This window comes from Malania oleifera, chromosome 7 (genome assembly GCF_029873635.1).
Source record: "Malania oleifera isolate guangnan ecotype guangnan chromosome 7, ASM2987363v1, whole genome shotgun sequence".
Lineage (NCBI taxonomy): Eukaryota > Viridiplantae > Streptophyta > Magnoliopsida > Santalales > Ximeniaceae > Malania > Malania oleifera.
This window is the reverse complement of record NC_080423.1, coordinates 105,726,592-105,798,680: the sequence shown is the minus strand read 5'-3', so window position 1 is coordinate 105,798,680 and position 72,089 is coordinate 105,726,592. Positions and strand designations below refer to the sequence as shown.

Here is a 72,089-nt window from a genome sequence, read left to right as displayed (position 1 = left end):
GGAGAAGTTTTGTCGACGAACATCATCTCCTCGTCGATGAAATTTAGAACTTGAAATAACCTCTCGATATCTTCTCGTCGACGAAACTTATCTTCGTCGACGAGGCCCTCTTGTACCCTCGTCGACGAACCCCCTGTGTTCATCGATGAGGACCTAATAAATTTCCTTGGGTCATTACATCCTAAAGTGCAACGTCATCGATTGCCTCCTTCTGTTAATGCGCATTTGTCGACAACGTCTACTGCCTCCTTCTGTTACTGTTTCCATTTCCCTCCCTCTTTATTATTTAAATACCATTATTCTTCGGGTTGTTACATGTGGATACTTGACTCAGCATGTTTTTACCATATGACTTTAAACAAGGTGTCACGCCCCGAACCCGAAAATGGGACACGGGGGTGAAATTAGTAACCTAACATGTCTCTGTATCAATTTAAACAAACATGATACAATACAAATAAGAGGGTCCGACCCCGTGGGGTACACGGTTGCCCTATATACATACACATACCAATCCATACTCATCAGATACACAGCGGAATACGGTCTTTTATACATAAACAAGACCATACTAGAGTCTATACAAACTAGGACATACATTCCCATAATTACAACACATACCCCAGGTGTCTACAAAACTATCCTGACAACCTGGATACCAAAACTCGTACCTAAAAGGTACTAGCAGTAGCTACTACACCCCTTGCTTCTGGACGCTAGGATGCTACTTACCGCTACCTGAAGGACCTGAAAAACATTGTACATACATTCAGGTTGAGACACCTCTCAGTAAGGAAGAAAACAATTTATATCAGTGTGTGGCATACCAGTGTCATTTTGCATACTTCATAACACTATACATACGATACAGTTTGAAACAATTAGTGCAGTTTCATACAATTCCATACAGTTCCAGTATTTTCAGAAAACCATTCCAATTCATATGATACCAAAACATACATACATACATACGGTCAGTGTCGTCACACTAGTTCGCAACTACACAAGGTCACCTCGTCTCACAGCGATTACATTGCTACATATGCAACTACGCTACGACGATCAAGGCCCAATAGTAATTACATTGCTCCATACGCAACTACACAATGTCACCTAGTCTCACATCGATTACATTGCTACATACACAACTACAATGCGACGACTCGGGCCCAATAGTGATTGCATTGCCACATACACAACTACACAAGGTCACCTAGTCTCACACCGATTACATTGCTACACATACAACTACGAAGCAACGACTCAGGCTCACATTGATTACATTGCCACATACACAACTACACAAGGTCACCTAGTCTCACAATGATTACATTGCCACATGCACAACTACGCTACGACGACCTAGGCCCACAGTGATTACATCGCTACATACGGTGTAGAACACACCCTTCGGTGATCAGCCAAAACATACTGGTGATATTTCACACCCCGGATATAAAGTCGACCACTCTCGCCCACGGTAGTTAACCGATACATGGCTGTTTTACAAAACCTTGGAATCATTTTAGAACTCACGTTCCTATACATTGTAGCACACGGTAATTAGCTGTCACATAGCTGTTTTACAAATACCTAGAACAAATACATACATCCATACATACCACACTTATTTAGTTTACAGCAAATCATATCATTTACAATTCCCAATATACAGTTTATGCAAATATGGATTACGGTCACTTCAATAATATAGTTTCAACGTAACAAACAATTTTCCAATCAAAGTAGAGATGATACCCGAAATCCCCAATTTTCCCGAAAACTGTAACCCAAAAATCCCGCATTTTTACCCGATAGATTTCCCCAAATAAGTAGTCAAAACATACATACGATCGTTGCCTACAAGTTTAACGATCCTAATTCGAAAATGGACTGATATAAACAGAATCCTCTTACCTTAACCCGAATTCCAACTACGAACTCTACGGTCCTCAAAACTACCAACTGAGACTCCGAAACCTACAAACCACAGTACAATACAGGCTTACAATCCGTACTTGTAACGTCCCTCAATTTCTTAACATAAAATGTCACATAATAGATCAAATGGTCAACCCGAACCCGTGGGTAGCAAGGACATCTGTCAAATACAACGAAATTTTACGCAGCAGTAAACATAAAATCCAAACATCCATCCATAAAGCATAATACCAGAGCTTTCTATAATATTATAAAATTGTACTTTTATACATCCTCATAGACATCAAAATATCTCTAAGGTCGAACACAAAATAACTCTGACCCTATTACAAAATCTTACCCTTCTCACAGAGTAATCTCACTAGCTCAACGGCGGCCTTGACCCGCCGGTCTCTCAGGGGCTCCTAAAAAATTAATTAAGTTTGGGGGTGAGACACTTCTCAGTAAGGGAAAATAAACTAAATACAGCTGTGTGGCAACATGAATATTTAATGCAATTATACGCATACAGTACATTTCATATTTCATAAACGTTCATCATACCATACTGAAAAATCACATGCTTTCGTATTTTCTAGTAAGTCATATCATACATAAAACATCTGTTATACTGATAATACTGAAAACATACACCTAGGATGAATAGCTAGCTGGTGTCATATATTACCCCCCATTACGGGTTATGCAGTCCGAAGGTGGGACTCGACAATGGCTGGCCAACCACTACCGAGTCAAATATGTCTGTAAGTACGACGAGCCCACCACACCCTGGTCCGGACTGCCAGGTGGACGTCCACACTCTACTGAAAACCACATCGACTATCCATCTCCCATCCCCTCGTGGGATGGTTAGCACTAATCTAACGTAGATATTTGATCTACAATATAGCTACGGTACCGAGCCCCTTAACTGAACTAAACTAACATCCTGGTTGTGATAACATATAATACATGATCATATATATAACATAATTACGGCCTCATGCCGAAAATATAGTAATTACGGCCTCGTGTCGAAATCATGCATAAATACTACCTCGCGCCGATATCATAAATACGGCCTCGTGCCGATAACATAAATACGGTCTCGTGCCGATAACATAAATACATGGCCTCGAGCCAAAATCGTTTCAGGTATATATGTATATATTCTGAAAATAAATCATTTATCATATATTCGTCAAATTCATCACAACATAACTCATCTTTTCATAATACCTGAAATCATGCTTTGTTCGTAAAATCCTTCATATAATAATACATTTCACGTAAAATAATATTCATGCCACACATATGCTGTTAAAAGTCATACTTCATATTCTAAAATCATGATTTTCCGGCACTTCATACATACATATATATTTTAATCATCATAACAGTATTTTCCCAATCGGACATTTCATTCATAATAAACAATATAGCATATGCTTTTTCTGAAAATAAATTTACTTATAATTAATCTATTTCTCCAAAATAATTCTCATCTAGCCTTCCCTAGGCTCCATATACCTCAAATTAATATTTAAACTATTATTTAACATCCCCACTTAATTTTCTAAATTTTGCCTGTGGGTCCCAAAATTACACCCGCGGTGCTCACTCGGGCCCTAAATTCCAGAAATCCTACTTCAGTCTCAGATGCATAATATTTTAGCATTTCTAAATTAATACTAATTAATTAAAAATAAGCCCCTTAATAACCTCCGTACCCCAAATTTGGGGTTTTGGCCCGACACCCCCACGAGAATTCCGTCCAGCTAGACTTGTAGAGAATCATTCCTAGATTCTCGTGGTGGTGTACGTTCGTCAATTGAGCTTATATTTTGCAAGAAATGAAAGAAAAAAGGGAAAAATGGCTTACCCCAGGGAATATGCTTACACCGCTCCTACCACCGATCTGTTCCGGTAGAAATGACGGTAGCGGCGAATAAAGTCCAGTAGTATCTTCAGATTTTCAATCGGGTGAAAATCCGTCATAAAATCGAGGAGGGATGGGGAGAAAATGAGAGGAGAGAGAGAGATTACAGAGGCTGCGCAGAAGAGAAAAGAAAAGAAAAGAAAAGAAAGAAAAAGAAAAAGAAGAAGAAGAAGATGATGTAACGTCCCTCAATTTCTTAACATAAAATATCACATAATAGATCAAATGGTTAACTTGAACCCGTGAGTAGCGGGGACACTTGTCAAGCACAGCGGAAAACCTAGCAGCAGTAAACATAAAATCTCAAACATTCAATCATAAAACATAATACCAGAGCTTTGTATAACATCAAAATATTGTTACTATATACAACCTCCAAAAGTCAAAATAACACTAGGATCAAATAACAAAAACTCCCGATCCTAGTTCAATGCTTACCCTTCCAATAGGGAAGCTCTAATCACTCAATGGTGGCTCTGGCCCACCGGTCTCACTGGATTTCCTGAAAATCATTTAATGTTTGGGGGTGAGACACTTCTCAGTAAGGGAAAATAAACTAAATACAGCTGTGTGGCAACATGATAATTTAATGCGATTATACATATACAGTACGTTTCGTAAATCGGGAAAACATTCATCATATCATACTAAATAATCATACATTTCCATATTTGCTAATAACTCATAACGTACATAGAACATCTGTTATAACTGTAATACTGAAAATATACTCAAGATGAATAGCTAGTTGGTGTCATGTATTACCCCCCACGACGGGTTGTGCAGCCCGAAGGCGGTCTGGCTGATCGACCACTGCCGACTCAAATATGTATGTAAGTACGATGAGCCAGCCACACCTTGGTCCGGACTACCAGGTGGACGTTCACACTCTACTAAAAGCCACATCGACTATCCATCTCCCATCCCCTTGTGGGATGGTTAGCACTAATCTAATGTAGATATCTGATCTACAATATAACTACAGTATCGAGCTCCTGAACTGAACTAAACTAACATCCTGGTTGTGATAACATATAATACATGATCATATATATAACATCATTACGGCCTCGTGCCGAAAATATAGTAATTATGGCCTCGTGCCGAAATCATACATAAATACGGCCTCGCGCATATCAAAAATACGGCCTCGTGCCGATAACATAAATACATGGCGTCGCGCCAAAATCGTTTTGGGTATATATATTCTGAAAATAAATCATTTATCATATATTCGTCAAAATCATCACAACATAACTCATTTTTTCATAATACCTGAATACATGTTTTGCTCTTAAAGTCTTTCATATCATAATACAATTCTCGTAAAATAATATTCATGCCACACATATGCTGTTAAAAGTAATACTTCATATTATAAAATCATGATTTTCTGACATCTCATACATACATATGCATTTTAATCATCATAGCAGTATGTTCCCAATCGTACATTTCATTCGTAATAAACAAATATAACATATGCTTTTCTGAAAATAGATTTACTCACAATCATTAATAATTTGCATGGAAAATAACTATTTTAATTTATTCCCTTACCTGACTACTGAGAAATTCGTTAGGACCCAAATCCTACGCCCTTGGCGCCCGAAATTCAACTCCTAAAATTTACATTTTCCCCAGATTAATTAATCTATTTCTCCAAAATAATACTCATCTAGCCTTCCTAGGCTTCATATACCTCAAATTAATATTTAAACTATTATTTAACATCCCCACTTAATTTTTCAAATTTTGCCTACGAGTTCCAAAATTACACCCACGGCACTCACCCGAACCCTAAATTCTAGAAATCCTACTTCAGTCCCAGATGCTTAATATTTTAGCATTTCTAAATTAATGCTAATTAATTAAAAATAAGCCCCTTAATAACCTCTGTACCCCAAGTTTGGGGTTTTGGTCCGACACCCCCACGAGAATTCCGTCCAGCTAGACTTGTTGAGAATCATCCTTAGATTCTCGTGGTTGTGTTCGTTCGTCAATTGGACTTATATTTTGCAAGAAATGAAAGAAAAAGAAAAAAATGGCTTACCCCAGGGAATATGCTTACGCCGCTCCTACCACCGATCCGTTACTGTAGAAATGACGGCAGCGGCGAATGGAGTCCAGTGGTATTTTCGAATTTTCGATCGGGCGAAAATCAATCACGAAATCGAGGAGAGAGGGAGAGAAAATGAGAGGAGAGAGAGAGATTACAGAGGCTGCATAGAAGAGAAAAGAAAAGAAAAGAAAAGAAAAGAAAGAAAGAAAAAGAAGAAGAAGAAGAAGATGATGTGGGGGGGAGGGGCTATGCCAATTTCCAAGAAGTTACGTGAAGCTTTAGGTAATTTAATAATAATAATAATAATAATAATAATAATAATAATAATAATAATAATAACAATATATTTAATTAATATTAAAAATAATATATTTTATTAATAAAAATAAAAAAATTTAATTAAAATTTTTGATTAATTAATTAATTAATTAATTAATTAAATTTTTTTTTTTTGGAATCACTCTACTAATCTTCTATAACCCTTTTTGGGGTTTTTACAGCACTACTACACATATACTGAATCAGAAACAAAAATTGAGCCTTACCTCGATTTTAGCCCGAAACTCGAAATCGCTCGAAACGGGATTCCGATCCGCTAGAAATGTAGAGAATCCTTCACTGATCCTCGCAGTAACTTTGGATTTTCGATTCAGGCGATAAACGGTGAAGCGATCGAGGAGAGAGAGAGAGCGCTTCAAATCCTAGAGAGAGAGAGAGAGAGAGGAAATCCATAACTTAGCCAAGAAGAAACTACAAATATCCTAATAAAGACCTTTGACCTGGGGGATTTCATCAATGAGATGGCATCCTCATCAACGACATCTTCAAAAATTTCATCAACGAGACAGCAATTTCGTCGAAGAATCCTAATATTTCCAACTTTCCAAACCTCTCGGCTTTTTCTCGTCGACGAACCTCTGAATTTTGTTGACGAGAAGTCTTCTACCTTCGTCGATGAATTATGGCCTTGTCGACGAAGCCTGCAGAATTCCATTTTTACTCCTTTTTTACATAATAAACCCACATCTCATGGTTCGAGTTCTTATACAAGGAGTGGTTCAGCACCTACAAGTTGGTAAATTCAAGTTAAGTTCTTATGGCTAATGATGTTTCTTGTAAGATCATTGGCATTGGAAATGTCAAAATAAAAATATTTGATGGTGTTGTGAGAACCTTGAGTAATGTAAGACACATATCAGAGTTACGAAAAGAGTCTGATTTCACTTGGCACCTTGGATTGTAATGGTTTCAATTACAAGTCCGAAGGTGAGGTTATGAAAGTATGGAAAGATAATCCAATGGCGATGAAAGGTCAAAAGCTAGATGGGAATATTTACACACTACAGGGAACTACTGTAGTAGGTGGAGCTACAGTCATAGATACTGAATATGATGAAACTATCTTGTGGCATATGCGTCTTAGGCATATGAGGGAACATGGTATGAAAGAACTACACAATAGAAAACTCTTGAAAGATATGAAAACATGTAAGCTAAATTTTTGCAGGATTTGTATTATTGGAAAACAAAACAGGACAATTCAAATCAGTTGTTCACAAAACAGAAGGTATTCTTGATTATGTACATTCCGATGTTTGGGGCCCGGTTAGAGTAGCATCAAGAGGTGGACTTGTGTAGCATATGAGTTTTGTTGATGATTACTCATCGAAATTCTGGGTATACTTCATGCAACACAAGTCTGATACGTTTGTCAGGTTCAAGTCATGGAAAGCTGAAGTGGAAAACCAAATGGGGAGGAGAATCAAATGTCTAAGGTCAAGCAATGGAACCGAATACGCTGATTCTAGGTTCATGGAGTTTTGTGAGTAGCAAAGTATTAAAAGACACTTTACAATTCGCCAGACATCTCAGCAAAATGGTGTGGCTGAAATGATGAACCGAGCTCTAACTGAAAGAGCTTGGTGTCTCAGACTTAATGCAGTGCTACAAAAGAACTTCTGGGCCAAGGTAGTGAGTATGACTTGTTTCTTGATAAACCGATCACCAAGGGCATCACTAGAGGGAAAAGTGGCAAAAGAGGTAAGGATAGGAAATGCAGTAGACTATTATAGATTGAAGGTATTCGGTTGTCCAACCTATATTCATGTGTTTAGTGAGAAAAGATTGAAGCTTAATTCAAAGTCTAGACGTTGCATCTTTTTGGGATATCAAAAGGGTGTGAAGGGGTTCAAATGGTGGGATCTAGTGGCAAATAACGTAGTGATCAGTAGAGATGTAGTCTTTGATGAGAAGGTTATGGTAAAGTGTACTTAAGATTGTGATGAACATAAAAAAGAGCCTGAAAACTGGGGCAGAAATGAACATGTTATGCAAGTGGAGTTAGAAGCTCAAGGCAACAACAATGATCATGGTCCTCTGGTTGCAGAGAGTTCTAGTTCATGAAACCAATAAGTCAACAATCTTCCTATACGGAGATTCAGACACACTGTTAGACTACCACCAAGGTATGGATTTGAAGAGTTAGTATCTTATGCTTTCCTTATCAATTGCAACGATCCAACTATATCAAAAGGCAGTGCACGGCTAGGAGAAAAGTAGGTGGATGGGTGCAATGATTGAGGAAATGGAATCACTACATAAGAATCAAACTTGAGAGTTTGTGGAGCTTCAAGATGAGAAGAGGGCTATAGGCTGCAAATGAGTATATAGGAAGAAGGAAGCAATTTCAGAAAAGGAAGGAGAAAAATTCAAGGCACGGTTGGTGGCAAAAGGGTACTCACGAAAAAAGAGAATAGAATATGATAAAATCTTTTCACTTGTGGTCCAACACACTTTTATCAGGATAGTGTTGGGGTTGGTAGCTCATTATGAACTGCATTTGAAACAAATGGATGTGAAGACAACGTTTCTTCATAATGACTTTGAGGAACATATTTATATGGTACAACCAAAAGAATTCAGTGAACTAGGGAAAGAAAACTTAGTTTGCAAGTTGAAGAAATCTCTTTATGAGTTGAAACAGTCTCCAAGATAATGGTACAAAAGATTTAATTCTTATATGATTAAGATTAGCTACAAAATATGTGAGTCTGACTGCTGCGTGTATGTAAACAAACTTGATGATGATTCTCTTATTTTCTTATTGTTGTATGTTTATGACATGTTAATGTTGCTAAAGATTTAACTAAGGTGAATCAGTTAAAAAAACTGTTGTATAAAGAGTTTGACATGATAGATCTTTGTTCAACCAAGAAAATACTTGGGATGGAGATTTGTCGAGATAGAACTGCAGGGAGGTTATAATTATCTCAAGGCGGTTATGTGAAGAAGGTATTGGACTGGTGTAATAACTCGAAAAAAAATTAATTAAAAATAATAATTAATTAAAATTATTAATCAATTAATTAGTTAAACATTATTAAATTAATGTATTAAATAAACAAATAAAAAAATAGTATGAAAAAAAATTAAGAGTAATTATTAATTAATTAATTAGTTAATTAAATATTATTAAATTAAATTAATTAAGTTAAATATACATGAATATATAAGGATAAAATATTATATATATATATATATATAAGTATATAATATAATATGATATTTTTATAATATATAATAAAGTAAAAAAAAAAAAGGAAAAAGAATAAAGAAGCTGAGAAGCTTCCTATGCAGAGAGCCCCCTGAATTCGTCTCTGTAACTCCTTGTCTCTCGGTCACTCCTCCGTCTCCGTTTCTCTCTCTTCTCAATTTCTCGGCGGATGTTCGACCGATCGGGAAACGAAAAGTGTCGTTGGGTTCCTAACTCCACCACTGACATTTCTACTGGAGCAGATTTGTCGTGGGAGTGGCATAGGCACCATTCTAAGGGAAAGGTATATTTCTTCTAAATCCTCAATTTATCTTTAGGACTTCAGTCAAATCAATGATCAGATACCACCACGTGGTCCTAGTAGCGATCGCCATCATTTTGGTCGGAATAAATTTTTAATTGGGGTTTTCTAGGCCCCACTCCAAAGCGAGAGTGAGATTTGGAAAATTTGGAGAATTTACCATATTTAATGGTATAATTATTTATTTAAAATTTATGGACCTAGAAAATATTAAAATAATATTTTATTTATGATTAATTTAATGGAGTTAGGATTTTTGATTCAAGGCTCGGGTGAGCGCCGCATGTATTTTTCAAGGTCCCTATTGGCGTAGTTCAAGAAATCAGGTAAGGGGAAAAATATATATTAAACCATAATTTTTATGAATTAATGAAAAATGAATTGTGTTATATATAAGTGTGTATGCTTCAGTATGAGTTTAAAATATTAACCATTTAAATTATATTTTTCTGAGTTTAGGGCTGTTTATTAGATACGTATATGCGAAAATGAACTAATGAAAGTGGAAAATATTTTCAGGACAATTATGTAAGAAATGAAAGGTATTTTCAGTATATAAACATTAAATGTTGGTTGACTTATTTTACAGGCAGTGTATGAATTTTATTGCTAAATTGTGTGGCATGAGTAAATGTAAGTTCTGTGCAAATATATGTTAAATGTATGAGATGCATGTTAAGTAAGTAATGCATTGAAAATGAAATATGATATGAACTATGCTGGTTGTGTGTGTTAATGCAACCATGTAAACAGTTGAAAGATGTTGGGTAAATGTGTAACAGCTGAAAAATATTGGGTAAAATAGCTAAAAGTTGCTGGGTAAAACAGCTGAAAGATGCTGGGTAAATGTGTAACAGCTGAAAAATGTTGGGTAAAATAGTTGAAAGATGTTGGGTAAAACAGCTGAAAGATGCTGGGTAAAATAACTGAAATATGTTAGGTACGAAATGAAATGAAATGAAATGAAAATGGAAATCAATGAAATGGAAATGAAATGTGAAATGTGAACAATGTAAAATGGGAAAGAGTCACGTAAAGTGAAATGAAATAAAAAGTAAAAGATGAAAACATGAACATATGAGAGATGCAAAATAATGGCAAACAAAATAATGTATTATGGTATTAGTAGTATTTACGCTAGTAGAACATGTTACGTTTAGGCGAGACAAACTCTTCACCTGAGGGCTTGCTAAGAAAGGCAAATGCCCATGCCTTAGTTGTATCAGGTGTAGCAGTAGGCTGCATAACGTGCTAAGGTAAAGGGAAACTACTTGTATGGGCGGGTATATTTCCCTATTCTTGGGAGCCTTCACCAGTAAAATTTTGTATGAACTATGTGAGTACGAGATTAATTTATTACTTGAGAACTTACTGAGTAAGGTGAGTGCCCTATTATGCTTCAGTTGTGACCTTTGGGTTACCTAATGTATCAGAACAGAGGGGTGCTACTTGTATGGGCGGGTAATCTCCCCTCTCATTGGGTAATCTCGTGGGTTAAATCTTTTGCATGTGTTTGGTTAGGATCAGAGAATGATTTCAAAAATTATGTTAACGATTTTCAAATGTCAAATAATAGTTAATAACCTCATGTTAGCCACACGCTATTTTAATATATTATTTTTTCCCTTACTGAGATATGTCTCACCCGAATATGAATTCATCTTTTTCAGTACCTCTTTGAAATTGAGCTTAGAGAGCTCGAGGTTTTGTAGCATTTTTGGGAAATAGAAAGAAAAAAAGGTATATTTTTATGTTAATTTTGAGATGTATATTTTATATTTTATGTTTTATGTATTGAAGTATTCAAATAGATGAATAGTTGTGAATACTGGTGTTTGTAAATACTGAATATTTTTGGAGATATGTGTACATATGAGATTACAGGTGGTGATTAGTTAATTTGGATTATGGGTAAGAATAGTAAACTCTGGTATTATATTTTTGGAGATTATATTTATATTTTCTACTGCATACATGATATTAGTATGTGGATTATCAGGTAAATGAATGGATTAATAGCACTTCGGGCCCACGTAGAGGGTCGAGGCGTTACAAGTGGTTTAGCATAATTGATGCAAAATCGGTATGTACACTTCTAGAGAGTCATTTTAGATTGTCTACTGCAGATTGCCGAAGTACGGATGATGACATCTGGGACATGTTAAAAGTCCCCTATGTTAGTGTCGTGGGGAGTTTAATGTCTACCATGGTGTGTACAAAGCCAGACTTAACACATGTTAGGAGTGTGGTAAGTAAGTTTCTTTCTAATCCAGGTAGACAACATTGGGAAGCTATCAAATGGATTTTCATATACTTACGGGGTACATCGGGTTATGACATCATGTTCGGCAAGCAACAGGTTAGTCCATCAATTGTGGGGTTTGTTGATGCTAATTATGCAGGGGATATGGATGACAAAAGGTCTACCATGAGTTATCTCTTTACCATTGTAGGAGGACCTATATGTTGGAGGTCCATGATACAATCCCTAGTGGCATTGTCCACAACTGAAGCTGAATATATGACAGTTGTTGAAGCTACAAAAGAAGTCTTGTGGATTATCAGTTTGGTTAAAGAGTTGGGTCAACAACAAGATGGGGTTGTGCTGCATTGTGACAATCAGAGTGCTATTTACTTAGCAAAGAATCAAGTGTACCATACTATAACCAAACATATTGATATGAGGTTCCATAGGATTCGAGAGTTGATTACTTCAGGTGAACTTGTATTGGAGAAGGTTCACACATTTGAAAACGCAGCAGACATTTTGACAAAGTCGGTCACCATTGAAAAGTTCAAGCATTACTTGAACTTACTCCATGTCTCCAAGTGCTGGAAAGGAGACAAACCCAACTGAACGTTCTAAGGTCAAGTTTGAGCAATCATATATGTTTTTAGGTTCTCTTAAGGGGCGTATAATTGCCAATGAAGATTGTTATGTTTGTGCGGCTCTTATACTTGGTGGAGTTCATAAACAAAGGAAGAAAAACATATGGATGAAGTCTTTGTGTTGTGCAGCAAGGCATTCATCCTCGAGTGGGCCTCATTGTAAAGATCCGAAAAATTAAAATGATTAAAAATAATAATAATAATAAATAAATAAAAGGAATGACGTGGGAAAAAGGAAAAAAAATTAAATTAAAAAAAATTAAAGAAATTAAATTAAATTAAGATAAATTAAATAATTAAATAACTAGTTGTTAAATTAAATATTATTGTATTGGATTTAAAAATAATAATAATTAAAATAAGATATATATATGTAAAGTTAAGATTACTGACAGAAGAGGATAAGAAGAAAGGAAGAAGAAGAAGAAAGAAGAAGACGCCCCCTCTGCAAAAGTCCTGCGCCAGCCGCAGGCTCTCCTCCGTCTCTCTCCTCTCTTCCTTCAATTTTTTGGTGAGTTTGCGACGGATTGGGAAACAGAAGGTGCCGTTGGATTCCTGGTTCCGCTACCGACATTTCTACTGGAGCAGATTTTTCATGGGAATGGCTTAGGCACTGCTCTTGGGGAAAGGTAATTTTTCTCTATTTTCTCAATTTTGCCTTTAATATGTGGTTAAATCGACCAACGGACACCACCACGGGGTCCTAGTCGTCATTATCGTCATTTTGACGTAGGTAATTTTTCAATTGGAGTTTTCTAGACCCTACTCCAAAGCGAGAGTGGGATTTGAGAATTTGGCTAAATTAAGGAGATAATTATTTATTGGGTATTTAAAGGCTTAGGAAGTATTAAATTAATATTTTATTTAGGAATAATTTATTGGAATTAGGAATTTAATTTTAGGGTCCGGGTGAGCGCCGCAGGTATTTTTCAGAGTCCCTGTTGGCGTAGTTCAAGAAACCAGGTAAGGGAAAAAATATATATTAAATCAGAATTTTTATGAATTTAATGAAAAAATAAACTGTGTTATATGTACGTGTATATGTTTCAGTATGGGTAAAATGCCAACTGTTTAAATTATATTTTTTTTGAGTTTAGGGCTGTTTATTAGATATTTATGTGTGAAAATGAATTGATGAAAGTGGAAAAATATTTTCAGAATATTTATGTAAGACATGAAAGGTATTTTTAATATATAAACATTAAATATTGGTTGGCTTATTTTACAGGCAGTGTATGAATTTTACTGTTAAATTGTGTGGCATGAGAATCTGTGCAAATATATGTTAAATGTATGAGATGCAGACTAAGTAAGTAAAACCATGAAAATAAAATATGATATGGACAATATTGCCTGTGTGTGTTAATGCAATCATGTAAACAGTTGAAAAATGCTGGGTAAACAGTTAAAAGATGCTGGGTAAAATAACTAAAAGTGGTAAGATAAATGTGTCACAACTGAAAGTGGCTGGGTAAATGTGTCGCAGCTAAAAGTGGCTGGGTAAATGTGTCACAGCTGAAAGTGGTTGGGTAAATGTAAAACAGTTGAAAGATGTTGGGTAAAACAGCTAAAAGATGTTGGATAAAACAGCTGAAAGATGCTGGGTATGAAATGAAATGAAATGAAAAGGGAAATGAATGAAATGGAAATGAAATGTAAAATGTGAACAATGTAAAATGGGAAAGAGTCACTTAAAGTGAAATACAATGCAATGTTAAGCCATGAATATGAAGAGATGTGTATAATTAAATAATGATAGAAAGAATGATGTATTATGATATTAAAAGTATGTATGTACATAGAACATGTTACGATTGGGTAAGGCGTACCTTTCTCCTGAGGGCTTCCTGAGTAAGGCGAGTGCAAATATTTATGTTTTACGTTCTTATATTTTACATCTGTGGAGGAAAGAAAGTTGTGAACATACTGAAATGTTTTGGAGATATATGTAATTATGGAAATGTAGGGGTTGGATGATTTATTATAGATTATAGTTAGAATTAGTAAACTTTGGTATTATGTTATATGGAGGTTATGATCATGTTTTTCCATTGCGTATGTTTTGGAATATGATTTATGAGGATATGATCAAGTATAACGCACCGAACCCGGGTTTAAGGGTTCGGGGCGTTTCACTCATTCGTTGACGAATGGAGATACTGAGAGTAAGAAAAGTTCAGTCATTTGAGATACCGAGAGCAAATAATATTCAAAAGTTCAAAGTCGTTGACGAAAAGGCATCATTCGTCGACAACTTGACAGCAATCGTTGACAAATTGACCCTTTTCGTCAACGACTGCTCTCGGGGCTACGAGAAAGAATTCAAATTTTGAATGTGAACGTTGTGACGGTTGGGTATTTGGAAGGAAACCTCCGAGGGGTTGTTAAATATGTCTTTTTGGGCATATTATGATAGAGACGAGATCATTCTAATCATTGTATTGTGTACTTTGATTTTTCATAGTGAAACCTTTGTCGATTGCTCTCGTGGATGTAGGCTTTGCTGAGCCACGTATATTTGTGTGTTGATTTTTTGTTGTTTTTAGATACGCTAAGTATGTGAATTATACTTTGTTGCTTCATTATTTGTTGTATTTATTTATTCCACTGTGTAATCCCATACTTGTTTCCTCAACATTTTTGTTTTCAAAAGTTTATATATATTTTTTTCTATTTTATCTTTCTTGTTTAGTGACAATTTTATTTTCCTTCACCTCTATTGCATATACACATAATTAAGGGGGCACTATTTCAATTTCTTTGTCTAATTTTCAAAATGATTGGAGGATTTCCTTGATTGAGTTTTTAATTTTTATCTTGGAGCACTTACTTTTCTCAAACTCTTGTGATTGTTTTTTTTATCCTTCACTAATCATTGGTGAATTTATTTTCTTATAAAACAATCAAAAATGGTAATTTCAAAGTCATAATGTAGTGACCCGAAGAATAATAGTATTTTAACAATAATAAGAGGCAAATAGATACAGAAACAGAAGGAGGCCGTAGACTTCATCGACGACATTGCATTTTGGGGATAATTTTAATTTTAGGAAATTTCCAGGACTCATCGACGAATACAAGGGTTCATCGACGAGTGCAGAAGAAAATTCGTCGACGAATATAGGGATTCGTCGACGAGAAAATACCGAGAAACGGTTCGGACTGCTCTGAATTTCGTCAACGAATACAGGGCTTCGTTGATGAATTTACTGAAAGACTCGTCGAGGAGGTGATGTGTCTCGTCGACAAATCTAACCCTATAAGTAGGAAAAGCTTGGATTTTTATCATAATTTCTGGCTTCTCTCTCTTTCCTCTCTCTCCTTACGTCACTCTCTCCCTTCTCTTTTCATTTTCGGCTCCGCCAGTCGCCTAATTGACGATCCGAAGCCGCCAAGACGCTCCTGGAGAAGTTCTCTACAAGTCTGCCGGAGCGGATCGTTGGGGAAACGAAGTTTGATTTCATCCCAAATTCAGGGTAAGGCCTTTTAGCCCATTTTTGGCCTTATGGTAGTTATAAGAAATCATGTAGGTGATGAAATACTGATATTATGTTCTAGCAAATATTGTTTTCAAGGTGTTTTGTAGGAGGTCTTGCGGGTGTTAGACTATAATAACATAAGGGCTTTTCAGTAGTCAGGTAAGGGAAATATGTTATGTTAGGTATTTTTAAAATGTTATACAATTTATTTAATGATGAAAATTATGTATTACAGTATCATGTGGCTTTTGAATATGAATATAGTACGAATATAAGTTTTACGATATTTTAGTATCCTGATTTTACGATATTTTAGTACCATGATTTTATGGATTTCAGTACCATGATTACACGAATATCAGTATTATGATTATGCAGTTTCAGTGTTATGATGATACAATTCTCAGTATTATGACATATGAATTACAGTACAATGATGCAGCATTATGGTTATTTCAGTACTTCAGAATCATGGTAAATCAGATAGATATATATATATATATATATATATATAGAAATATATTATATGATATCAGACCTTGTTGGACTTGCAACTACAGAGTACGGTACTGTTGCTACAGATACTATGTTACTTATGAGTGCAACCACTTATTTAGATAATACGTGGTAAGGTCAATCACCTAGGTCCTTGAAGAGGTTAGGCTCCCCATCTAGATATTGGTTGAGGTGGGCAGATTGACCGATGGAGTATAATGATTTATTCCTGGTTGGCCAGTCAGGGTAAATCCCGCCTATGGGCCGCACAACCTTATCATGAGGGGGTAAGTCATGACACACAGATAACCACAGGGAACATTTTCAGTTATTATTACCCATGTACATATTTACAGAAACAGGGAATATACCTATGTATAATAGAAGTATTTTGATTAGTAACTTACGATACTGTTATGTTAAGCAACATGGAAATAGGGGTGTATTTTGTCACTTTTACTTTATTTATATACTCAGTTATACATGTTTATTTGTAAACAGATTTTCATGATATAGTAACTTATTTGCCACACACTAATAATAACATATTTGTTCTTACTGAGCGTTGGCTCATCTTAGTGTTGAATTATTTTTCAGGTGATCCAGGTAGGCGAGCAGATCAGGCTCGCAGGTAGAAGGGCTTCAGTGGTGCCCTGTTAGAGAGTGAGAACATTTTTTGGAATGATTTTGTATATCCTAATTAGTTAAGGGTGCTTTGGGAACAGAGATATGTGTATATTTTTGGGAAACATGTAGCGCTCTAGTGTTGTGTGGTATGGTGTTGTATATATTTACATATGGATATGTTTATTCAGTTTCTGCTTCTTGCTGCTTAGGTTAATAAGTGGGTTTACCCCCCACCCCCCAGTATGGTATCAAAGCATGTAGATTATAATAGTATATATATATATATATATATATATATATATATATATATATATATAAAATCAGTTTATTAAGCAGGTCGTTACATAGTTGATGTTGGAGAGGGATGTATTGTATAGTTGTGATATGGAAATATTGAATTCTGGTATTGTATATATGTGTATATATAGTTATGTGATTTATATTTTTCCGCTGCATAAGGGTGCCCATTACATACAGATATCGGAGTAATTTATAAAAAAAAAAAAAAGGGAGAATATTTGGGTCGTTACATAAACCATCGATGGTTTGCTGAAACCGTCGACAGTCTTGTTCGGCGTTGATTTCGAATTTTGAATTGGAAAGATAAGTAGGTTAGGGATTTTGGAGGATTTACCTCCAATAATTGCTACAAGGGTACTTAGGGAACTTTCTAAACCTTTTGTACGCATAGGGTTAGTATATAAACGTTATTGTAACCCCTGTTTGTTAATTGATAGTGAAATTCAATCACTTGCTCCCGTGGACATAGGCACATTGCCGAATCATGTAAATTCTTATGTCGTGTGTTTTATTGCTTTGATAATTACCTGTGTGTGATTGTGTTTCCATATATTGTTTATGTTAGTTGTTTTATTGCACGATCCAATCAATTTTTGTTTCCGTTGTGTATTAGTGATTTTTTGCACAACACAAAGTAAAAGCCTTTTTTACTATCTAAGCTCCTATTGGGTTGTGGAGAAGTATGGAGAATAAGAGGGGAAAAATTCACCACTTCTCTTATTTGGTTCACACAAGTTGAAAAAAAAAAACGAAGCGTAAAAAAAAAAAAGTAGACCTAAATATGCAATGTTTTTTTTTTCTTTTTTTTAGCGGCAATGTAACTTTAGGGTTTGATCTAAGTGATTGATTGTTGAATATACAATAGGATTGTTAAGTAATGATGACAGGAGCTAGGTAAGAGTACTATGTATGGGTTCTTTTGGGATAAGGTGAAATGGATGGAGGTTGCAATAATGTGTATTTTAGTATTGTTTTATATTTGGTTTACTACTTTATATGCATGAAAGGTTTAAGGAACTAGATAGTAATACTATGTACTAGATATTTTTTTTAGTTGTACTAAATGTGTTCTACATTTTTTAGGGATTTGAATTCTCAATGTACCTAACTTCAGCAAACATATGCATGACTGAAGGGTTTAGGAAAAAAATTATAGATTATGCAATATTCATAACTTTTAGTTTGAGATATTATGGATAAACTAAGCTAGTATCTATGATTGTTCAAGTTACATCGGGTCATTGCCTAATTCATATTTTTTATGCACTTAAAAAAAAAAAGTAGAAGGTGTACACCTTGAAAGCTTAAAAAGAATGTAAATAACATGAGAGTTCATGTTTTCTTGTCATCTATGTTGCTGACTTTTGTGTCTGATTTGGCCTTATAGAATTGATTGGAAAAAGAGTTTTCATATGCAACTAGGTGCCAATGTAACGCCCCAAAACTCGCCAAGTGGGGCTCGGGGTGTTATGTGACCATTCATCCATCTCTGATATGATAAATATCATCCAAGCAACGGAATATAATTAAACATCCTCAAATAAAATATTAGAGTACTAATTTATACAACCCAAAAAGATATATCCTTCTATCCATATTACATAACCATAAAATAAAATAATAAAATACATTTGAGTTTTACAACCACTCATTCGAAGCTATACTATCACCCCACTCTGGAGCTTGCTAGACTCAATCACAGGACGGTCCTGAAAAATAAGTTGTATGATGGGGTGAGACACTTCTCAGTAAGGATGGAATAAATTATTATTAGTGTGTGACAACATGAGTTTTAGTGTATACAAAATATAGTCGTTTGTTAATCAACATCAACTGAGAAAACGCATGCAAATTGTACTCACACACACATAAATATTTATAAGCGAGAGTTCCCGAGGATAGGGGAGATTACACTCTCATATATGTAATGCCCATTTGCTTTGATACCGTTTGTAATTTTGCCCTTTTTAGTTGAATGATGCTACAACTGATACTTATTAGGACACCCACCTTACTCAATAAGGCCTCCGACGGAGAGTTTTACTTCGTCATAAACATTTCTACGGAGAGTTTTACTTCGTCATAAACATTCATGCATTTTAATTCACATACATATACTCACTCACATTCATTATCAATCTTATCCCAAAGATCCACGTACACACGTATCTTACATCATATCAAAACACATCAATATTCACAACACATTCAATTCACATGCGAGTACTCACACCCACAATAAACAATACACAATTACTTCACTTCTACATTTCACTTTCGGTGGTTCTCAGGGCATCCCTCCCCATTGTTCCCTGCAAGTACTTCACTTCAGACACGGTATACTTTCACATTGACCTATTCGTGGTAAATCAGTAAAACGACCTCCTCATGTCACTACTAATGTTTTACCCCATTTATATAAATGACAATATAACGACCTCCTCAAATCCTACTAACATTATATTGCAATTTATATCAAGGACAGTATAATGAACTCCTCATGCCTGCCAACGCTATACTGTGAAATACACGAATGACCACACAGAGAAAATTTGTCACGTCCTACTATTTAAATGAGTTATTTATTTATTTATTTTTATTATTTTTTATACTATGACATTTAACATGCTCTGATACCATATTGGATTAAACCTAATCATCAACCTAAGCAGTAAGAAGCAGAAATCAAATAAACATAACCATACGTAATTATATACGATACCAGAGTGCTAAAGTGTTTCCCAAAATATACATATATGTCTGTTTTCCAGAATACCCCCAACTGGCTAGGGCTATACAAAAATACTCCCAAAAATACTCACATTACTGTCAGGGCAATACCGAGGTCCCTCTATCTGCGAGCTTGATCTGCTCGCCTACCTGGATCACCTAAAAAAAATATTAAAGTAATTGGGATGATCCAACGCTCAGTAAGACGAAATATGCTATTGCTAGTGTGTGGCAAATGAGTTACAATACTATGAAAATCTATTACTATATAGCCATGTATCATTGAATCTTTAAAGTACAATACCAGTAATATAATCTTTATCATTTACCTGTTGCTTAACATTTCTGTGCTTTAGGTTTCTACTCAAAATACTTCTAATAAATATATATATTTTCTGTTTCTGTAAATTTGTATAAACATAGTAATAACTGAAATCTTCCCTGTGGATAACTGTGTGTTATGATTTAACCTCTCGTGACAAGGTTGTGCGGCTCGTAGACGGGATCTACCTTGGCTGGCCAACCAGGAATAGATCACTATATTTCGTAGGTCTGATAAGCCCTCCTCTACCCATATTTGATGGGGAGCCTGTCCACTTGTGGGCTCTATACGATCGACCTTTATACCACGTATTATCTGAATAGGTGGTTGCACTCTATAAACTGTATGTAGCTACGGTACCATGCTCTGTAAACTGTATGGTCCAACAGATTCTGATACTATATAATACATCTCTATATATAACTATCTGTTTTACCATGATTCTATAATAACTGTATAAACCATGACGCTGTGGAAAATTGTATCTATATCAACTGTGTTTCTGTAATTAACTGTAAATCTGTATATCATGGTACTGTAAAACTATATAATCATGGTATTTCTGTAACTGTTGTAAAATATATTCACTGTCTGTATATTCTATAAAACATAACTCAGGAAAAACTGTAAAACATATTTCTGTACTATATCTATATTCTCAAGTCACAAAGTAATTCTAAAACATATTAATCATACTTGATAAACTGTATAAATCTCTACTATGAATAATACTCTAATAGAACATTTATAATTTTATACTGAAATCATTCGCAAATAACCTAGCATAACATATTTCCCTTACCTGATTTCTGCTAAAACCCTCCTATTGTAACAAGTCCTACACCCACAGGGTTCTTCACTCAACACCCTGAAAACCATTTTCGCCAGAACAAAATGTCACTATTTCTACGTCTACAACATTTTCTACAACTGCTAAAAAGTCAAATTCCGAATGAAAGACCTTACCCTGGACTTGGGATGAATTCCAACTTTACCCCACCGACAATTCGCTTTAGCAAATTTGAAGAGAACTCCGCCAGGAGCGTCGTGGTGGCCTTAGATTGTCGATCTGGCAATTGACGGGGACGAAATCGAAGAAAGATGGAGGAGAGGTCGTAGGGGAGAGAGAGAAGAGAGAGTGGCGCTAATTTTCTGTGATTAATCTGAAGTTTTGCACTATATATATTGCGGGATTCATCGACGAGCCACGTCACCTCGTTGATGAGTACTGTAGGGAATTCATCGACGAATCTGCACCCTCGTTGACGAATTTCGGACTTCCCAAAATTCCTCTCTCGGTATCTTCTTGTCGACGAGGTCCTGAAGAACTCTCGTTGACGAAACCCCTGTGTTCGTCGACGAGGTCTGGGAGAATTTCTTAGAATTATTACCTCCAAAATCGCATTCGTCGACGAAGTCGGCTGCCTCCTTCTATTACTGACTCTATTTCCCTCCCTCTTTATTATTTAAATACCATTATTACTCGGGTCGTTACAAAATCATCCAAACATATCAATTCATTTAGCACAGTAATCACAACCAGTTTATTGTGAAAAGTTAATCTCATGTCACATGATTTAAGCATTAAACCATAATTCAATAAACTACTGGAAAATTGGTTGTTTCATGCCCAATATCTGTTTTACCGAAAATACAAGTTTAATCAACTCCACAATTTATTTAACTCAAAATATGTATTTACAGGAAAAACATAGATAACCAACCCTACTCATTTTAATTCTTTTACAAAATATATATAATAAATAAAACAATAATTTTAAACAATCAAATTATTCAGAAAATCTACTACAATGATCCAAAAATCAAATAATTTAATTCAATCGGTTCAACTTTAAAATAACAATTATTATAAAATCACTAAGCTCACAAACGCCAATTTAATTAACTAATAATAATAATAATAATAATAATCTAAAATTCAATTTCCATATGCCAAAATATTCAGAAAAAAAATGTGTATATAATTCTTTTAATCTCATATTACAATTTAATGGTTAAATTATAAAAATTCCTGACATAATTTATTCCCTTTATCTTAACCTTAGAGTGGTGCCTAAGAAGTCAAAACCTAAAATTTGTTCCGATTAGCTTGTTAAGGATCAAAGTAAGGACCTTGTGGTGGTATTTTTTTTTTATTCGACTTACGAATGCAAAAAAAATAAAGAGAAAGTGTGGGAGAGCGTGAGGAGAGAGAGAGTGAGCATGAGAGAGCCTGAGAGAAAAAAGAAAAGGGGGCGTGAGAGACGTGAGAGGGGGTGAGTGGGGGTTGCTTCATTAGTAAGGGAGTAAAATACTTCCTTACTTTTACATATATAAATATATATATTAGCATTATTATATTATAAGATTATAATATTATTATATTATATTATTTAATTAATAATAATTATTAATTTAATTTAATAATAATTAATTAATAATAATTTTTTTTCGGATTACTACAGCCAACGAGTTGCAATGGCAAATTCATAACCCAAATGACATTTGAACGAATTATAAGTTTCACATAAAATGATAACTATAGAAAAAATTAGTTGTTGTGTCCTTGCACAGATAGAAAATCAGGTGATGTTAAGAAGAATTTAGGTTATAACACTTTACTTCTATTAAAGACAAATGTACCTTGTAAATTCAAATAGGTTAGGGCTTTGTATACATAGGCCAACAACTCCTCCCAACTCCTAGTCATCATAGATGGAATCTGTTGGCACATCCAATTGTTCAACTCAAACATTAATTAATAAATACAAAGTTTTATTAAATGATTTATAAAATTATGATACCTAACTTGAATGTTAAGTGTTTGAAAGGTTTTGATGGGTGGGAAAGACTTAATTTTGTAAGGTATATTGATAGAGAACATAGATTATGTTTCATATTCTAGGATTATCTTGATTAGTGGGTGAAGAAATAGAAAAAGGGGGGGAGGAGAGAGAGGCATAGGAGTGGAGTTGAAGGCTAGGCCTTTGTAGGATTTAAGGTAACACGTGGAGCAATTGAATAGAGAGCCAGTGAGACATGGGAATTGGGATTTTGTCATGCGATGGCGAAGGTATTGGAGGCAATTAGCTTTGGCCAATTTAAGTTGAGTAGTATATGCTTGAGTTTATAATTAGGTTAATGTTTTGACCATTTTGAGCATTATCTTGTTCATGTCTTAGCAGCTTCAAAATTAAGGTAATCTTGAAACTAAGCCCTTTAACCATATTGTTTATCTATGATGCTAATTATTTATTAGCCATTAGTTTTGCTATTGTTATTTCATGTATGCTAAAACATAATTTTCTCATAGTAATTAACTTATGAAGTGGCGACCTTAACTCAATTGTAAAAGTGTTATATGAAAACTTGAAAGTCATAGATTCAAATTATAGAAACAGTTTCTTTGAGTGATGGTTAGATTGTAAATATATGGCCCCTCCAAACCCCCAGTGGTCTGAGACTTTTTCTAAAATTAATTTGAAGTACTACCATCGAACTTAGCTTTAATTGCTCCAAGTCAATATTTGAGAAATTTGTTTTTCTTTGTAGCGACGACTAAAAGAATATTTGTGAGAAGGCTTGACTTTAGGATTGATGCGTTGAAGCATTATTTTTTTATTTTTTAGATTTTGTTTATGTCAATAGATGGACTAGTTTGTAGAGTGTGTTGTCATGGGAGAGAGCAAATTTTTTAATTTGATAGTTAAATCAACAAATATGACACAATATCACTCTGTTATCCTTTTCACAATAGAGGCCATAAGGTCATAAGTTGCTACTTTTTGTATTTGAATGAAAAATTGTAAGACAATCTCTAATTTTGACTATTTCTTAAAGTTTTTTTTTTTGACCTTAGAAGCTCTAAGTAGCTAGAGAACAATATTCCATGAATATGGATCATTCATAACACTTTCTTTTCATTACAACAACAATAAAATATGTCTTAAGTCTCACTAACTAGGATTGATAGCATGAATTCTTATCTATCAATTTGGACGATTTCGTCTACTAAATTTAGGGTTATTAAACATTTTCTCTCTACATTATTCTAACTTCTTTTAAGTTTACTCATATTTCTTTTACTATATCTCATTGTAACTGCTTTTTAGTATCACTGTTTGTCTTATGTTATAGATGATCAACCACTATTTGACTTATGTTATAGATGATCAAACTATCTCACCTATTTATCTCTATCTTTTACAAGAGTCACATATAATTTATCGCAAGAATGTTCATAGCTTAATTTTTTTTTTTACCATTCACCGTTCGTCAACTTTAATATTCTTATTTCAATAAAAATTCATAAAACTGAATCTACCTTATAAAACTTAAAACTTCTTATTATTGTTGTTAGTTAATTACATATCTATTAAAAAGAGTCATACATATTAAAATATAAAAAAAAAATTATCATAATAACCAAAATTATAAACTTTAATTTTTAAATTTTAGTTCGAAACTTTGAAAATTAATAACGAAAAATAAAAATTAATGACATAAACAAAAACAATGTCACCCCACAGGCATGCCGCGGTGGAAAAACATTGGCATGTATGAACGAAACATCATGTGTTCGAGTCTTGATAGACATACTCAGCGCAAATAAAGCCAACAGTTGACCAGGTTTGACAGAGTCCTATAATCTGTAACTTGATATGGTTCCTAGGCTCGGATTTAACGAATGTCCAACTGAAGTTCAAAAATCATAACCGCATTTAGATTAACATGGGAGGCGCATTAGGGGGGAAGGTTGCCGTCCAGTGGGTTTGGTGCCACACCAGAGGGATCCGAAGGACACATTGGTAGGAGTCCCCACGTGAACCCCCAAAAAAAGAAAAAATGTCACCCCATTTTTCCCGAAATGTATTAGAACAAAAAAGGGCCCCCGGGGGGGAGGGAGGCGTGCGGCTTTCTGAGACGGCACGCCAAATGCATTTGGTTCCAGCAGTTATAGAGAGAGAGAGATCAGAACTGAGGAGGAAGCAGTAGTACAGGAGAAAGATAATTCTCACTTTGAAGCTCGTTCGATTTGTTCAATCCTTCAGGTAAACCAGCTGCTCCGAAACCCTCATCCTCCCAAATGAAGCTAAATTTCTAATTTGAGACTAAATTCTTAACTTTCTTTCAATTTTCTGGAATAATTCATGTTAATTTATGGAAGTTTGAGAGCCCTAATTTTGAAGGTCATAGCAAGTACCCATTTCTATGATATTATCATAGTCTATCGTTATGAACAAATAGTTCTAAATATTTTATGCGTAAACAAAGAAAAACCTTAAGCTGCTTCATTCATAAGATAGGCACCACCGTAATTTAAGTGTTTGTCAGTGGTTTCGTGGATAGGCTTGTAAGTTGTATCTATGTGCTCATCCTTCACGTGTTATTTGCCACCTTCTATAAATTTATGCGGTTTTTACTAATGACTAAAAAGCACGTCTGAACATAATTTTTGGGCTCTCGTAATAACTTGTTAGATTTGCTTAAAAAAGTTAAAGAGTAACACAAAGTTTTCTAATATCCTTACCAATGCTAGCTTTTTCAACTTGATGTAATTTTTTTAACAAATTTTTTGTACGTGATAATTTTATTTACAAAAAGGTATTTATATATGTTTGTTTGATAATTTTATCAAATGAATTGAAGCTTGGTATTGAGTGAAGTTCCAATTAGCTCCCGAAGAACTTGGCTAAGACGCTCAGTTGCAGCCTTTCTCAATTGTCATAGTTAATAGACTGCAATCTGCAAAGTTGCAAACTGAAAAGATTTTAAGTTGCACTAATTTGATATGAGATTTTTTTTTCTATGCCAATTTAGTGAGCTTTATCTTTTTCACCTGTTTTCATTCATTACTATTGGATCATTTGTGAATCATGCTTGCTAAAACTTAATACAACACAACAAGAACAAAGCCAAGCCTTAACTCCCACTAGGTGGGGTCGGCTATATGAATCCTTTTTTGCCAATTTATGCGATCATGGACCATTTTTTTTAACAGATTTAGGGATATTAAATCCCTACTCACTATCTCCTTTTAAGTTATTTTAGGTCTACCTTTATCCTTTCTACTATCTCTCACAGTAACTAACTCACTCTTCCTCACCGGTGCACTATGCGGCCTACGTTGCAAGTGTCCATACCACCTGAGTCGTCCCTCCTTTATCTTATCTTTTATAGGAACTACACTTAACTTACAGTGAATATGTTCATTTCTTAGTTTATCTTTCAATATTATACCACTCATCCATCTAAGCATTCTCATTTCGACAACTTTTATTTTTTGGATATTCTGTTTCTTCGTTGCCCAACATTCTGATCCATATAGCATAGGTGGTCTTATAGCTGTCTTATAAAACTCCCCTTTTAATTTTAAGGGTATTCTATGATCACAGAACACACTTGAAGCACTTCTCTATTTTACCCAACCTACTTTAACTATATGCATTACATCATCTTCAATTTTTCCTTTAGCTTGCATAATAGAGTCAAGGTATCGAAATCTACAAGTGCTATTCATTTCTTCATCATCAAGTTTAACTTTGTCTCCAATATTCCTTCTATCATTACTAAAATTGCATTTCATATATTCTGTCTTAAATCTATTTATCCTAAAGCCCCTAGATTCCAAAGCTTAGCTCCATAATTCTAACTCAGCCTCTACTCCGTCCCTAGTATCATCAATTAATACAATATCATCTACAAACAACATACACCATGGAACCTCCTTTTGAATACTCTTAGTCAATTGGTCCATCACTAAAGCAAAAAGATAAGGACTCAAAGCAGATCCTTGATGTACACCTATGGTGATTGAAAATTCTCTAGTTTCTCCATCTATAGTCCTTACACTAGTCATTACTCCATCGTACATATCCTTAATGACATCAGTATACCTACTACATACACCCTTTTTTTCTAATACCCACCATAGAACTTCCATAGGTATCATATTATATGCAAGTCCCTTTTCTTTTCCATAAACTTTTCCATTAATCTTATTAAAAGATATATAACTTCTGTGGTAGATCTCCTAGGCATAAAAACCAAACTGATTTTCTGAAACCTTCGTTTCTAATCTTAATCTTTGTTCAATTACCCTTTCCCATAGTTTTATCGTATGACTCATAAGTTTAATTCCATAATAGTTATTACAATTTTGAATACCTCCTTTATTTTTGTATATAAGTATTAAAGTGTTTTTCCTCCATTCATCTGACATTTTCTTAGTTTTTATAATTGTATTAAATAAATTAGTTAACCATATAATTTCGTTATCACCTAAGCATTTCCAAACTTCAATTGGAATGTTATCTGGTCCCATAGCTTTTCCATTTTTCATCTCTTTTAGTGCAAACTTAACTTTGTTAACTCTAATTTTGCAAATAAATCTCATATTTTTAGTCTTTTCCTCATCTGGCAATTTTAAGTTTAAGTCTTCTATTTGGTTTTCATTAAACAACTTATAAAGTAATTTCGCCATCTTTCTTTAATGTCTTCGTCCTTAACTAAGATGTTGGAATTGGTGTGATATCAAGAGGGGGGGTGAATTGGGTTTTAAAATATTTTTCGCTAATTTAAACAATTACGCCGATTCACTACAGTTCATATCCCATTCAATATTGAAAACGTGTACGTACAACAATTAAGTTATCAGTGTGTGCATACATACACGTGTGTTGCATATTTCATTTAAATTAGTTCTGTGTGCATGTAATATGGTTATAACAAAACATGAACAAGCATGCCCATGCTAAAATTTAAGTGCAAGAATTTAAATAAGATGGAGAGAGAATGACACACAAATTTGTTAACGAGGTTTGGCCAATACTACCTACGTCCCCGCCTTAGATATACCCCCAAGGATTCCACTAAACCCGCTCACTTAACCGGGCGGAGTAGAAGCCGTTTACATCCTCTCCTTGTGGGGTGAGAAAAATCCCAGCTCAATTATTAGGTTGAGCCGAACTAGTCTCACTTAGGAGGCTGAGACTCCCTAGTTCAATTTCGGGCTAAATCGAATCGGTCTCACTTACGGGGCTGAGACTCCCCAGTTCAATTGCGGGCTGAACCCAACCGTTACAATAAAACATTTTTGTACATATAAAAAGCTTCTAAACACAAGCATGGATGTACACATTATGCTCATAAAAATGTATGCACTCTCTTATGATATGATTTGAATTCAGTAGAGTAAATGGTGTTTATCTAAATAATTAATGCACAAATAAAACATATGAACATATAAAATGATTATTATGTTCTCCAACAAAATATTTGCAAATAAAAGTATTTGGAGAATCTGGAGTTTAAGTTCAAAAGGATTTGTGTAATAAATAATTTCTCCCAAAAAAATGTTTATCAAGAAAAATAACCGGAAGAAATATTAAAGTTACTCTCAAAAAACGATTTGAATAAATGAAGTTGCAAATGAGAGTAAATGTAAATGAGTGTAAAATAAATACCCAAATTAAAATATTTTCTTCAAAATGATTTTCAAAATTATAATTTAAAAAAATTGGAGAGTATAAATTATAATTCAAAAAGATTTTACAATGAAAATATGAGTGGGGGAACTTTGATTAAGAAAATGATTTGAGAGGTTTTAAAGTTAATCAATGTTGCTAATTTGGAGTAATGAGGGGATATTTATAGAGTTTGTGAAAATTATGACCGTTGGGGACACGAAGGTCATTTTAGAAAAAGATTAATGATGTTTTTAATTAAAAATTATCTCGTTTTATCGTGGTAAAAAATTCACCAACCCGAGAGCACCGGTCGACTGAACTTAAGGTTCAGTTGACCAGGTGACAAAGTTCGGTCGATCGGGAGAAATTTGAATTGAGAGTTCGGTTGACCGAGCTTAGGATTCCAAGGCGATTTTTTCATTTTAGCGTGGTTCGGTCGACCAGAACACTTTGAACTATAAAGTTCGGTCGATCAGGCTGTTGGGGCATCTCCCGAGGACATTCGGTTGGCTAGGGCATTGAAGTACTTTCCTGGTCAGTCGACCGAAAGGTCAAATTGTTGACCAGGGGAAGTTCAGTCGATCGGCATAATTGAACTGATCTGGTTCGGTCGACTGAGCCATGGTCAAATTGTTGACCTGGTGACCGGTTTGGTCGACCGACAGATTTACACTGTGAAAATACGATCGACCGACAGATTTACACTGTGAAAATACGATCGACCGAACATGCATTTTTAATGCATTTCAGTTCTATTTCCTTTGTTTATTAACCCTACTCATATAATGTTTATTTTTAATGCAATAGGAAACTTTTTCATGTAAATTTGTAGGTCCTAAGGTCAGTCTAAGACATTTGAGAATTAACCCCAAAAATTTGGCGTTGGTTGACCGAAGGGTGATCCCTAAGGTTCTATGGCCTCCTATGGTTAGTCTATGGTCACTTGAGCATTTAAAACATATCATGCAGATGTTTGCATTATTACAGACCAAAGATAAAAATTAAATGCATATACAAATTAAAATGAACATCTTTATCGTTTACTCTTCAGTCTTCATGGAATACGTCGAAAAATATGATCTTTATGTTCCTCCAGGCTTCCATGCACTTTACCTCATGTGTGTGCTGAATCATGAACTTGTTCAAAAACACTAAATGCACACATGAGATGCTTGTGCTTTGTCAGCATCAAAACAAGGATCGGACTTAAAAAGTCAACACAAGACAATATCATCCTCACTTTTTATACATTTTACATTTCCTAAGTCTTTATTCTTCCTTTTTCTAGCTTTAGTAAGTTTAAATATATCTCTTTCCCGTTCTTTTGTATATAATCTATCATACAAACTATTAAATGATCTGTATTTAGTTTCAGTAACGGTCTTTTTTGCATCTTTTGTTGCCTCCTTATACTTTTCAAAGTTATCCCTGTTTATACATTTTTGCCACATTTTATACCAAATTCTTTTTGTCTTTATGGCTTTTTGTACATCTTTATCCCACCACCAACTTTTTTTGTTATTTGAGAATCTTCCCCTTGATTCACCTAAAATCTCTTTTGCTATCTTTTTAAGTTAACTAATTTACTCCAAAGAATATTTGTATCTATCCCATTTTCTATAGTCCAATCCCCATCTTTGATCGTTTTATCTTTAAATTTTATTATATTTTCTCCTTTTAGGTTCCACCACCTAGTTCTCTTATACTGATTTATTCTATCATTTTTCTTCCATTTTTTAATACATATATATCTAATACTAAGACTCTATGTTGTGTGGTTAGGCTTTCACTTGGAATAACTTTACAATCCTTGCATGATAAACGATCTACCCTCCTAGTTAAAAAAAAATCTATTTGACTTCTATTTTGTCTACTTTTAAAGGTTATTAAGTGTTCTTCTCTCTTCTTAAAGCAAGTATTCATTATACTAAAATCATATAACATAGCAAAGTCTAAGATCATCTCCCTAGACCCATTTTTGTCTCCATATCCATATCCTCTATGTATCCTCTCATAATTTTTATTATCTCTTCCAACGTGTCCATTCAGATCTCTTCCTATAAATATTTTCTCAGTCCCTGATATGCCTTGTATTATACTACCCATATCTTCCCAAAATTGTCTCTTAAGATTTTCTGCTAAGCTGACTTGAGGAGCATAAGCACTAATGATATTTTTTATCTCTTGTCCTAATACCATCTTGATTTTTATAATTCTATCCCCTACTCTATTTACATCAACAACACTATCTTTTAAGTTTTTGTTTATAATAATTCCTACTCCATTCTTATGCTTTTCTTTTCTAGTGTACCAAAGTTTAAATACTGATTTATCAATTTCTCTAACTTTCTCCTCCACCCACTTAGTTTCTTGAAGGCAAATTATATTAATTCTTCATCTGATTATTGTATTAACAATTTCCATGCTTTTACCCGTAAGTGTCCCTATATTCCAAGTGGCTAATTTAATCCTAGTTTCCTGAACTAACGTTTTTATCTGCTCACATCTAAAATGATGCAGGAACCCTCGCATATTTGATACCGTACCTGAGTGCCGACATGGCGTGTCATTTCGGGGCAACGACCTAACCCACCCTTCCCTACTTTTTGTTACACTCGGGTGTTACAAGTGTAACACGTTGCTTGTAGGGGACACCCCAGCAAATATTCGGTAAGGATTCATAGTGATCTGACAAATTTTACGTTGGCTGTCAGCTACCAAACGCAACTCTCCTCCTTTGCCCGGGCTTGGGACCGGTTGTGTGTGAAAAAATTAGGACATTAAGTGCATTACAAGCAAAGTTGCTCGCTAAAACTTAATGAGGACTGCAAATTGATCCTCTCTGATTGACCAAATTAGTTTAGTTTAAACAAGCTTTTGGTGTTTCAAATTTGTTATATTTGATACTTCTCTAGAAATACTTCCCCTCCTCCCCAAATTCAGAACTACTTATAAAAATAAGTACTTTATCACTTATTTGCACAAATACTTATAAAACTTATTATTTCTTTAAAAAAGTACTTATTTTTTAAGTGCTCCCAAATGGGGCCTTAGAGTCTCAGACTATTTAGGTCTAAAATTATAAATAAATAAAGCATTGAAGATTTGTTTTATTGACTCAATCAATGAACAGTGATCTTGGCTATCTATTCCCAAGCCACTCTTCAAAACATCTCATTTTTTCCATGATAGCGCTTCATGGGAAAGCGGAAGCTTCGCAATCAACAGCCGACATGCATTGATCTTGTTTCTCCGACTTCAGGTATGTCTTTTGTCATTATATGTATGCTGTTTTATTACTTCAGCATTGGCATACTCTCTGAAATTGACCATTTTTCTTACCCAGATAATTAAAAATCCACAAGGAATATCATTTTTTTATTTTCTTACAGCTTCTCATCAACCATCCAATTGGGTATTGTTATATTTTGTAATATCTGGAAACTCTGTGCCTTGTGATGTTTTTGTGGTTTGTTTTGTCATCGTGAGCTGAATTACTCAGGTATATAATTTTCTGTATTTTCTCACAGTTCCCAATGATCAACCAACTGGGTGTGCATAATTTTCTGCATTGCTTGTAAATTCTGAGCCTCTTGTTGTTTTTTGTGGTTTATTTGGTTTTGTGCACTGAATTAGGGTTGTTTCAGTTTAGTACTCAAGATTTTTTGTTAAAATAGGTTTATGATGATTTAGGCTTCTTTGTTTACACACACACTCATTTATAATTATTTTAAGCACTTTTTCCCCCTTCCTTTTCCCCCTTTCCACAAGTAGCGGGTCCTTGAATGGAATAAAAAAATTGGATAGGTTAGAGTAGTATGGAATAAAGAATTGAGTGAGGAACATACTGAAATAAAGTGACGAATACCATTATTTTTCATCCCTTCCCTATGTAGCAAACATGATGTCAGAGTGCATGAAATGTATCCTATCTACTTCTTTTGGAAAATCCCAGGATAAATGGCTTTGCTCCAAATGTTGCATTGGAAGCATATCAAACCCAGCACCTTATGCTTCCTGAGGAATAAGTGCAGAGCTGAACATTGCTTGGAGTTTACTTTTATTTTTGAAAATGGGCATTCTATATTTGGTGTATCTTGCATCCTTTTGTATCAATGCTGCACCCAGGGAGCATTTATTCCTTCAACTTTTGGAAAAATGACAATAAAAGTTCTCATGCCTAAGCAGTGTCAGGTGGCTAAGTAGCGTTGGGTCTTATCTGTTTTTAGTATTTGATGAGGCTTTGGTGCTATAATGCCATAATGGACTGTTGACGCTTCCTTGTGGCTGCGGTACAAAGGTTTTGGGAGGAGATTGATTGAAAGAAAGGTTTGGTTTCATGGCGATGCATATTCTTTGATCTTTTTTGGACTTTGTGGATTGAAAGGATTGCGAGGGTTTTTTAATGGAGGAACGGAATGAGATTTATTATGAGATGTTGTTTTCCTTACTTCTTTTTTGGGCTCACTCTTTGGGTTTATTTCAGGGAGTTTTGTTGTATGATCTTCAGTGGGTCTTGGGGTGGATATGTTATCTTCCAACCTTTGTAATTTTTTCTCCTTTCTGATAATGAAGCTCTTTTACTATCCAAGAAAAGGGTCTCGAGCATGATGTCTGATTCGAAGTGCTGGTTCATCGTTTAGTTGTCTCTTAGGTGAAAATGGACATGTTTTAATTTTTAAGAAAATGTTGAGCACAAATTGCGCGCTGTGCACACATACACTGCTTTTTATAATGTGTTCTGGTCTTCATCGATGCAACAACCCCATGCTCAGGGTGTGTTGCCAAAGGTTGGGAGGCAGGTGTGGGTTCATGCATGCTTTTGCATTTGTGCATGTGCCCGTGTACACTGCATTTATTTGCATTTTCTTCTGTTATATTTTTTCCAAATTTCAAAGTATTCCATGTTGGGAAAAAAGCATGTATTTCCTTCTTGAAGCTCTCTCTTGTGAAAAAAATACGCATTCTTTCTTTATATATATATATATATTCTTATAAGGTTGTACAACCCACTGCAACTTTGAAATCCTTATCATATGCCACACTTATCAGCTTGTTTGGTTTTTATATATAGTCCTTTTTACCTGGCAGAGTTTTGTGGAGATCAAATTTCAAAACATCGCTCATGTTGGTTACACATGGCTGCATACATGCATGCTCGTCAAAAGGGAGTAACTAAAGAAGAATCGGAAGAGATAAGGAGATTTGAACTAACATCCCCTTGTTTTTTACATACCTTCCCTCAACGTGAACGATCAAGGAGGAGGATTCACTGCAGGAATACGATATCTAAACAAAACAAGAAGCTTAATACGAATACTTTTGATGACTACTTAGAGTGAGCTATGCTTTATATCATCATATTATGAAGAAAGTATTTCCTACTTATTCTTTTTGTTAAAATGCTCATTTATGAAATGTGTAGGAAAATGTGGAGGAGCTTCTCTGAGGATAAGAGGACTTCCTTTACGTGCCTTGATAGCTTATGGTTTCACTTGTACCTGAAAAAAGCAGCTTCCAGACCAAAGGTGTTGTCATGGATTAAGAAGAAACAAATTTTCTCAAAGAAATATGTTTTTGTTCCCATCGTTTGCTGGTGAGTATCTTTGTTTCCTAGACATGAGAATATGATCTTTTTTTGGGTGGGTTGGTGCATGGGTTTTTATTGTTTGAAATGTTTTTTCTGTAGGAGTCACTGGAGTCTTCTGATCTTGTGCCACTTTGGTGAAAGTATGCTGTCAAAAACCAAAACACCATGCATGTTGTTGCTAGACTCACTTGAGATGGCAAATCCAAGGAGGCTTGAACCCATAATAAGAAAGTAATGTTTCTTATTTTCTAAAATTTGCCTTCTTATTCTATTAGAGTTGTCTGACTGTCTCTTTAAAAAATTCTCCAAATTTCTTTCTTTTTTTTTTTCTTTTCCAGATTTGTACTGGATGTATACAAAGCAGAGGGCAGACCAGAGAATAAAGGACAAATTTCTCAAATTCCTTTCTTGGTGCCTCAGGTGAATCTTAATCTTGATAGATGCCATGGCCCAGTCTTGTAGGTTTTCATTTATAATACAAAATAAATTTTCCAGGTGCCACAACAGAGAGATAACAAGGAGTGTGGGAGTTTCGTTCTTTACTACATATATCTGTTCGTGGAGGGAGCACCTGAAAAATTTAGCATTTCTAATGGTTACCCATATTTTGTAAGTTTCTTGCCCTGTGAAGCTTTTCAATCTCATGTTTCTCTAACAAATCAATTATTATATGTGATTGATGAATTGCTGCAGATGAAACAAAACTGGTTTAGCCTTGAAGGCTTAGAGCACTTCTGCAATGAACTCTCTTCCTCTGAAAAGTAGAGCTCACAGGTTTAAGTTCAAGACTATACATGCATAGATGCATTTTTTGTATAGCAAATTGTAGTCATTGAGGCGGATTTTATACCTTATGAAATTACGAAGATGAAGATGTTAGGATGTAGTAAACTTAAGCCATAATCACAAAAATATAGGGTTCAAGCTTCATTCTTTTGAGCAACGGGAGGTGTTTTGAGAGGTATAGGGTTAAAACATTTGTAATGTGGCTCCTCTGCGTATTTGTTTAAAGGGGAAAGTTTTTTGAGTTTTGTTGCTGTTGTCATCATTAGTCATTAGGTATTGTGATGAGAAAATTAGCATATTATGTTCTGCTCAATGGATGCATGAAATTGAGTTTTGAAATGAGAATTGGAAAGAAACTTAAACAAGAGGAAGTACATAGAGAAGTTGCATAGGCGTGCTTGTGGTTTAAAGTGTGAATTGTAAGCATCTTGAGATAAAAAGGCTTTCCTGTTCTGCTAGATGAAAACGGCGCAGGGGAGTGACTATTTTGCAAAAAAAAAGTTTATCTATGGCCAAAATATTTTATAGCGCTTCTGAGAACTGCAAATTGTAACCTAATGGTGTTGATATATAGGGGGACAATGCATTGTAAATTATGATTGTGCTTCAATCTGAAAGATTTAAGGTAGTATTTGGGAGCATGAGTAGATGGTAATGTTTTCATCTCTTGATTTAGTGCTGCTTAGGTGGGTTCGAAGGATTGACTCAAGTTAAGAGTTCACGGACGTTAAAAAATTAAAAAAGAAAAAAGAAAAAAAAAGAAACTAGAGGCAAGTTTCAATTTGCATTCTTCTCTAAGTAGTATTTTGGGAGTAAAAATGTTTTAGGTTGAAAATTCGTATTTATGTGAATTCAAGTGGGATTTGATATAATTTTGTACAATATTTTATTTAAATTCATACAGATTTAAATCGAAGATACGAAACTTGTGTTCCAAAATGTAATATAAATTATTTTTAGAAAGCCCTCATTCTTTTGGAGGCTTATAGTTAAAATAAGAATTTTAAAATAATGGATAAATTAATAAATTAACAAGTTTAAAGATAATTATGGGACTAATATCTATGTTCTTTCTTTTGCATTTATGTTCTTTCCCTCTAAATTCAGCCTGAAATTATATAAGAGCAAAAACCCATCATCAGCTGGCATAACACAATGCAGTTCAATTCGAATAATCCAAAGCACTCTTTTATTAGTTGGTTTACGACACTCGATAGGCTAAACACCTTGGAAAATGTTCACAATCGGGGTGAAGTTTAACTTGCTACTTGTTTGCTTTTGCAATATATTTATGACAAATAGAAATCACTTGTTTTTCAAATGTGAAATTTCAAAAAAACTTTATTTTATAGCTTCATCATCGATAAATTTTATAAAATATGCCTCAAATTGAAATGAAGAACGATCATCTATCTCCTTAATAAGTGCTACATAAAGTTTCTATGGAATACTATTATATATCACATATTGAAAGCCATACTATTATTAACAAACGTTTGCAAGATTGTAAATACTATTCTTATGGACATTCAGTATAAACTCAATAAAAATTGTATTTCATAGGGTTTAACTTCATCTCTTTGTGCTGTTGTTTTTCCTATATTGTTGTTTTACTCCTCGTGTTGCCACTCCTTGCATCCCTCATTTTGTGATAATATAGTGGTCACCATAAACATTCCAATTAATATTGAATACCTTTAATAGATATTTTCATTATGAGAGTGTCATGATTAGTAGTGAGTCTTAGCTTCAACCGTGCGTTTGATTTGTTGAAATAATCCAGAATGGATTGAAATTGCATGAAGTGAAATTGATTTTATCACTTCATTTTGTGTAATTTTATTTATATCTATATTTCATTCCACTTTCAATACCTCAATATTTGGTTCAAGCAACGAACATTAATGAAACTAAAAATTTAATGGTTACAATTTAGGAATACAAAAGCTTGCAAGAAAAATTGCCATATAAAAAAGATGAGAGTTACTTAAATATGAATAACTTTTTTATATATAAATTATCATTTTTTATATAACTTTATTATGTGAACCAAGTAATGTTTTTTTATTCATAAAGGATCCATTTAGATAAAAAATTTTATTAGTAAAAAAGGAAAGAAAAAAAAAAACTCATTTTTCATCATATTTTCTATTCATATCAAATACCATTATATGTAAATATATATTTTAATATAGTTAATAATTAAAAAATATCAAATGCTTATGATGTGTAAAATCAAAATTTTGTTCATAACTTAGTAAATTTTTCATTTTTCTTCTTACTTTGCTGGGCAATCAAACACAAAAAAAGTTGATTCGTTCATATTTTTTTTTTCCCCTTACCCTAATGTTTTTCAAATTCTAAATAGACTATGAAATAAGATGAAAATGGGTAGCTATTATGTAGGAATATACCATTACCTTACTAAAGAAATGGAATAAGCATTTGATAGGATATTAACAATTCACAAAGAAAAATATGGTGCATTCTAAGACAAATAATCATGCAAAATTGGTATTGTTCGAACCAAAATTAACATGAAATAGATAAAAGGATGACAATTCTCAAATCTCACCTTCAAAACTAACATACATCGAACAGAATACTGTCCATCATTGGATTTTTAAACAATAAGAGCCTAGACAATCATAACAACTGTACAGAAGGGCTCCACAGCTGCAGGAACCCTAGGTTTATTTGTACTCTACTCTTGAGTAAGGAATTTTTATAGTTCCCTTTGACAGATTGTTAGGCAGACCAACACCTTGTGCCTTCATCTCTGCTGCCGATTCCAGAGCCCGTGAAGCTTGGAGGGCCATCTCAGCATGAAGTTGGAGACATTTCATGGCCATCTGCAACTCCCAAAAGAGGTGCATAGCAGTCATGCCAGTGGAGAAATGGAAAATACAATCTTAAGGAGATCCAAATCAGTAACATGCAGGAAAAAAATGATTAAATAGCAAAATTTAAATTAATATGGCTAAAAGTTTACGATTAATTACCAAGAATTCAAAATGAAAAATGAGAAAGAGAAGTTAAACTGCTTGCATATAGCTTCACATAAACAACAAAAAACATTAAGCCGAGGCTAGGAAATCAAATGCCAAGAGCCCATTAGCTATGTTTGGTAAGTAAGAAAGGGATAAGATGGAATGGAACTGGTTGCTCCATTTTTTCGTATCTTTTATTCCATTCCATTTCCACTCATTTCATTCTCTGGAGCAAATGTAATGTAAGAGCACAATGATTCATGTCACATTGGAACAATGTTTCAAACAAAGATATTACACTCGAGTGAACATCTGGTTTCAGCCCTTGTTCAATCAGTACCTCTGGCCAATATAAACTTCCAAACTAATTCAAACAATATATGCTTAAGATGGCACGCATAATTCAGGGAATTCATTTTCCCCCTATAGCAACTAGAATTATTTTGTCCAAATGTAGGTTGTTTTAATGTAAAGGTTCAATGTGTTATCATAAAAGTATGCACTAGCCTGAAACACAAACTAGTCAGTTGACATTGCCCAGGTTGAATATGGAGCATAACTTTGATCAGAGTGTAAAGAAAAACAGAATGAGGGAAACCAGCATTTCCTAGTCATAAATCCATTCTGTCAAATTATCTACAAAGAGCTCAAAGATAAAATGGATGGATCCAAAGATCCAACAAAAAAATAAAATTTGGGGCCTGCAATGCATGGACACATGCATCCTCACCAAAGGGGGATCCAGCGAAGGCAATAATTAAAAGGACCAATCCATATTCTAGTTATGATCTATTACTGAACCAGCAAAATTGTACCCTCACTAAGATGACTTTGGAATGAACAGCTTGTTATGATTTGAGATGAATAGCAACTCCAAAGCCAAAATAAGATTAGATGAACATACACACATGGTGGAGAAAATCAGATGGTATACAAATCTTGCTTGCATAAATATCATTTTACCCTATGTGTGTTGGCAACAATTTCCATCAACCACCTTTCTTTTCTTTGCTGGGTGCTGGGTATTTTTGTCAACCACTTAAATTGCAATTCCATCAAAAAATGTGTTGTATGTTAGAATTAGTGAAGTGTTTATGTTTCATGAACTATCACTACATCTGCAAAGGAGTCTAACAGCTAATGGAACAATATCCACAGGTTCAACAAATAGAAACATACAACCCGACCTACAAGCAAGGTTTAAAATATCAATTTCTACCAAAAATTCAAGACTTCAAAAGTGTGGAATTTTCGAAGCCAAGGTCAATCTTAATTCCTACATTATTTTAAATTATGGAAATTAGAGGTAAATGTGGAGTTTTTTTTTATGAAACTTTAGCAACTATAAGAAAACATTATAATGACAGGATTTAAAACTGAGGTACCATAGATAAATATATAAATGTCTAATATGTAGTGCATAAGATACAACATAAGTAATATAATAATCATATCAACATATTCAACATAAGTTAAAACTTGATATACATTGTTGGCCCACAATCTAACAGCTTAAGCTTTTAGGTGGAGTTGTAATTTAATATGGCATCAGAGCTGGCTACCAAGAGGTCCTGAGTTCTAGACTTGTTGCCCGCAGTTTGTGTGTGGTGTTTAAAAAAATTATTGTATACCCAGTAGTGTGTGTTATTTATTGTGTACTTATCTCTCCATGTACTGTCATGCTGCACGACCAGTGGAGTGTTAAAGCTTGATATACATTGTTGGCCCCGACCTAACAGCTTAAGCTTTTAAAGTGGTAATCTAATAATAATAATCATATTAACATATTTAATTACTATGAATACAGATATTTTTTACATAAATGGTTGAATAAAATGTTGTAGCTAATATCGAAGTTCAAGTATGCATAAAATCTCAGAGGTCCGAAAGTTATAATTCATATCTGTCTTCTAATTGTCTTTGTTTTCAACACAATAGAAGATATATTAAGAGAGAAATTTCAATTTTGAATTTCAAATCTCAAATTTCAATTTCAAGGAAATTTTATTCCTTCGTCAAATTTCCAAAAGAAACTTTGAAATTTCAAGATTTTGATAAATTTCATATGATTCATGGAAATTTCAATGACTCTCATTTCAAAATTGATGCTGAAAATATAAATTTTGACAATTTCATGAAAATTCAAGACCATGCCAACAAACAGAGCAAGAATATGAACTGCCTCTGTTGAGCTTTACCGTATAACATTCTCTATCAGTGTCTGATTCAACAACATGCAGAGCCCATGTGCGAACCCATTCAAGCCCTCTAGAAATTTCAGGATTTCCTTCAATCAGTGCAGATGCTAAATAAGAGGGATGAAGTGCCACCAGTATGCATGAAGCAGCAAAAAGGACAGATCTTCTTACATATGCTTCCTTGTGTTGGCATATCTCACTGCAAGTAATTGCACTGTAAGGTTAGCTAACAGATTGAAACATAGCCAAGGCAAACTAGCACACACCAGATGTAAGTGTGAACCAGCCATCCAAGCAACAAATCTAACCCACCACGCAATGATCAAATAGACCATTATAGCCCTATTTTAAAGCAATTATTTACTCTTATTCAGTACCTGGAGCTTAACATATCCAGAAGAGGTGGAGCCAATGCAGATGCTTCGGGATGCATGGCTGCGCATTTCATACAAACACCCAGCATATGTACAAGTTTCCCAAGGACAATAAAATCCCTACCAAGCAGATCAACACCATGCCTTTTCTTATCAAAACCCTGCATGGCTGGAAGCATAAATGCTGCTGCATGTACAGGAAACTTATTCTGCAACCATTCTATCTGGCTTTCTGATAAATTTGTTGATCTAACGCTCCATCGGCGTGTCTTCCCTCTCTTGATCTGACCAGGTTTAGAGGGAAGTTCTCTTTCATAACAATACGAGTAGTTTAATCCAGTTCCTGTTTCTGAGATCTGTTTCCAGGAACCAGCTCCAGGAGGACCTATGCTACTGGGCAAGAACCAGGATGGAGTCTCTGAAGTGGTTGATATGAGCGGATTCTGTGGTTGCTTCAGCTGCATTGTTTTAGCAGCAGCAAGCTCCAGTGCTGCATCTGTCATGACATCAAGTATAAGGATTCTTTGGCTGGTATCTACAGTGGGTGAATATAATAGTTTGTTGAGAGTGTTAAGAGATTCAAGAGGACATGTAACAAGCAATGCAACCAGTGCTTTTTGTCTCTTCTCTTCAGCTGATTCTTCCTCTCCTTCTATAGTTGAATCAGAACAGCGAACCTGTACAAGTGTTCTAGCTAGATCTGCACTAACATGAAAAAGTTCATCAGGTGATGCACGCACAAGCTTTTCAGCGACATCAAGAGCCCTTTCCACCTGTAAAAAGAGAAACAATAGACAAAAACTAATTATCTGGAAGGAATATTTCACCAAATGCTCAAATTCTGTCCTTAAAATATATTTAACTCATCACTGTTCAATACATGATGAACTGCTTTCAGACTACAGACACAGAAATCATGCATATGTAGTTTCCACATTCAAAATGTTGGAGTCAAAACCGACTGCACTAGGTTGCCGCCACCATATATTGCACAGCTGCACCCTCCATCTTAAGATCAACAATTAGTTTATGACTATAACAATTATAACAACACGGTGGAATAGATCAAATTCTTGACTATCTTATCTCAAGTTTCACCACAAGAAAATTCACAAATGGGAAATCATGTGGAACTCACAACCAACACTAACTAATATATTAGAAGTTTACCGTCAAGAGAACCTTGGGAATGTAAGTAATGAACCATAGTACTTACAGCATCTGCATGTATAAAATAATTACTTACAGCATCTGCATCATCAGATTTCCGCAATGCCCCTACTATGTCAACCAACTGCGAGAATTTCCTTTTCAGATCTGTGTCATCATCTGACAAGTCATATGGTTGTAAGGATGAATCGCTTGAGCTTTCAGAATTTTCGCTTGAATTATCATCATTGATGTCATCATCAGAGAACGATTCATTAGTAATTGTCGCTGGATCAATAATCTCATCTGGATTGATCAACTTGAATTCATTAAATTTATTTTTTTTACCCTTCTCATGTTTAACTATGTCAGCTCTGCAGTTGAGTTCCTTCCTAGGCTCTGAGGTTGTGGATGTTCCTATCTTGTCAAGACTCTTTCCTGCACGATGTGAGGCAGGTGGAATCTTTTTGCCTGGGGTAGTTAAGCCAAACTCCCAGTCAACAGTACCTTGGCTGCAGCTATCATCAAGGTATAAAAGATTCTTCGGATCAACGACTTTAGAAAATACCAAAGCAACACCGCTTGCCATTCTCCTAACCAAATCATTAGGGCTCTCAAGCCTACCTGCCAGCATTTTGAACATCAAGTGAGATGAGCATTACCAACAATCCCTTAACAAGATACTTCAACAAATAACAAAGGACTAAGTGTCTACAGCTAACTCCTTGAAGGATAGAGTGCATCACTTCCTTAGTTGCATCTAGTTCTTCTTTTGACATCTTCTCCAGAGAAAGGCCTACTGCTGCAGTTACATCTGAATCTCAAATCAAGGGGGTAACAGAATGGAAAAAAGTGTAACAAGTCAAAGATAAATGCTGCTATGCCTCATTAACAATAATAAAAAGAAAAGACTATTAAAATGTGACTTTTTCTTGGGCAACAGAACTTATGGAAGAAAAAAAAAAACTATTGGTCACAATGCATCTGCATGTTTTTCCAATTATTTTCAGTCTGGCAGATCACATAAATCTTCTCTCTAGAATATTGAAGGTATAGGACTGAGTGGAAAAGGGAGAAAGGATACAAGCTTGCTGCTCCATTGAGGCTGATTGCACGAATTCCCTTTTAGACCACACTGTAACCAAGCATTGCAGTACATTTATCAAATTATGACTATTTTGGCCTCCTTTCAGTGTGCCAGCATTAGGAGGGCGTTCGAGAACGGCAAATTGAAGGAGCCATCTCAAGCAACAAATGGGAAATACTTTCCAGAGTAAGAACTTGTCAATAAATAGTGACCTGGAAACAGAAACTATGAAAATAAATGTTCAGTATTATAGAAGGCACTGTAACCTTGTGTTGATTGAAAATGATAAATGTTATGCCACATTGCCACCATTATTCAAAAAACAATAATAAATTTCTGCCCTAAGTTGCAATCAAATTTTGTTAAAATTTCCTTAAAGCTGATTGGTATGTTATGTGCTCTATCCATCACACATGTCTACAATAAAAAAGTCCAGGGATCCTTACATTAAAAATTTAATGTTACTAAAACTTATTGTTGAGATTTGTTTAAAACACTAAAGCTGATTGTCAAAGAATGTGGGGAGAATGGTGGGTGTTTACCCTAAATTTATTGCTAGACAAAGTCAGAGTAGCAAAACCAGCCACTTTCACATGAGAACTTGAGGCAATGGTCCACTAAGGTGTCAGAGTTTCAGCCTATTATTTGAGCATCTACCATGTATAAGATCATTGCTAAGGTTCTTGCTAATAGGTAGAAATCCGTATGCAAGGATACTATTTCTCTTGCTCAAAGTGCTTCTGTTCCTTATTCCCCCCCGCCCCCCTGGGCCCCTTTCTGTTGGGGGCGGAGGGGTTGGGATTTAGTTGCTCATCAGTGGAGGATGTTCGTCACAGAAAGAAGAAGGGCTTGTGTTGAAATTAGATTTTGAAAAGGCTTATTATAGAGTTAGTTAGGAATTCTTGCATAGGGTGCTTAGGAGGAAAGGGTTTGGAGATAGGTGAAGGAATTGGATGGGGGGTTTTTATCTAATGCTTAGTTTTCAGTGATAATTAATGAGCAGCCTAAGGAGTGGTTTAGGTCATTTAGGGGGTTCAGGCAAGGGGATCCCATATCCCCATTTTTTATTTGTCCATTTGGTAGATGAATTGAGTAGGATGATAGATAGGGCTGTAGATAGGGGGTTGTGAGGGTATTAAGATGGGAAAGGAGGAGGTGGTAGTGCCTCGTTCGTTGTTCGCTGATGATGCCATTATTTTCTTAGGTGACCTTGTTAACTCTTTTGTTAACATCCTTACTGTACTGCAAATTTTTGACAGGTCTCTGGGCCTTAAAATTAATTTGGAGAAGAGTGGTGTTAAGGCGGTAATGTTAGTTATGAAAGGATTTTGAAGCTGACCTTTCTAGCTGGGTGTGGTGTTTTAGAGTGGCCATTTTGACCTAGTTAGAAGTCCCTTTGGGAGAAAATCCTGCTTTTTAGCATTTTGCGATCCAGAACCAAGGTAATTAAGCAATTGGTTGGTTGGATAGAAGCATTGTCTCTTTTGGTGGTCGAATTACTCTCATACAGGCCAGCTTTCTTTCCCCTGTACTTTTTATATCCTTTTAGGATTTTGGGAGGGGCAACTCAAAAGCTTGAGACTATTATAATGGATTTGCATGGTCTGATGTAGGGAAGAGGAGAGATCATTTGGTCAAGTAGGGGTTGGTGTATAGGTTGAATTAAGGAGGAGAGTTGGGTCTTGGTCATTTGGTGTCTAAAAACACTACCCTTTTGGCAGAATGGTTGTGGCAGTTTCCCTTGGAGGTGGGTTCCCTTTGGCACAAAGCAATAAAAAATAAATTTTCCATACAAGATAAGGTGTGGGATGCTAATTTGGGCTTTAAGAGTCCTTGGAGGTTCATCTCACAGGTTTAACCTTTTTTTCTCTCTAACAAAGTCTCGGTTCGGTAGAGGTAATAATATTATGTTTTGGAAAGATTTTCGAACTTTTTTTTTGAGTGGGGAGGGGGGGGTGTAACATTATCCTGTTCCTTTGCTTGACTATATCGTCTTTATCCCCACCATTTTGATGTGATTTGCACATTTCTTATTCGTAAGACTGACTCATTTTTTGGAATTTTCATTTTAGAAGGGATTTAAAAGATTAAATCTTTCTTTTACACCCTATTATGCTGATAAATCTTTCTTTTTCACCTTATTATGCTGACTTGTCTTTTCATCTTCATCAAGGCAGATGGGAAGCTAAAATTCCTTGTAAGATAAAGGCATTAGTTTGGCTGGTGACACTTTATAGAGTTAACACCAACAATCTACTACAGAGTATGAGGCTTTCTAAAGCTTAGTATCTCGATATATGACTCATGTATGGGAGTAGCTCCAAGGATGGGTCACATGTGTTTCTACACTGTCAATTTGCATGGGGTTTGTGGAGTAAAACACTATTTGGAGTATTGGTGTGCGTGGATTTGTTCAAATTTGGTGGAGGAGCTCTTGACTATTTCTTTTGCTGGTTTTGAAAAGGGCAAGGATGTTAAGAGGTTTGGAGGTGTGCTCTTTGTGCTGTGTTATGGGGAATTTAGTAAGAAAGGAAGCTAGAATGTTTTCTTGAAAGAGATTATCAAAGGGGCTTCTTTGGAGTAGCGTGCAGTATTTGGCTTCTCTTTGGGCTCGTAGCACAGGCCATTCAAGGGCTGCTGTTTTCAAGATGTCAATCAGACTGGTGGGTTTATTAAGCTGATGTGGTTCCTCTTTTCTCTTCTTTCACAAGTGGAGAGTTTTTGTTCTCCTTTATTGTATCTGTTTCCTTGCTAGTTTCAAGTTTCAATAAAGCTTCTTTTTCTATTAAAAAAAAACTTTAGGTGATGTGCTTGCAGATAAAAGTTGTTTAAGATGGATCATCAACATTCCCCTGACCTAGGTATTTCAAAATTATGAACTCAAGTCAAACTCCAAGACATTTCAGTTTCCATGCATTCCATATTTACCATGAAAAGAAATGACAAACACCTGAGTTGCATGACATAAATGCAATGGATGTTCAGTTCTCCTTCATAGAAATGAAAAGTTGCACTAACCTGACTGATGTTTGATGAAAAATGCGATGAAACAATATCCAGAGAACCCAATAAGCTTCCTCATCACTGGCACCCTCAGCTGCTAGTTGATGAAAAATGTGTTCTGACAATCGCTCAACAGCATATGGGTCCTTGATTGCTTCCATCAGCCTCAACCAAAATTTGGAACCAGGTTTTGACTCAATTGCATCCACAACATTTGAAATGTTAGAACGTAAGAAGACCCGAACATGTCCAAGAATCTGAGGCAACACTTCACCTAGCAACACATCTGCAAACAGAAAAACCAATACTAATGTTAGTTTTTAATATTATCTTGTCCACGTTGACACTTAACAAGATGAAAGAAAGATAATTATGGGAGAACCTAAGTTCCAAAGAAAAATTGAGGGTTCTGCATCTTGTTTCATATTGTGGGGTTTTTAATAGCAGAATTTTATAATATTGTTACAAAATTTCAATAATCTGAAAACAAAAAAATTTTCATAAGTTCTTTTACAGGCCTGCCATTCTTATATATATTTGCACTAAAGTTCACTAATGCATAGAGTATTGGCCAAAAGCAATAATGTGCAAGTCAACACAATCCAGCCATTTGATTTATGAATTGACCATTTGCACTCCAGCACATCTTGATTCAAGTTTCCAATGGTGTTTTAGCAATTTGAACACGTACACTTCAAACAAAAACTCAGTCCTGAAACAAAAATTTAATCCTCATCTACTTCGCCAAACATGTGTATTGTGGTTTTTTACAGTGAGACCCATCAATAGTTAATTCCCTGTGTGACTAGTAAATCTAGAACAGAGTGAGAATGATCGAAAATACATATTTAATACACTTTCACTTGATTTTTGAAAATGGTTGTTCAAAGTTCTTCCATATAACCATCACATTTTCAATAAAATGACATCTAAACTAACGAGCATAGCCATGTTCCATATCTCATAAATGGTGGCAGCTCTTAACTGATTCACCAACCAAATAGGTACCTGTTAGATACTACTTTACCTAAAATCCTAAACTGTTAGGTTGTGAGCCAACAATGTAAATCAGGTCTTAACACTCCCTCACATGTGCAGCCCAACAGCATGTGAAGAGATAAACAGATGATAAACAACACCCATTATAGGGAATAAGATAGGTCTTAACAAACAAACAATAACACAGCAACAAGATGAGAACCTAGGACCTCCTGGCAATGTGCTCTGATACCGTATTAGAATACTACTTCACCTAAAAGCTTAAGCAGTTAGTTGTGGACTGTCAATGTATATTAGGCCCTAACAGCACCAAATATGTGGAAAAAGTTCTTTTAGTTTTTTGACCAATCTAAATAGACGGTTTCAAGTTTACTCCAGTGAGGTCCTTGTGCCAGCCCCTCTCCGTAGAATTTGTGATGTAAGACCAAGAATAATTGAACATCACCAATTGTTAATTTTACTTTAACATCACAACTAAGATTATCATATGCAGATGGTGTAATAAAATATTTACTGCTTAAATATCATAGATAAAAATAGGCATGTGGATAAAAATCTCGACCTCTCTAAACAACAACAACAACAACAAAACCAAGCCTTAAGTCTCACTAGGTGGGGTTGGCTATATGAATCATTTTCCGCCAATTTATGCGATCATGGACCATTTCCTTTGATAGATTCAAGGATATTAAATCCTTACTATCTCCCTACCCCTTCTACTATCCGTCACAGTAACAAACTAACTCTTCTTCACTGGCGCACTATGTGACGTACGTTGCAAGTGTCCATACCATCTGAGTCATCCCTCCCTTATCTTATCTTCTATAGGAGCTACACCTAACTTACCGTGAATATGTTCATTCCTTAATTTATCTTTCAATGTTATACCACTCATCCATCTAAACATTCTCATCTCAGCAACTTTTATTTTTTGGATATTATGTTTCTTCGGCACCTAACATTCTGATCAATATAGCATAGCTGGTCTTATAGCTGTCCTATAAAACTTCCCTTTTAATTTTAAGAGTATTCTACGATCACGGAGCACACTTGAAGCACTTCTTCATTTTACTCAACTTGCTTTAACTCTATGCATTACATCATCTTCAATTTTTCCTTCAGCTTGCATAATCCAAGGTATCGAAATCTACTAGTGCTATTTTATGACGGAAACTAAAAAATCTCGACCTCTCTGGAAACCAAAAAAAAAAAAACTAATACTGTAGCATTTTATGATGGAAAAACATATTAGAGATGATCTCTGACACATTTTTAACATTGTACAGCTGTCAAGAAAGCATCACTCACAATTACACTGCAGACAAGAACATTTACACCTGGCAAGAAAACATCTCAAAAAATTTTATTTCTCCACAACTTTCAACTATTAGCTGGAAGTGGGTGAGGGAGTTGGTGGCACGAAAAGGCAAAAAAAGGTCACAGTTCCATCACCACTGCCACTCTTGTCTCAGTTTTTCTTTCATTTGATGGAAGGAAAAAATAAATTCTTAGCAAAGCATGACTAATGAAACATTTTTGTGCACTTCTTGGGCAGATATAAAAATTTTAAACGAAAAGTGCATGAAATATTCTGGATACCTGCAGAGCCACGCCGACAGATGCGAGCAAATGTTTCCCCAAGAAATAGCAAGGTTGCAGTCATATTACTTTTATCTAAGATAAATGCTTTATCATTCAACCCAGTATCTCTTTCTTCAGCTTCAGCCAGAAGTTGAACTGTAATTTGCTTGAAGAACAAACTATTACTACAGTTAAGAATAAACAATAAACAAGGGGAACTAAAGAGAAAAGGATGGTAGAAAAGTAGAAAGTAAACAACTGACGTTCAAATTTTCAAATCCAAAATCTAAATGCAGCTTTTCAGGGCATCTGGTTGACATAAATTGCATTTATATCTCAAAGATATTTTCATTTAATAAATGCAAGCAGGCCCTCATATACAAATGCATAAAAAAAAAATGCAAAACTTATCAGGAGAAAGTAAGGATACTGTGATGAAAGTGAGGTTGGAGCTCGTGGTTGTGCTTTGTCAGGAATAGAAGCAACAAGCTGAGCCACCCTAGATATAGCTGTCTTAAGCCTTTCACCAGCCAAATCTTCAGATTGGCAAGAAAAGCTAAATTCTCTAGCCATATGGAGCACCCCATTATTTTCAAGCAAGCATATTACAAGCAATCTGCCAAAATGTAAAAGAAAATGTCCAAATATACCTTATCAGTTTGTGACAATAAGATTATATGTCAAAGAATATCAGCTTAAGATATTGTAACACGACTGTTGATTTTTATTTGTTCTGTAAGATTGCTGCTTGAAATGAGGATTGCCATACATCATATCTATAACTAACTCTTCAGAAAATTAATGTGATTCTTGAAAGGAGGAAGAAAGAGGGAGTAAAAACATTATTTTGATGAATTCAAGTTTTTTTACAAGTAAAGACTGTTAAAATTAAAGGGAAACAGGGGAATCTTGGTTTGAGGTGCTCCAGCACTTTAGTAGGGCTTTCTGGGTAAATGGCTATGGAGATTCTCATTAGACTTGACAGCTGTCAAAAAAAAGAGATATAGCTGAGGAGCTTGAGCTCACAGAAGGGGCTAATTAACTAAGGAGGTGAGATTTTCTATTGAAGTGGGGCTGTGGAATGGTATCATGAAAGGAAAGGAGCTCGAATTTTTTTTGTTTCTGTGCTGGGTAACAGCAATAGAACCATTTTTTTGTGGATGTTTGGCATGGAGGTGATATGATCAGAGATCTATTTCCTGCGCTCTTCATCATTTGAAGAGCTTTTTTTCTACCATTTCAAGAAATAAGCAAGATTGGCATTCAATTCACTTGTGCATCAGCATGATGGGATGCTTTGGAATTGAATTTTCAGAAGAGAGTTTCAATAAGGGGAATTAGAAGAGGTAGTCTTTTGACACCAAAATCTATACAAGGGTGATAATTTGAGGTAGCCAAGAAGAAAAGTGCTAGTTTACAACAACAATAGCAACCTATCCTTAAGTCCAGCTAGTTAGCACCAGCTACATGAATCATCTTCTACAGTTCTACCATTCTGCATCATATAGGGCAATATCCTCTTAACAATTGGAGGGTGGTCAAAACCTTACTATCTCAATCCAAGTTATTCCAACTCTACCCCTCCTCCTCCTCCTAGTGCCACACTGCCACTAACATTAACTAGCTTACTCCCCATGTGTGTTATTTGGCCTATGATGCAAGTATTTAAACCATCTTAGCCCATTCTTCCCTTATCTTCTACAACGGCTAATCCTATCTCACCAAGAATGTATTCATTCCACAATTTATCATTTGGAATAATACTACTCAATGTACTCATCCACCTTAACATTCTCATTTTAGCAACTTCACATTTTGGATGTGTTATTTCTTAGTTTCCCAACATTCTAATCCATATAGCATATTTTAAGGGTACCTGTGCAATGCACAATGGTTTAACTATTTAATTTTTAAAATATAGTGCAATATACATACTTTGAGACTTTATTAGTAAAATATTATTATAAAAATAACAATTTAAAACATAACTTAAATAATTTGTAAAGATACTTTTTTTGCTATCTCTTATTCTATCCAAAAAGCTAATCGCTCAATTCAATTTATGAATTAATTTCTAAATAAAATGCTAAAAACCTACTTCTATCACATTGTCAACTTATTGTGTACCTTGGGATGCATAGGACCAGGAATGAAGAATACAAAAGTAATTGTCAAATTTTGGGTAGTTTCTAAACAAAACTGCAATTAATTTATATATGTGTCGCCCACATGTTTAATGAATGTTTTTCTTTTAGAGAAAAGCTCAATAATTATGTATCTTAAAGTGGGCCAATATAATATATATTTTATTTGTTTCTTTAATTGTACAAAGAAATTTTGACTGGTTATAATTTTTTTATTTTTTTATTTTATTCAAATTTAGCATTGGGTTTTGGAGGCCAAGAGAACCATTTGTTCTACTTTTAAATATATATATAATTCTATGATTACACAACAACCTTGAAACACTTCTCCTTTTTTACCCAACCTACTTTTACTCTAAATATTACATCTTCTTCAGTTTCTCCTTCAATTTGCATAAATGGATCCAAGGTATCAAAATCTACTAGTGCCAATAATTTCTTGACCATAAAGTTTAATATTTTATCCAATATTCCTCCTAAAATAACTAAAATTACATTTTTTATGTGTTCTGTTTTATTTCTACTTATCTTAAAACTTCTAGATTCTAAAGCTTCCCTCCATAATTATAACTTATATTCTACTCCACCTCTAGTTTCATCAATCAAGACAATATCAAGTGGAAACAACATACACCATAGAAGACCTAACAAAACACGTGTGCATGTGCACACGCACACCATGGAACCTCATATAGGATATCCCTAGGAACTTCATCCATCTCTCATGCAAGAAAGAAAAGAATTCAAAATAGACCCTTAATGTACACCTATTGTTTGAAGATTCCCTAGACTGTCCACATGTATTTCTAAGTCTAGTCATTGCTTTATATCATGCATATCCTTCATTATATAGATATACTTCCTATATGCTCCCTTTTTTCCTAGAACCACAGTATAACTTCTCTATATGCGAGTCCCTGTACTTTCCCCTAAACTTTTCCATTAATCTTCTTAATAGAAATATAACTTCTGATTTCCTGCACATAAAACCAAACTGATTTTCTAAAATCCTTGTTTCTAACCTGTCTTTGTTCAATTACCCTTTCCCAATGTTTTATTGTATGATTCATAACTATAATTCCACGACAGCCATTATAATTTTACATATCTCCTTTATTTTTGTATTTAAAGATATTTTCCTACATTAATCGAGTATTTTCTTATAATTGTCCTAAATAAATTGGTTAATCATATTGTTTCATTATCACCTAGGAATTTACAAACTTCAATTGGGATGTCATTAGGTCTTAGATTTTCTATGTTCATCTTCTTTAATGCAATACTTAACTTCATTGACTCTAATTTTGTGGACAATTCTCAAAATTTCAGTTGTTTCCTCATTTGGCAATTCTAAGTTTAAGTCTTCCACTTGGTTTTCATTAAATAGCATATTAAAATCAGTTGCCATCTTTCTCTTGTATCTTGACTATCCTCTTCTTCAACTAAAACACGATCATCCTCATTTTCTGCACATTTGTTGCCCAAGTCTCTTCTCTTTCTTTCTCTAGCTCCAACAAGTTTATGTCATTTTCCCCTTTGTGGCATTTAGTCTAGTATATAAATTATTATAAGCTCTATGTTTAGCTTCACTACAAGTTTTTTTTTGCACATCTTTTCTTGTGTCTTTATAGTTTCAAAGTTTTCCATGTTCTTACAAATTTGGCATGTCATGTATCATATTCTTTTCGTCTTAACTACTTGTTGGATGTCTTGATCTCACACCAACTGTCTTTACTAATCATGCATCATGCATCTTCCTCTAGATTCACCTAAAACTTCTTTCAAAATCTCTTTAATAGAACTACTTAACTGTACTCCAAAGAATGTCAGCGTCAATGTTATCTCCGATCATCCAGCCACCATCTTTTATCACTTTATATTATATTTTCTCCCTTTAGGTTCCACCACCTAGTCCTCTTACATTGATCTATGTTACCCTTTCTCTTTCATTTTTAATCCATATATCCAATTACTCTAAGTTGTGTACTCAAATTGAATAACTTACAATCCTTACACAATAAACGGTCTACTAAGAAAAATTGCCTATTAGAATTTTATTTGGTCCATTCTAGAAGGTTACTTAAGTGTTATTCTCTCTTGTTATAGCATGTTCTCATTGTTATAAGATCTCACAACATAGTAGAGTCTAGGAGCATCTCACCCACCAAACTCATTTTTATCTCAATATCCATGTCCTCCACATATCCCCGCATAGACTTTATTGTCCTTCAGTGTGACCATTCAAATTGCACCTATGATATTTTCTCACTCCCTTATATATCTTGCACAATATTATCCATATCTTCCTAACATTGCTTTTTAATGTTTTCCACTAAGGCAACTTGAGAAGAATAAGAACTAATGACACTTGATAACTTTTGCCCTAAGATCATCTCAATTTTTATGATTCTATCTCTTACTCTTTTAACATCTACAATACTATCTTTTAGGCCTTTGTCTACAATGATTCATACCCCATACTTACGGTTTTCATTCCAATACCAAAGCTTTAATGGTTTTTTAAAATTTCTCTACTTTTGCCCCCTACTCACTTACATGGCATTTGGTTGGTGGAATTAGGATTGTAATGGAATTGAAATTCAGACCTCAATTCCCATTCCTATGTTTTGGTTTCAAGAAAGAATTAGGGCAGGATTTAGTATGGAATCATGATTCTTGCAAATGGTGGGATTGTGATTCTGGTCCGAATGGGCTGCACTATTCATCTGGATTCTGGATTTGTAAGTAACTTTTCTCCATAATATCCTTACCATCCATTCCCAAAAAACGCCCTTTTCCGCTCATTTGATCTCCCTTTGTGGACTAAGACCTGCGGCCATGGGGTCACTGTGGTTGGAGATGACAGTATGACACTGGATGGAGACCATGGCTCGTGGCAAAATCGCAGTGCTGGAGATTGATTTCTGGAAGCTCCAGCTGTGGAGAGCAGCAACTCATGCGATGATAACATCACAGCAGCTCGGTGAAGATATCGCAATGGAGAAGGAGATGAGTTGCCATCATGAGAAGGAGATAAGTCTCCATCACAAGAAGGAGATGACAGCCATGTCCCCATCACCTAGCCCCATTATCTCTCGCAAGAACTTCTTGGGGGGGGGGGGGGATAGAATCAAAACCAAATTTTTTGTTTAAAAGGGCATTTTTGGAAAATGCATGTATTACATTCCATTTCAACATGGAATTTTTCCATGTTGAGGGTCATGGATCTTGGCAGAAGAAAGGAGAGGGTTGTACTTTGCAAATGTGTTTTTTTTGCATTGTTGTGGGGATTATGGTTAGAGAGCAATGTGCAGATTTTTTCAGGGAGAAAATGAATTGGAAGCTGGTTCAGGAGAAGGTTCATTACCTGACTTCTTTATGGTGTGTTGGATTCGGTTGCTTTAAGGGAGTTAGGTTTTTTAGGTTCAGCGAGAATGGAGGAATCTTCTGCTATGAGTATTATGTTTATTTTTCTAGTTTGTTTTTTTAGTTTATTTTTTCTGGATTTTTCCAGAATTTTGATGGGAGAAGTCTTTTCCCCTTTTTTGTAAATTCTCCTCTAATCAATGAAATCTCTTCTTTTGCCACTAAAAAAATAAATAAATTTCATTTCAACGTTCATTCTGCAAGGGTATGCAAACCCAGTAGCTGCATTCCAACTAAGATTCTATTACTACCTCAATTCCATTCCTATGTTGTTTTCATTCCCCCCAATGTAGTGTTAGTTTCTTGAAGGCAAATTATGTTATATCTTTCTTCTAATCACTGTGTCAACTACCTCCACGTTTTTGTCAATAAGGGCCCCTATGTTCCAAGTTCTTGATCTAACCTTTGTCTCCTTAACTAGATTCTTTACCCGCCCACATCCAGAACAATCGGAATCTTTCACATATTTGACCCGTACGGTCGTACCTAGGCAACAACACAGCACATTGCTGCAAGGTGATGACCTAGCCTACACTTGCCCTTTTTTGCAATGATCAAGTGGCAAAAGTGCAATGTCTGACACATAAGGATGCCCTAGTTAATATTCTAGATTCATTTTGCACAAATATAACAAGTTTTTAACTCGCTGTCAGTGACCTAACAGAACCCTCCTCCTTTACCAGGGTTGGGATTGGCTTTGTGTTGAAAGAATTAAGACATTAAGTGAGTTCTGCTTTCCATGGAAGGCCGTGTGGAAAACAAAAATTCTAAGGAAGCTGTCTTCTTTACTTGGGAGGCTTATTGGGAATCCATTCTCATAGGGGACAACCTTCACAAAAGAAGTATGATCGTGGTTAATTGATCTTTTATGTGCAAAGAGGATGGAAAAGGTACAAACTGTTTTTTGATGCACTGGCCTCTAGCATGGAATATCTAGTGCAGTGGTGCCCGATTTGGAAGTGATTAGGGCTTGTTTAATTGTGGAAATATTTTTTGTTTTCCATTTTCTTTCAAAGAACTATAAAAATGCCACAGAGTTTTCTAGCTTTCCAACATTTGTGTAAAAAAGTAGGAAAACATATTTTTATCATTTTCCATGAGAACATTTTTTATTTTTCTCCACATTCTCCATATAAACATTGGAAAGCTAGAAAACAATGTGGCATTTTTGAAATTCTTTGGAGAACTAGAAATGGAAAATGAAAAATGTTTTCCACAACTAAGTATGCCGTTACTGTTTCTTGGATTCAGCCTTCTTCAGTTGTTTAAGTCCCACTCCGTGTGTTTTGGAGAATTATGGCATTATAAAAACACATTCATATCAAATATAACAGTAAATATATCAGAAGAAACATGAATGCGTTTGTAACTTGTGCACAAACAAATAACCTATTAAATGCAAGTGTTTCAACAAAATATAAAAGGACACCGTGATTACATTAGTACCATCTTAACCAAGCTTTCTGATTTACAAATCAGTCCAAATGGAATATGGCAAGAAAGAATAAGCTAAAGGAGATCATGTAATTATTTTCTGTTACCAAATAATTCAGTAACCTTTACAAACTAATAGCAATTTCTTCAGAAAACCTGATACACTGCACTGCTGTGGACTGGTAATGTATGTTCCAAGTGCAGTAATAACTAATGAGAAATTTATTGGAAATAATTTCATGAGCCAATCAAGGTAAACAATCTTCGGTGGCATGAAATTTTGAGAGGTTAAAAACAGAAATCAATAGATGTTCTCACAAAAAAGAAAATTTTCAACCAGTACCTCTCAGCATTTGAGCGGACAGCATCGCTATCAAGACTATCACTTCCACCCTGCTGAAGACAAGGAACTACAGCCTGAACAACCTCAGTAGAAAGCCCACTCACAAAGAAAACATCGTAGACATGCTTCCGTGCCGAGAAGGGAAAACAAGCTAGCCAACTTGAAGCTATATCTGCATGAAATAACAATACAGAGGGAACTTTACAAGATGGAAGGCAAAAAAGACCAACAAAACCATCTCAAATACTTTTATAAATTAAATGATTAAAATTAGTAGAATATTAGCCATCAGAAAGAATCTCTCTGCCTATAATTACATTAACCTATGTTCCTACTGAGGATATTTCTCCAAGGACTTGAGAAGCAAGTATGACATTTAGCTAGTGAATCTAAAAGATATGATCTTTTTCAGTGAATAATGAATCAAAACATACATAATACAAACACACATACATATGATGCTTACACTCACCATACAACAAAACCCTAGCCAGTGTTGGGAATGCAACTCCTCTGTAGAAAACCCCCCACCAATCACTCCTATCTTGTGCAGACAGAACCTTGGTGCTAACCAACTGAACACATTAGAATACAAAAAAAAAATTAATATGATACAAGAAAAATAATCTTCCAAAAAAAAGTGCAAATGGATTTGAAGATTGATTGTGCAGATAACACAAACCCGGTCTCTGTAGCGCTCATCAATGCTACCTGCAATTCCAACACATACTAATCAATCAATTACATTCTTAGCTCAATTTTGCAACTACAAGTTTTGAGTTCTGAAACGTATTTTCCATAAAAAGAATGCACCGATGCCCACACAAGTTGCTTAATTCAATTGTTGGCTGAGTGGTGTATGCTTCTCAAATTTTGTTTTCTTTCAAATTAAAGCTGAAGGCGACACAAAATAAAGTGAAATGTTCAAATTTTGATTTCCTTTTCCTCAGTTTACAATTTAACCAAACAGAGGCTGAGATTTGAAAACTGCATTTTTTTTGTCCATGTTACATACTGCTTTGTCTGTGTGTGGGTCTGTGTATACAGCCATCCTTTTTCTTGCTTCATGCTGCTTTGGGTTTCATTTTGAAATTTGAAATTCCTTTTCCTTTCCGTCAGTTTCCTAGTAACGAGATACTAATTTTATCTATTCTATTACATATACAAAGAAAATCCCTCACATCGGTACTCAGCTCTCATTTCTTTAAATACTCCTGCAAAAATATTGGCCCAATAGTGGAGACAAATTTAATATATATATATATAGTTATTAAGTACCTATGACTAATTAGAAGTAGCACAAGATATATAGCTGCAACTAACTAATAACAAGTCCACAACTGAGATTCTCGAGCTCTATTTTAGTATTTTCAATCTTCTAAGATATTCTAATAAAAATTAAACATTTCAATAAGAAACTTTCATCGAAATTTGCAATAAATAGTACTATGATATAACCATAGAAAATGACCCAAACTGAGTTATAAAATTTTAAATAAAGCTCAATTAATGGGAAGAAAAAAGTTCAAAATTGGATTTCTTTTTCCTAGGGTTTCTAAATGATCAAACACAGGCAGAGACTCCAGATATTTTCTTTGAGAGTTTGTGTTGGACCTGAGAGGAGGGACGAATCGAGAGGGAAAAGCATAACAGCGAGGGAGTGGAGCGCGCATATGACTTCGTCGACGTTCTTCGCATCGTTAATGGCGGAAACGACATCTCCGACCTTGTGAACGATTGCTATTTCCAGTTGTCTTCCAGTCTTCGAAATCTTCTCCTCCATGGTGCTCAGCCACATGGAGCTGCGCTTCCCCGGACTACCAACTGTTTTTCTGCTCATGGATCGGATCAGTATCAATTCGGGTGGGGCGAATAATTAGCTAGTCGGATCCTCTCCGCGTCGTCTTTTGGATGATTTGAATGGGGCTCGGTTCGAATAGTCTGATCAAAACTATTATTATTTTATTATTTTATTATTATTATTATAAAAGATGTAAGAAAATAAATAGAGATGAGATAAAAATTTAGTTCGGCTATATCTGCTCCTCTTGCGAATGCTATAAAAAATTTCACTATCTCAGAAAAAATTATAAGATGATTTGGAACTGGTTTTGTATAAAATATATCTCCTCTTTATCCTTTGTACACAATATTTCTTTTCTCTTTATCTCTCATCTACTCTTATCCTTACTATATATCTACTTCCTTCAAACATGCAATGTGTTGAAGGGAGAGGATGCTCTTTTATAGGGCAATAAGGATGGTAAAATATTTATTGGGGTGAAAAAACGAAGGAGTGACATATTGACAGTCATTAAACCCTTATGGTTTTCATAATACTCTCCCTTTTATGCCACTCATATATTAACTTTTTCTACTAAGATTTTTAAGATATTTTATTCCGATAAGATGAATTAATTTCTTCAATGTTGTAGTAGGCAAAGTTTTGATGAATAAATCTGTTAAATTATCACTTGATCGAATCTGTTAAACATCTATATTATCATTTTTCTCGAGTTCATTTGTATAAAATAACTCAATTTGGGATACGTGCAACATTGTTTTCATATAAAACCATTCAAATACCCTTAATTGATTAAAGACCACAATTTACTTGGGTATGAGAAATCATTAATATGAGTCACACGCATTTTCTACTAGTTTCATTGATAGCTAGTATTTTAGAATGATTGGAGGATGTTGTTGTAATCTTCTGTTTTACTGATTTTCAAGATATAATAGTTTTTCTGAAAAAGAAATACATATCCAATTTGAAATTGAGCATAGTGAGGATTAGATAGATCTCCAGCATTTGCATATCCTACCAGTTGGGATTTGGAATCAAATAAGTAGAATAGACTCAAATTAGATGTATTTCTCAAATAGCGTATAACGTGTTTAATTCCATTCAAATGTCGCCGAGTAGGAGCAGATCTATATTTTACTAGTAGATTTACAACAAATGCAATGTCGGGTCTTATACAATTTGACAAATACATCAAAGAGCTGATAGCACTTAAATATGATACTTCAGGATTAAGTAATTCCTCCCCCTCATCATGAGGTCGAAATGGATCCTTCTTAATGTCAAGTGATCGCACCATCATTGGAGATCCCAAATGATGAACTTTGTTCATATAGAATTACCTTAATACTTTTTCAGTATATTTAAATTGATAAACAAGAATTCAGTCATTTACATACTCAATCTATAGGTCAAGACAATATTTTGTCTTTCATAAATCTTTCATCTCAAATTTCGTCATTAAATAATTAACAGCTTTAGTTAGCCCTTCAAGAGTCCCAACTAAATTCAAATCATCAACATACATAGCAATTATAACAAATTCAAATTCTAATCTTTTAATAAAAATGCATGGACAAATTGGATAATTTATGAATCTTTTTTTCACAAGGTGCTCACTTAATTGATTGTACTATATTTGTCCAGATTGTTTTAATCTATATAAAGAACATTGGAGTTTATTTGAATATAAATTTCTGGGTTTTGCTTCACGAAATTTAAATCCTTCGGGGATTTTCATACAAATCTCACTATCCAACAATCCATATAGGTATGTTGTTACTACGTCCATAAGATGCATGCTCAGTCGTTTAGCGACTGCTAGCCCAATTATGAATCTGAAAGTGATTCCATCTATTACGGGAGAATATGTCTCCTCATAATCAATTTCGAGTTTCTGCGAGAAGCCTTGTGCCACAAACCTTACTTTATATCGAGTAATTTAATTATTTTCATTTCCCTTGCGCATAAATTCCCATTTATATCCAATGGGTTGGACATCTTCTGGTGTTTGGACTATAGGTCCAAAAATTTCCATTTTTTTATATATAGAGAGTTTAATTATGATGTGATAGCCTCTTTTCATTTTGGCCATTCACTTCTATATCGACATTCATTAATATATTTAGGTTCACGATCCTTATTACTTTGGGTAATGTCAGTAGCTACAACATATGCAAATGTGTTGTTGACAACAACTTTATTTTTATACCACATTTATCTTGTGTAATGAATTGAGATCTCATTATTATTTCCAAGTACCTATCCCTTTTTAAGGGATGTATTTTCAGGAGATTCCTCTTTAGGAAGTTCTATAATAGGGATTTCATTTTCTCGAGAAATTGGTTTGTGAATTTCGAATGGATTATCCACATCTGTAACCTCTTCTCGAGTATTTAATGATTTCAATTTTCTCCTTCTCGGAGTTTTATCTTTTGCACCAACAAGCCTTCCACGCTTAACTTGATGTTTTGGTTCATTAGCCGGTTGTTATTCTTCAGGGACATCAATATGTGCTGAAATATTTATAGTAGGTATATAAGATTTTAATATGGCCTTGGTATCTGTAAAAAAATCTGGTAACTGATTTGTAATCCCTTACAAATGTATAATCTGTTGAACTTCAAGTTCACTTTGATTTGTGCGAGAATCTAAATGAGATAAACTCATGACATTCCATGTGATTTTATGTTGTGCTTTTGGCACTGATTTTGCTCCCCCTAATGTAGGGAATACCGTTTCATTAAAATGACAATCTTGGAATCGTGCTTTTAACAAATTATCTGTTAAAGGTTCAAGATATCTAATAATATAACGGGAATCAAAACCAACATAGATACCAAGTTTACGTTGAGGACCCATTTTAGTTCTTTGAGGAGAGGCAATAGGAACATATACTGCACAACCAAAAGTTATTAAATAAGAAATATCAGGTTGTTGTCCAAAAACTGATTGTATGGATGAAAATTTATTATAAGCAGTTAGCCTTATACGAATTAAACATGCAGCATAAAGAATAGCATATCCCCAAATAAATAAAGGCAATTTGGTTCTCATAATCATAGGTCTAGCAATGAGTTGAAGTTTCTTAATAAAAGACTCAATTAAACCATTTTGTGTATGGGTATGGGCAACGGGTTGCTCAATATCTATTCCAAGTGACATGCAATAGTTATTAAAAGTTTGGGATGTAAATTCACTAGCATTATTCAAACGAATTGATTTAATTTGATAATCAAGAAAATGAGTTTGTAATCTAGTTAATTGAAAAAGAAGTCTAGCAAATGCAATATTACGAGTGAAAAGTAGAGAAACATGTGACCATCTAATAGATGCATCAATTAATACCATGAAATATCTAAATGGTCCAAATGGGTGGATATATGGGTTTGCATATATCACCATGAATTCTTTGTAAGAAACTAGGAGATTCAAGACTTATCTTTGAAATATATGGCTTGATAATTAATTTTTCTTAAGAGCAAGCAGTACACATGAAATCACTTGATAAAAGAATCTTCTGATTCTTTAGTGGATGACCATGTGAATTCTCAATTATTCTTCGCATCATTACATCTCCAAGATGTCCAAGATGATCATGCCAAAGTGTAAATAATTTTGAGTCATTGTACTTCTGGTGTAAGACATTATATAATTCAACTGTTTTAATTTGTATAATACAATTTAGAAGATAAAGTTTGCATTTTTTCTAAAATTTGTTTATTTCCAAAAACAATGGAAATAATATAAAGGAATTATTTACTGCCTTCATTTGTAGTATCAATGTGATATCCATTGAGTCTTAAATCTTTAAAGCTTAATAGATTTCTTCTACATCTGCTAGAATATAAAGTTTCATCAATTTTTAATAAAGTACCATTGGGTAACTTTATATTAGCTATCCCGGAGTCTTCAATCCAATTTTTAGAAGCAGATATTATATTAACATTTGTTGAAGATATATTCAAATAATGGAAATATTTCCTATCTCGAAGAACTGTGTGTGTTGTAGCACTGTCACCTAAACAAACTTCTTCCAAAGACATCTTTGAATCGATTAAAGCTTTAAGACAATTTACACTACAACACATATTTTAAAAACTCATTATTATAATTGATCATAGCAACAATAAATATGATAATTTATTTATTAAAATCAAAATATAATATTGCTTACTTTGTATCTTAAAATATTACATTAAAATTTTCATCTTAATTTACAAGGAAATCAGCAACATCAAGATAAATAGAGTTCAATGGTCCAGCATCAAGGTCTATTGGAACAATATTATCAGCAAAATGTATTTCAATTTTTTTACTATTTTCCTTTTCTCTTATTGAGGCTTGGTATAGGTCTACCAAGTGCTAGGGCGTACGACAGGTACGCGACCAATGACATTTTCCTTTGCATCTGTAGCATTCATTTTCATGATACCTAAGTCGTTGATTTTGATCATTATCCCGCTTTTAGGAGTCATCCCTCTTCTAGGGGTTATCCCTCTTTCGGGTGTCATACCTCTTCTAGGGGATTGTAATCTCACGTTAATGCTAGTGATTATTTTGACAACAACCACGACCATACCCACGACCATACTTGCGGCCTCGTTCTCGACCATGAAATGTATTCATATTCACTTAAGAGAATGGAGTCGAACCAATTGGATGAATTTGATGATTTTTCATCAAAAGCTTGTTATTTTGCTCAGCGACAATAAGACATGATGTATGTTCAGAAAATTTAGTAAATTTCCTCTTTTTATATTGTTGTTGTAGGAGCACATTAATGGGATGGAAAATAGTAAAGGCATTTTCTAGCATGTCTTCATCAATAATATTTTCACCAATTAATTTTAGCTTTAAGCTAATCTTAAGTAGAGTTGAGTTATATTTGATGACTGTTTTAAAGTCTTGCAACATCAGGTGCAACCATTCATATCAACTTTTTGGTAAAATCACAGTCTTTTTGTGGTCAAATCAATCTTTTAAATTTTCGCTAGGATAAGTGGGCCATTAACAATTTAGTATTCAGTCTTTAATTTTTCATCTAAATAATGATGGAGGAAGATCATAACTTTTGTGTGATCCTATAGGAATGCAATATTTTCATCTAAAATAGTATTTCCCAAGTCATTACATTTAGATGGATATCAACATCAAGAATCCATGATAATAATTGTTTTCCTTGATATAAAGGGGAACAAATTCATTTTTACTTAGGTTCGACATCTGAATAAATTAACAATAATAAGACAATTTGTTAAAATCCCAAGTATCGTTGTGAATAATGAATAAATTAGGAAGGTGGATAAACGTAGGAGATTTTATTTTATTGTATTTTATTCTGTAAGGAGATTATTTCCTTATTTATATTAGTTGATTGTATTATAAAAGATTGGGATGTACATATGTGAATTGAAGAATTATTCATATAAAATTTTGCTTACATGGTATCAGAGCTAGGGTTCCTAAACCTTAGCTAACTATGGAAAACGATGTCGTCAACAGCAAAGGGTCGAGTTCCTTTGAAACTCTTGATAGAAACTCTGATATCATCTCAACTGTGAGTTTGCAAGGGCTAGACAACACGGCCTTTCCACTCTCGGTGGAGAAATTGAACGGAAATGTTCGTGAATGGGCTCAGTTCATTAAACTAGTGATTGAAAGAAAAGGGAGGTTAGGATACCTTACCGGCGAACGGAAGAAGCCCGCCACAACAGACATCACAGCTCTACAAAAATGGAAAGCCGAGAATTCCATGATGACGACGTGGCTTATAAATTCGATGAAGTCCTCAATCGGAAATATATACTTGTTCCTTCCAATGGCGAAAGATGTCTGGGAAGTAGTTCACGAGACATACTTTGATGCCGAAAGTTACTCCCAAATATTTGAGATTAAGACTCGACTGTGGTAGCTAAGGCAAGGAGAAAGGGAGGTCACTGAGTACTTCATGGAGATGACCACCCTCTAGCAGGAGCTTGACCTTAGTGTCGATGAAGAGTGAGAGTGCTCCGATGACAGCATATGATACAAGCGACGCCTAAAAAATGAGAGGGTGTTCTAGTTTTCTGCAGGTCTCAATCACGACCTGGATGATGTACAAGGGAGGATCCTTGGCCAACGTCCCCTACCTTCGAATCGAGAGGACTTTGCAAAGGTGCAGCATGAGAAAAGTCGTCACAAGGTGATGTTGAAGACGCACAACGCACCTGAAATTTCAGCCCCAACCTGAAAAGACATGGGGCCTGAAGTTTCGGCCCTAATGTCAAAACATCCTGTGGGCTCAGGCTTCAATTCTGGACAAAGGCCACAAAAAGGAAAAATTTGGTGTGATCATTGTCAAAAGTCAGGACATTCAAAAGACACCTGCTGGGAGATTCATGGAAAACCTGCAGATTGGAAGCCGAGATAATATCAAAAAAATCATGGGTATTAGGCTACTACTGATTGTTCAATTGAAAAACCACAAGGTGAAAAAACCAATAATATTTCAAGTAGTGCGTTCAGCCTTGAACAAACGAATCAGCTGTATAAAATGATTTCCTCAATTCAAATATTGGGTTAGTCTTCCACTGGTTCTCTGGCTCACCGAGGTAATTATTTGTCAGTCTTAAATACTATATTAACAAATCACCATGGATAATTGACTCGGGTGCATCTGATCATATGACTAGTTCTTATCAATTGTTTTCATCCTATTCATCATATGCTGAAAATCTGAGAGTCAAAATTGTAGTAACCGGGAAAAATATATATATATATATAATAATAATAAAATAATAAAATAAAATTAATTAATTAAATTAACAAGTAAAATGAATAGTATGATAAGGAACAAATATATATATATATATAAATATTAAAGCATGTATATATATATATATATATATATATATATATATGTGTGTGTGTGTGTGTGTGTGTGTATATATATATATATATATATATATATAAAGTATAAAAGCTTCTTCAAGAAGCTACACTTTAATAAATGTTTACTATTATATATATATATATATATATATATATATATATATATATATAAAATAACACAAGCTTCTTTAAGAAGCTTTGAGTTCATTCTCTCTCTCTCTCTCTTCTCCCTCTCTCCTACGACTCTCTCTCTCTTCGATTCCGGGCTAGTTTTACGCCGGATCGACAAACCGAAGCCACCACGACGCTCCTGGCGAAGTTCTCTACAAGTCTGCCGGAGTGGATCGTCAGGGAAACGAAGTTGGATTTCATCCCAAATCCAAGGTAAGGCTTTATATTCAATATTTGGATTTTTGGCAGTTGAAGAAAGTGATATACCCATAAAAATACTGAACTTTAATACTGAAAATTTTCAGTTCTAAGGTGTTGATTGGGAACGTTGGGATTCATCCCTAAGTTGAGGTAAGACTTTTTAAGTCGAATTTGACTTAGTGGTAGTTATAGAAAATGTTGTACGTACGAAAATACTAAACTTTAATTCTGCGAGTTTTCATTTTCAGGGTATTAAGTTGAGAACCTTGTGGGTACGGGGAAGATTTTCTTAGGGGCTTTTCAGGAATCAGGTAAGGGGATAAACTAAGTTAGTTTTGTTTTGAGAAAATGTATGTATATATATATAGCATCTAGTTTCAGGACAAATAAATATATTTATATATATGATTTATATTTGGAAAATACTGTTTAAATGATGATATGTTGAATACGTAGAAAATTTGTTTAGTGTGGCATGAGTATAAAAATGTTGTGAAATACTGTTTTTTTTTTTGGAATGGGGACGATATGGATTTCTATGATGGAAAACCGGCGTACGGGCCGAGATATTTTTATATGTATATGTGATTTGCTGGCGTACGGGCCGTGCTATGTGATTTGCTGGCGTACGGGCTGTGCTATGTGGTTTGCAGGCGTACGGGCCGTGCTATGTGATTTGCCAGCGTACGGGCTGTGCTATGTGGTTTGCCAGCGTACGGGCTGTGCTATGTGATTGCCAGCGTACGGGCCGTGCTATGTTAAAATGTGTAATACTGGCGTACGGGCCGATGATTTTCATGATACACGTATATATGTGAAATGATATGATTGATGTGAAAATAAATAATATGAGATATTTATGTATCACGGTTTTAGTATATGTATATGATATCAGAACCTGGTTGGCTTGGTCTAGGCTAGCACTTGCACGGTACCGTTGCTATGTGTCCATGGTCCTCGTGATCATGATATCTGTGTTAACGCCACTGTACGGAGTGGTGTGAGATTAGATGGTCGATGTGGTTATTTTCAAGAAGTGTGCTGTTATCGCCCCTGGTGTACGGACCAATCTGGGTAGACCCATCGGACCTACAGACTATTGTTTGACTTGGCAGTGGTCGGCCAACCATTGTCAGGTCCCACCTTCGGGCCACACAACCCAGTCATGTGGGGGTAATACATGACAACAGCCAGTTAACCTACCAGGGTTATTTTTATGTTATTATTATTATGATATGAGATGAGAAATGTTTATGAAAAGGCAGTATGTTCTGCCATGTTTTGATATGCATATGTTTTCCCAGATTTGATAAACAGTATTAAATATGTTATGTATGGTATATGTAGAACACAGAATACTCATGTTGCCACACACTGGTATTAGTTTATTTCCCTTACTGAGAGGTGTCTCACCCCTAAATCTTATACATTTTTCAGGAGCCCCTGATAGGAGAGCGGGAAAAGCCCCGCTGATCTAGATCAGTTGTTTGCCCTCTTTGGAAGGGTAAGTTTTTGGTAGGGACAGTTAGGTTTTGTGGGGATTGTCCCTAGATTTCATTTTTGAGATGTATATACTGTGAGATAGAAATTGTAGTGACTCTGGTATGTGTTATGCACATTATGATGAGATGTATATGATTTTATACTTTCTGCTACGTAGGCTTCTGCTGTATGTTTTGTTATATCCCAAGTGCCCACGGGCCCAGATGAATTGTGACCTGCTGAGTTGGAATGTATGATGTGATGATAATTTATTTATATAAAAAAAAAATATATGTGAAAAAGGAGCAGGTCGTGATAAAAATTGTAGATGGTTCTCTCTCACCATTCGCCGGTAGAGGAAGTATTCGCATATCTAACTCTATAACTTTAAAATCTGTCCTCTATGTTCCCAAGTTATCTTGCAATTTGTTATCTATCAGCCAGTTAACGAAAAACTCCAATTGCTCTGCTAAATTTGTTTCATCTCATTGTGTTTTTCAAAACCTGTCATCGGGGAAGACGATTGGCATCGCTAAGGTGTATGAAGGAGTCTACTACTTTGAAGAGGCACGCTTGAGTAAACAATATAATACTGCAATTTGTGTTTCTATATCTATCTCTAGAGAGAATGAACTTTTGTTATGGCATTCTAGGATGGGTCGCCCAAATTTTCATTATTTAAAACGTTTGTTTCCATTTATATGTTCAAATAAAAAGTCTTCTGAGTTTCAATGTAAAGTATATGAGCTTGCAAAACACCGGCGTGCCTCTTTCCCATCATCCATATACAAACCATCCTGCTTGTTTACTATGATTCACAGTGATTTGTGGGGACCCTTAAGATCCCCCAATCGCACCCATACAAAAATGGTTTGTTATTTTTATTGATGACCATACTCGTCTTTGTGGGGTTTACTTGTTGAAAGATAAAACATAAGTACACTCCTTTTTTGTCAATTTTTATTTCATGGTTCAAACACAATTCCAGACTCAAATTCAAATTTTACGTATTGATAATGGTACGGAATATTTTAATGAAATTCTAGGAACTTATCTTTAAGAAATTGGGATTATTCATCAGAGTTCTTGTGTAGACACCCCTCAACAAAATGGGGTTGCCGAATGAAAAAACAGACATATACTTGAAGTAGCTTGGGTTTTAATGTTCACTACAAACATGAAAAACTATTTTTGGGGAGATGCTATCTTAACAGCCACCCATCTCATTAATCGAATGTCGAGTCAAGTACTTTCCTTTGCCACTCTTCTCCATAAATTCCAGGAATTTTTCCTACCTCTCGCCTTTCCTCCAGTCTTCCACTAAAAATCTTTAGCTGCACTGCATTTATTCACGTTTATGCTCACCATCGGGATAAATTGGATCTTCGTGCTGTTAAAATGTGTTTTCATCGGTTACTCTCCTACCCAAAAAAGATAAAAATGCTACGAATCTATCTTAAAAAGGACGTTTGTTAGCCTGGATGTCACATTCTTTGAAACCACTCCTTATTTCCCCAAAACCTCTCTTTAGGGGGAGAAATGGAGTGAAGATCGGTTCGTTGACTTTTTTACTACTCAATATGTACCATCTGAACCCGTACCATCTATTGAGCCTCCCATTGCTTCATTCCCTGACCTATCTATTGAGTCTTCCATTGCTTCACTTCCTGACCTGCCTAACACAAAAGAACGCTTAATCTCAAGGGGAGATACAGGAAAACAAAACAATGCAGATATACTTGTTTACTCAGGAAAGCCAAACACAAAGAACAAGGAGAATCTCATACCTGAGGCACCAAGAGCGTTGGAACCGATGATGGCTCAAATAACCATGCCTGTACCTGAAGGCATCAATTTACCTATTGCAATCAGAAAACAAACTAGGTCATGTACTCAATATCCCTGGTCTAAATACATGTCTTATAAAAGTTTGTCTACAGGATATTGTGCTTTTGTCTCTAACCTTGACAGAATGAGAATTCCAAAGAACATTCAGGAAGCCCTGGAAATACCTAAATGGAGGGAGGCAGTCATGAAGGAAATGTGGGCTCTAGAAAAAAATGGAACTTGGGAGTTAATGAATTTGCCGAAAGGAAAGAAGGTAAATGGGTCTTCACAGTGAAACATAAATCTGACGGGACAGTTGAACGATATAAAGCCAAACTTGTCGCAAAAGGTTTTACACAGACTTATGACATTGATTATACAGAGACATTTGCACCAGTGGCAAACTTGAATACAGTTCGGGTCATCCTGTTTTTAGCAGCCAACTTAGATTGACCACTATAACAACTTGACATTAAGAATGCATTTCTAAATGGTGAGTTAGAAGAAGAAGTTTACATGACTATACCGCCAGGATTCAATAGGAAAGGTGAAGAAAACAGAGTGTGTAAACTCAAGAAGTCCCTGTATGGACTTAAACAATCTCCCAGAGTATGGTTCGATGGATTTGTAAAAGTAATAAAGAACCAAAGATATCGACAAGGGCAATCAGATCATACCATGTTCTTCCAACAGTCTAAAAAGGGCAAGAGAACAATTCTAATAGTATATGTTGATGATATAATCCTAACTAGGGATGATACGGTAGAGATGGAAAGATTGAAGGGGGTTCTAGCTACTGAATTTGAAGTTAAAGACTTGGGACAATTGCAGTACTTCTTGGACATGGAAGTTGCTAGAACAAAAAAGGAAATTAGTGTTTCTCAGCGAAAGTATGTTACTGATCTCCTAATTGAAACTGGCATGCTTGGATGCAAACCTAGTGAAACCCCGATTGAAGCAATAAATAAGGTTGAAGACTGTGGGATACCAGTTGAAAATGAGAGGTATTAGAGATTGGTTGGTAAGCTAATCTACCTATCACATACTAGACCAGATATTACATTTGCAGTCAATGTAGTAAGCCAACATATGCATTCGCCAAAAGAAGCCCACTTAGATGTTGTGTACAACATCCTTCGATATATCAAGGACTCCTCGGGCAAAGGACTCTTCTTCAAGAAATGTGAAAACAAGAAAGTAGAGATCTTTACAGATGCAAATTGGGCAGGATCAGTGGAAGATAGAAGGTCCACCACAGGTTATTGCACATTCGTCTGGGGAAATTTGGTAACATGGCGAAACAAAAAATAGAATGTAGTGGCTCGTAGTAGTGCTGAAGCTGAGTTTAGGGCAGTTGCTCAAGGAATATGTGAAGGACTGTGGTTATAGAAATTCTTGGAGGAACTACAGGTCCTAGTGGAATTTCCTATCAAACTCTATTGTGACAACAAGGCAGCCATCGGTATCTCTCTCAATCTAGTTCAACATGACAGGACTAAACATGTGGAAGTGGACAAACACTTTATCAAAGAAAGAATTGAAGAAGGAATTATCAGTATGACTTATGTACCTACCAAGGAACAAATTGTGTCGCGACGTCTCGGAGCGCGTGTGCCCCGGGATGGTGAAATAAAAATTGTGGTTTATATTTTTAGAGAAAAATTGGAATGGAGTCGCCACTAACCTTTTAGTGTGGTTAGAACACTTAGTTACTACCCAGTTAAGGGTAGAATTGGTCTGCGTTACCAAAGCTAGGATCGAGAGTTCAGTTACGCGAGGGAAAGGTACGACGCACCCCCTATACACCCGTTCTTACGAACGATACCTAATTAATTATGAAATTATCCCTAAGTAAATTTAAAAAGTCTTTAAAATTACTCCCTTTTGTGAATTAACAAAATACACACAAAAATATATAAATAGTATATATTCCCTCATATCCGGGCTACGTGAAGTATAAAAAAAGCTTGTACCGTATTTATTGCAATCATAGGGATAAAAAAATAAAAAATATTTAATAAAAAAATATAATAATGATATATAATAGCGGTAATAATAATAATAATAATAAGAATAATAATAGTACTAATATTAATAATGGAAAGGATAGTACGTGCACCGAATATTATGTAAATACAATAGCACAAATATGGAAATAGTTAAACATAATAAATAATATACAATATGGAAACAAATCAAGTGAAATTATGGGAACAATTCAAATTATAATCTATTATGCAAATATATATGGGTACAATATTGAAACATGTGATAATTAGGAAATATACCAAAATCTAACATGGAAATACAATAATAATACGAAAATAAATATATAATCAAATATACAATAAGAAGGGTAGGTAAAAGTAACATAAATAATAAGATGTAAACTATACAATTAAATGATAATATAAATATGCCAATAAATAATTAAGGCAATGACAATAATACATATGCGTGCAAATTAAATATACAATTAAAATATGCAATCAATAATAACATAAATATAAATATAAATATATAAGGTCATAATAATAATAATCACATAAATATGCAAAAATATATAATAAAATAAATATGCAACATAATAATAATAATAATATGCAAAATAAATATACAATGATAATATTAACATGACAACAATATTAAAGTATACAATAATAATAACAAAAAAAATATATCATGGATATTAAACATTAAAACAAACAATCTAACAGACAACAATAGTATTAATATTTTATATATATATATAATAAACACAACAAAAAGAACACTTTAAATATTAAAACAAATTCAAACAATAAAGATCCTTCAATAATAATAATAAATGTTTAATACCTCTAAAAAAAATAAGCATCAATATTACTAAAACGATAATATAAAAAAAAACTTATAATAATAATAATGATATAATTTATGTGTGTGTGTTTATGTGTGTGTGGGGGGGGAGTGTGGTTTGTTTTCTGCTGTGTGTGTGTATGTGTATGGTTGAAAGGTGAGAACCTCTCCTGAACGCTACCAGGATAAAGAGGACTGCAAGGGCCGCCGCAGAATGATGGATATATGACAGCCGCGGCGTCGCGGGTTGCCACGGCGACGACGGTGCGACGGTGGTGGAGAGACGAGGCTGGTCTGTGAGTTAGAGATGGTGATGATGATGTTTGTCGGTGATGTTGACGGTGAGGATTAGAGCTGGAGCTGCTGGGTTTGGAGCAGCTGGAACAAAGGGGGCAACCGGCTGTGAGGAGGAGAGAGTACTGTAGGAGGGTGGTCGAAGGGGTGGCTGGAACTCTCGTCTGTGGTGGCCTAGTCGGCAGTGGTCTGATCGGCGGTGGTCTACGGGAGAGGTGGAGCTCCTCTGTGGTTGTTGTGTCGTGCTGGAGAATGTTGGTGGTTCGCAACACTGGAGTGGCTCCGCTGTGGCTCGTGGTGCACGAGTGTTGTAGCCGGCAGCTAGTTCAAGGAGGAGCTGGAATGGCAGAGTGGTCGGAGAGTGGTGCGGCGTCTGCCGTGGCTGGAAACAGAACGAGTTGCAAAGGGAG

General features: G+C 34.9%; 2 protein-coding genes across 6 annotated transcripts; one reads left to right on the top strand and one right to left on the bottom strand.

Moving 5' to 3' along the window:
- Positions 1–25,441: 25,441 nt before the first annotated feature.
- Positions 25,442–35,707, top strand: LOC131159490 (probable ubiquitin-like-specific protease 2A). Of its 4 annotated transcripts, none has more exons than XM_058114443.1 (9): positions 25,442–25,668; positions 31,606–31,755; positions 32,278–32,347; positions 34,177–34,423; positions 34,511–34,681; positions 34,775–34,906; positions 35,014–35,095; positions 35,171–35,284; positions 35,369–35,707. In XM_058114443.1, exons 3-9 carry the CDS (start codon positions 32,284–32,286, stop codon positions 35,438–35,440), a joined length of 882 nt encoding a protein of 293 aa, XP_057970426.1. In that variant the 5' UTR covers positions 25,442–25,668; positions 31,606–31,755; positions 32,278–32,283; the 3' UTR covers positions 35,441–35,707. The 4 variants fall into 4 exon arrangements, with proteins under 4 accessions (XP_057970426.1, XP_057970428.1, XP_057970427.1 ...); XM_058114442.1 differs by having other exon boundaries at positions 25,443–25,668; positions 32,219–32,347; XM_058114445.1 differs by lacking the exon at positions 31,606–31,755.
- Positions 35,708–37,924: 2,217 nt separating this feature from the next.
- LOC131159474 (uncharacterized) lies at positions 37,925–58,023 on the bottom strand. Of its 2 annotated transcripts, none has more exons than XM_058114411.1 (13): positions 57,804–58,023; positions 56,872–56,900; positions 56,662–56,764; positions 56,190–56,361; positions 49,273–49,458; positions 48,861–49,021; positions 46,278–46,548; positions 43,257–43,471; positions 42,888–42,986; positions 42,240–42,796; positions 41,027–41,796; positions 40,650–40,848; positions 37,925–38,313 (listed from the first exon to the last, which is right to left on the bottom strand). In XM_058114411.1, the coding sequence occupies exons 1-13, from the start codon at positions 57,985–57,987 to the stop codon at positions 38,155–38,157; spliced, it is 3,105 nt and encodes a 1,034-aa protein (XP_057970394.1). In that variant the 5' UTR covers positions 57,988–58,023; the 3' UTR covers positions 37,925–38,154. The 2 variants fall into 2 exon arrangements, with proteins under 2 accessions (XP_057970394.1, XP_057970395.1); XM_058114412.1 differs by having other exon boundaries at positions 42,270–42,796.
- Positions 58,024–72,089: the final 14,066 nt, after the last annotated feature.

Bases quoted from the DNA above. Each gene is read 5' to 3' on its own strand.
- LOC131159474 (XM_058114411.1), bottom strand. From the start codon at position 57,987: ATGTGGCTGAGCACCATGGAGGAGAAGATTTCGAAGACTGGAAGACAA. The intron at 56,901-57,803 runs GTCCAACACAAA...TTGGAATTGCAG, and splicing joins CGATTCGTCCCTCCTCTCAG to GTAGCATTGATGAGCGCTAC. The intron at 49,459-56,189 runs GTACTGGTTGAA...ACATTTTGGCAG, and splicing joins GTCCGCTCAAATGCTGAGAG to ATTGCTTGTAATATGCTTGC.
- LOC131159490 (XM_058114445.1), top strand. From the start codon at position 32,284: ATGGGAAAGCGGAAGCTTCGCAATCAACAGCCGACATGCATTGATCTT. The intron at 34,907-35,013 runs GTAATGTTTCTT...TTTCTTTTCCAG, and splicing joins CTTGAACCCATAATAAGAAA to ATTTGTACTGGATGTATACA. The intron at 35,285-35,368 runs GTAAGTTTCTTG...GAATTGCTGCAG, and splicing joins CTAATGGTTACCCATATTTT to ATGAAACAAAACTGGTTTAG.